The sequence below is a fragment of the Gallinula chloropus genome (assembly GCF_964237585.1).
Source record: "Gallinula chloropus genome assembly, chromosome: 9".
NCBI lineage: Eukaryota > Metazoa > Chordata > Aves > Gruiformes > Rallidae > Gallinula > Gallinula chloropus.
The window spans coordinates 11,713,760-11,784,134 of NC_140094.1; the positions used below are offsets into that span (position 1 = coordinate 11,713,760).

The window sequence follows — 70,375 nt, forward strand, 5'->3', positions numbered from 1 at the left end:
GCAGCAACCTGTGTTTCCTCTGGCTCTGGTTTCATGTGTGGGCTCTGTTAAACCCCTTTTTTAATGTGCCAGGGTAAGGCAGGTCCTGTCTGCACTCTCACACTCCTGGTCTCAACCAGGTCTCTTGAACGCTGGTCGTCCCAGGCAGGGTTGGGCAGCTGGTCCTGCTAGCCTCTGCCAGGTGCACCCCTCTTTGCAGCTTCCACAGGGGTGGGGTTCCTGCTGGGATGCCCCCACGGGGCTCTGGAGGATGCCTGCCAAGCCAGGGCTTGCAGTGACACATGGCTTTGCTTCCAGGTGAGTTCTGCGACGTGAACCACTGCCAGAATGGGGGCACCTGCCTGACTGGGATTAATGAGGCCCCCTTCTTCTGCATCTGCCCTGAGGGCTACGTTGGGATTGACTGCAATGAGACAGAGAAAGGTGAGTTGCTGACCCCATCATGGGAGCTCTGTGAAATCCAGGAGCCTCGCAGCATGGCACTGTGCCCTCATTGTGCCCTGGGATCTGGTCCTGGGGTCCAGCCCTGCTGACGAGTGTGTAGAGTGGAGATCTAAGTAGGGATGCAGTGACCTCCATCACTTGGGGGGAATGCAGTGTCTTTGGGGAGTGCAAACCCAGTGGATGCTCTTATTCTCCACCTGTGCCTATGTTAAAGCCATTTTCTTCCCTCTCCTCTTCCCCAGGTCCCTGTCACCCCAATCCTTGCCACAACAATGGCGAGTGCCAGCTGGTCCCAAACCGGGGGGACGTCTTCACCGACTATATCTGCAAGTGCCCTGTGGGGTATGATGGGGTGCACTGCCAGAACCGTGAGTACAGTGGGGGGCTGGGGGGACTGTTGTGCCATTAAGGGGTTGGGACAGCACTGAGGGGTCACATGGGGGCTGTGTGCAGCTGTGGCAATGTTGGATGATGGGCCAGTCAGCATCTGGGGACTGGTTTGGATCTTGCAGGGTAGAGGGAAGGACTGATCTGCGAGGTGATGTCTGTGTCTGAGCTTTGCTCTGTGTCTCTGGAGGGGACACAGCTGCTCCACACGAGCTCCTGGCGTTGCTGTGGTTGTGTGTCCTGATGCACCCACGTTGCTGCAGTCAGCAGGAATAGGACTTAGGTGGCCTCTTGGCTAGAGCTTAAACCCATGCCACCATATTCGCAGGGACCTTGCCATGGGCCTTGCTCAGAGTTATGCCTCTCCCCTCTTCCTGCTGTACCAAATGAGGGGTGTCCTCCCTGGGACTGTCTGTGGGATTACCTCCTGAGCCCCTCCACTATGTCTTCTAGACAAGAATGAGTGCTCCTCCCAGCCTTGCAAGAATGGAGGCACCTGCCTGGACCTGGACGACGACTATACCTGCAAGTGTCCTTCTCCATTCTTGGGGAAGACCTGCCATGTCCGTAAGTCCCTGGCACCAACTCCCCTTTTCCTCCCTCACTGCCCTATCCTTCATTGCCAGCATGCCCAGAAGAGATCTCATCAGCTGGTTTAGGGGATCTGGAGGGCAAACACGGGTTGCTCTTGGTGCAGCAGTGCTGGCCCTGATGGAGGGAGCAACCCCAGCATCCCTCTGGGTGTCCTCAGAGCCGCCTTCCCCCTGCCCACAGAGCTCTGTGCTGTGAGAGTGGCTCAGGGATGGTATGGTTTTGGCAGAAGGCTGAGAAGGGGAGAAAATTTGAGGGACAGGAAGGTCTTAGTGCTGGCCTCCGTCTCCCGCCCCATCCCCAGACAAGAGGCAAATGGTTTTGCTCCCTGGCCATCATCTCTCTTTGGTGCTGATGTCTTCACGCTGCCTTCCCTCACTTGTGCCCCCAGGCTGTGCTGTTCTCCTGGGCATGGAAGGAGGAGCCATCTCTGATGCCCAGCTCTCTGCATCCTCTGTCCACTACGGCTTCCTTGGCCTCCAGCGCTGGGGACCGGAGCTTGCGCGCCTCAACAACCATGGCATCGTCAATGCCTGGACCTCCAGCAACTACGACAAGAGCCCCTGGATCCAGGTACCTGCAGCAGGACTGGGAGCACTGGTAACGGGCAGCCCCAGTAGCCACGGCTGGTGTTGCTGGGCTGCTTTTGTGGGATTTCACTGTGGTGGCAATGGCAGGGCTAAATTGTTGCTAAAGGATGCCACCCAGGGGCATTTTGTGATACACCTGGAGAAGACAAGGTCGCTGTGGGGGAGCTGGGGAGCTGGGGTGGCAATCCCCCTTCTCTGCCCACCCTCAGACACGAGGCTGGAGGGATGGAGGACTTTCATCCTGAGGAAGTCACAGTGCCCTGGGCAGCCCCTTTCCTGGTCCTGATGCTGCGTGGGAGCCCACCCTCCCAGCCAGGCTCATGGGTTCTGGTGGGTGCAGGGGCTTTGCACCCCACTCACACTCACACTCTCCTCTCCCCCCGGCCAGGCCAACCTGCTGCGTAAGATGCGGCTGAGCGGGATCATCACGCAGGGTGCACGGCGCGTGGGCCAGCAGGAGTTTGTCCGCGCCTACAAGGTGGCCTACAGCCTGGATGGGCGGGAGTTCACCTTCTACAAGGACGAGAAGCAGGATGCAGACAAGGTGGGCTGCGATGCTCTAAGCGGGGGCCGCGACAGCCCCCCCCCAGCCCAGCGGTGCTGTGGCTGCCGGTGGGGCTGTGAGCTGCGTCACAAACTGTCCCTGTGTTTGGGAAGGTGCTTTTGACCTGGGTCAAAGCCACGTTGGGAACTGTCGGAGCAGTGAGATGGCACAGATGGTTCCAGTGCTGGGCAGCACTCTCTGGCTCTGGTTAATTGCCTGTAATAAGCATAACCAAAGAAGCAGCGCTGACTTATTTAGGTCGTTCAGATAACATCTTTATCGCTGACACACTGTGGGAATGGGCATAGGTTGGAAGAGCTGGGGAATGGCTCACGCAGCTCAGTGCTGTGTTTGCACCGAGCATGAGGTGATAGTGTATTCCCCTGCTGAAGCAGGAAGAGTCAGGGAATGCACCACTCTCCACTCTCAGCTTTTCACAGCAAGCGTCTCGCGCTTGGTTTTTGAGCATCCAAGGAATGGCTCAGAGTGTCTACCTTGCTTTAAAAAATGGAAAAGTTTCTTTCTCCAGTGGTGGGAAAAATTGCATGGAACATGACTTGAGTGTTATTTATTGTGTTAGGAAGAAAGAAGCAAGCCGCCTCTTTGCTTGTTGCAATGTGGGAAGTGTTGCCATAGCTGGAGGGATTTTATGCCCAGGCTGTGGGAGGGCTGGGGGCACTCAGCCCTGCTCGCCGTTGCAGGTTTTCCAGGGGAACATGGACTATGGCACCATGCAGACCAACATGTTCAACCCTCCCATCACCGCCCAGTTCATCCGCATCTACCCGGTGATGTGCCGCCGTGCCTGCACGCTGCGCTTTGAGCTCATCGGCTGCGAGATGAACGGTAAATGTCGGTGACTGTCCCCTCCCCAGGGACCGCAGGGCAGGAGGTGACACGGGGCAGGGCATCACCCTGTGTACAGTTCTGATCCCCTGGGTCAGGGAATTTGGGAGCGCTTGTTTTTCTCACGCTGGCTACATGATGCCTGCAAATACCCGTGGGTGCTTTTGGGGAGCTCAAGCCGTTAATCCCACCAGCTCGGCTGTGTTCTCATGCTGCTAACACCTTCCTGAGCCAGGGGGTTTTATTGTCCCCCCCTCCCTATCTGAGCTGTGAACCGGCTGCTTTTCCTGCCAGAGAGCTTGAGAAGCTCAGGAGGATCAAAGTCTTCTGGGAAACGTGAGGAATGATTAGCCTGAGCCCTTGCCCTGTGCCTCCCACATTCCTGCCTTGCGGCATGTCCCCAGCAGCCGAGCGAGACCTGCATGCTGGGATGGGTACAGGGTGCTGTGGGGGCTTGGGTCACATCCTGCTGCTGTGTGGGTGCGATGCCGGGCGTGCTTTTGGGCGTGGGGATGGCTCTGCTTTGCTCTCTTCACCCCGTGAAAGTATCCTGTTCTGCCTTCTGCTGAAGCAGCCTGACCTTCTGGGCTGGGACATCCGTGTGTCCCTGCAGCAGGAGGCACTGTGACCCAGGGAATCGCTGAGAGCTGAAAATCCTGGGAAGAGGCAAGCTGGCTTGGACGCTGCCTTTGCCCAGCCTGCAGCTCTGGGTAGTGGGTACATGGGATCATGGAGATGTGTTCCCATGTACCCACCACCCAGAAGACGCTGGGACCGCGGGGTCTTGCTTGCAGTGGTGCTGTGGTCTCTTTCCTTTTCACTGCCTGTATAAACCGTTGTGTTACAGTGTATTTCAACACGGCAGGTTGCTCGGAGCCTCTGGGCATGAAATCCCGCATGATCTCCGACCAGCAGATCACAGCCTCCAGTGTCTTCAAGACCTGGGGCATCGATGCCTTTACCTGGCACCCCCATTACGCTCGCCTCGACAAGACAGGCAAAACCAATGCCTGGACAGCACTGCATGATGGCCAGTCCGAGTGGCTGCAGGTGGGTCTTGGTGCCCTCTCTCTGTAACCTCATTTCTACTCCCCAAGCTCTTCCAGCAATGCCAGGGGTCGTCTTCTGTGTCAAGGTGGCTGGAAGCAGGATGGGCACAGCGGGAGAGGCTCGGCAGAGCTGCTGGGATGCTGCAGCTGGAGCCTTGCTGTGGGACATGCAGCTCGGTGGTATTCTCCCCAAGCTGGGATCGCAGGGGCAGGTCAGGATGGGGCTGCAGCCACCGCTTTTTAACAGTGATACTGGAGCTCAGGGTCAGAACATCAGTGCCCATAACAACAGGGTTGTGCCATCTCTTCAGACCTCCTTGTGAGGTGTGCTGAGCCTGCAGCACCCCAGTTCTGCGTCCCAGTGCCATCCCAGCCTGAGGTGACTGTCCTACAACCCTCTGGCTGCCCAGAACACCATGGTTCTGTTTTGCAGGAAAAAAACCCAACAAAATCAGGTTTGCTTTTCCCTTCCCAGTCTGGAATGGGAACAAATAGTTTTGAAATTTCCTTCTCAGTTTCCTTTCCACCCCTGTTTTTATACTTTTCACATGATTTCATGACATAATGGGACAAAGCAGTTCAGATATTTGTCCCGCTTTTTTATTTGGGAAATGATTAAAAGCAGCTGCTCCGTGGACCTAAATATAACAGCTTATCAAGGCGCCTGCGCTGGGGTCAGGATGACACACTGAGCTGGTCTGCCACACTGCACGCTGCCTGTTTGTGTACTTGCATCTAGATTTACATGTATAGTCATATATATACACACATATACATGTATACGTACAGCTGGTACTGCCAGTGAAGCCAGGAACTGAGTTAAAGAGGCTTTCCTCTCATTACTACGTAGTGTGCCAGCACCACTAGTGCAGTGTGGCAGAATAAGGAGAATAGAAACCGTCTCACTTACAACCCAAATGTCAGACCGCACTGGATTGTGTATTTTCTCAGCCAGAATCACTTTCCCAGTGGAGATGCCATTCCTCTGGGAGTCCTTTATTTTTTTATGTTGAGATTCTTGGCCATTGTTCCTGCATTGACCTTTTCAGTGAAAAAAAAATGACAAGAGAGCAGTGATGGGGAAGGGCCCTGTGGTGGCAGGGTTTGTGTCCCGCTTTGGGTTGTTTTGAGGGATGCTGCAAGTGTTTAAAGGGTTGAGATTTCATGGCAAGAGCTTCACTAGTCACTCCAGCATTGGGGTGAGATTTGAGTGGTGTTTTCTCCACTCTCGACCCCCAGGGGTCAGTGCATCCCAGCTGCCTCCAGGACACACGGGATGCTCTGGGTTGGGTTCCTGTGAGGATCCCTGACGAGCTTTGTCTCCGTGCCAGATTGACCTCCGGACCCAGAAGAAGGTGACAGGCATCATCACGCAAGGAGCCCGCGACTTTGGCCACATCCAGTACGTGGCAGCCTACAAGGTGGCCTACAGTAACAACGGCAAATCCTGGACCCTCTACCAGGACAGCCAGACAAACAGCACCAAGGTGTGTGTGTGGGGCAGGGCAAGGTGGGCAGCGACCTCCTGGGGCTCGGGGATACCAGCGTGGGGAGGGGTGGGATGGTGGTGGGGAGGCCCTGGCAGTGCTGACACCCACCTTTCCTCTCCTCCCCCCCAGATCTTCCATGGTAACAGTGACAACTACTCGCACAAGAAGAACGTGTTTGATGTGCCCTTCTACGCCCGCTTCGTCCGCATCCTGCCCGTGGCCTGGCACAACCGCATCACCCTGCGCGTGGAGCTGCTGGGCTGCGATGAGTAGGCGCCCGGGGAGGAAGGACAGGGCGGCTTTTCCCTGCCACCCAGCCCGCTCCCTGCCCGCCCCTGCCTGCTCCTGCTCTGACCTCACACCCCACTCTCCATGTCCCCAAACTCGGGAGGTGGCTGGGAGGGCTCCCCTGCCCTGTGTTGGCGCTGGGGCTGCAGCACTGCACTTTATGGGGCCCTTGCAGGTGGGATGTGGGGAGGGCTCCTGTTCTGTCACCCCCCCCAGCCAGGGGTGACACCCTCTTCTGCAACCAGGGCTTGGCTGGGGGAACCACTCCTGCAACCCAGGCTTCCTTGGGGGACCCTGTCCTGCCAATGAGGCTTGGCTGCACTCTCCTAGCTAAGCCTGGAGACCAGTTTTCTTCCCCTTTTTGCTTCTCCTTCCAGCAGAGAGGCTGCAGCCAGTGGCAGTTCCCTGCCCACACTTCATCGGAGCTTGGTGGTTTTGGGGGGCTTAGGGCAAGTGCCCCAGGCTCACAGAATCCACCATTCCCCCTGCTCCCTGCATGGCTGCAAGCAGGGGCTCTGACAAACCTGCTCAGCTGTTGTCCCCTGCCTGTTTTCCCTTGCCTGTGGTCTCCGCTGTGGTGTCAGCGCCACATAGTGTGAGGGGAGTGATGAGATGGCTCCTATCAAAGACACCAGGTCCCTGTTGCCAATGGCTCTACCTGCTGGGCACTCCAGCAAGTACCAGGGCTGGCTTTTTTGGCAGATGTGCCCATTCCCCTTCCTGGGGTGCTGGCACCACATCCTCCAAGTCTCAGCATCACCGTCATCCCCACTATAATGCAGTTTGGAGTGCCTGGAGATCCCTTGTCTCTGGAGCCAAGCAGTGACCAGGGAGGCTGCCACCTGGTATTGGGGAGAGATGGTTTGTATCCTTGGTGTGGAGAAAAGCTGGGAAAAGGGGTGGTTAAACCATCCAAACGCAGTAGGCAGAGAGCTGGCCCACTGACCCTTTTTGTAATCCGATTTTTTTTTCCTTTCTGTGGGGTAGAGGGGAGCCTCTTGCAATGCTCCAGCCCTCAGGATTAGCAGTAGGAGGTGAGTGAGATGCAGCACTGGCAAGTGAGAGCGTGGGCAGCGTGTCCAGCAGCGGCACTGGTGGTGATGCTACCCTGTGTGCTGGGATGCGGGGCGGCCATGGGGCCAGGCTGGCGGCAGGTTCGCTTTGGCAAGTGCCGAGAGAGCCCGGGCGGCACGGTGGGGGCAACGGCGGCCCCGCTCTGGGGTGTCTCTGTCAGTATTAAAACCAGCTGAAACTTTGGGGCTGTCGACCTGGCTGTTCTGTGCCTCCCAAGAGCTACTTCCCAAACCCCAGCAGGTCCGGTGAACCCTCAGGATACCCTCTGAGCTCCCTGGCTCCCGTGCTCATCCTGCACCTCCTGCCCTTATAGACCATCCTATCTCCCTTCCCTGCCTGAAAACACAAGGTGCCAGGGCTTTGTGCATCTTCCCTGCTGCCTCCACCCTGCCGCAGCTGCCGGAGCCTGTGCTCGCAGCTGGCCAAGTGCAGCGGGATGGGATTCAGGGAGGGGAAGCCGCTATCAGCTCCCCACGCCCTACGTCTCCTCCTTTGGCTTTGATCCTGGAGCAAATTCTCCCAGCTTGGAGCAAAACTGTCTCTTGCACTCCAGCACGCTCCCAGGGCTGGAGGGAGCTGGGGGCTTTGCCAGGGCTGCCTGTGGGAATGGTCCTGGTAGAACCCCACGGAGGGATAGCTGCTGCTGGAGCAGGGTCTCCCTGAATCGAAGTTGGGGTTCCTCATAGGGAAGGAGTGCTGGGGTGAATGGTTCAGAGGAGCTTTGCTCTTCTTCAGTCTTCTGCTGTGCTGGGCAGGGACCCCTGAGGTTGGCATGAATGGCCCAGAGCCACCTGCATCCCAGCACAGGTCTCTGTCCTTGCAGCTCCAGACAATCTCTGTGCACTTTCCCACTGCTGGCAGTGCCTTGCCTGGCCCTGCATCCCTTCCCCAGGCTCTGCTCATGGGAGGTGGGCTCCTGCCTGGCCCTGTGGGTGCCATCCCTGAGTACCAGAGGGGCCTGGGGGCTGCTTGCAGAGGCCAGGCTGAATTCATTGTGGTTGTGGCTGCTTGGTGACAAATAGCAGCCACAGCTAGAGCTGGGGACGGAGGGGACAGACAGCCCTGTTCCCCTCTAGACATGCCACCCTTATCACCAGGAACCTGGGGCAGAGATAAGAGCAGCTTTCTCCCATGTCCAGCCAAGACAGACAGGAGCACTGCAGAGGCTCCATGGGGAGCGTGATGGGAGCAGATGCTGCACCCAGTCACCATTTCCCCCTGCCCCTTGCCACCTCCCAGGCGAACCCATCTGACGGATGCTGAGCCCCATCCCAGCTCTGCGGCGTTTCCTTCTTCCTGCCAAGCCCCAGGACGTGGGGGCTGGTGAGGGCCGGGGTGCCTTCCACCCCATGCACAGCCCCTCACGACTTGTCCCTGTCCCTTGGATGCGCTTCCTGGACACGGCTGGCTTGCTGGGCAGCAGGAAGGCTGGGAGGGCCGGCACGCTGTGGCCACGGCACCCCGCTGCCTGCTGACTTGGCTGCCGGTGCTGCTGGCTGCCCGCAAGCAGGTTCCTCAGGAAGCAGCTGTCGGGGAGAGCATCCTCTTGCCTCTACCAGGAAAGCCCAGCACAGGTCACAGCCTCCACCATTCCACTGGGAACACAGGTTTCCCTCCCCAGTTTGAGCCTCGGGCAGCAGGTTCCTGCTGGAATCGCGCCGTGCAAGCGGCTTTCCAGTGAGAACTCTCTCCAGTGGGGCCACGGCAGAGCTGTCAGCTGCCAGGTTTGAGACAGGGATGACATTTTAATGGCTCCTGATTAAGCAAAAGCTCAGCCAGTCCTAAACACATGCCCTAAACATGTGCTTTAGGGTCAGAGCTACCCCAATGCTGAGCAGCCTCGCTCACCCTGAAACTTGTAGTGCCATCCAGGGTCCCCTTCAGGGAGCAGAAAACAAATCTCGGATCATCCCTAAAGCTCCAAAAATAGGGTGAGAGGCAGGGGAGACCAAAAGGGTGTCATCCCTCATGGGGACTGCTGGTGGCCATATCTGTCCCCATGCTGTGGGCTCCCAGGAGGAGGTAGAGGACCTTGGCTGCCACATCCGGACAACAGCCGTGGCCGAGAGCGAGCTGTGAGTTGCTGCTGAACAGAGGTGCACAGCAGCACCCCTCTCCCCTTCCCTGCCACCACCTCAGGCAGGGCAGAGAGTGTCTCCTGGCAGTTCAGGCAGCGAGGGCACCATGTGACTCCTTCCTTGCCTCTGAAACAATGGGGCAGCCACGCCAAGGAGCAGCATGCCCCAACGGGGCTGGCTGGCTGTCTGCACAGTGAGGGGAGGGGTGGGGGGGTGGAGGGGACTGTCCTGATTGCCGGCACTGGGACATGGACAACTTGGGCAAGCAACTGCAGGGGGGCACTGGTGGCCAGGATGCAGCTGGGATGCAGCTGGCATTCCATTCCACCACCTCACTGGCCATGGGGCAGGGCTGGGGGCACTGGGGACCCTTGGCTGGGGATGCAGGCAGCACAGCAGCCCTACATCACTGTGCCAGGAGATTTAATCGCCCCTCCATTGTGGGTTGTGGAGCAGCCTGGTCTGGGCAGGCAATCGGGCACTGTGCCTGGCTGTCACGCTCCTGTGTCCCCGGGCAGCCTGGCCCTGCTCTGTCCCTCCTTGGGCAGGGCTGGTGGGCCAGGGTGAAGGGAGAAGGACAGCAAGGAAGAGCAGTGCCTCCAGACCCCAGGTTCCACGGCTGTTCCCAGTCAGGTCTTCCCATGGGGGACAGGAGCTGCTGCAGATAACAGTGTTTCCGTGCTGGCTGCTCCCTATCAGCGTGGCGGCGACGGGCAGACAAGATGGCACCCCAAGCGCACGATGCTGGGGGGGGGGGGGAGGTGGGTGGGGAAGGGGGTCCCAGCCCCCTTCATCCCGCAGCCAGCCCCCAGGGCGGTTTATTTTTACACGAGTTGTTTTCTTTCCGCCCTGATGCCGTCCTGCGTGGCGGCAGCAGCGGGACCGGGGCCTCCGCGCCTCATTTCCTCGCCATAAAACAACAAAGCCAGGGCCGAAGTGGCGCGCCAGGCTGGGCCGCCGGGTCGCCGGGTCAGGGCACACGCCGCTCCGCAGTTCCTCCTCCATGTGCTTGGCCCCACTGGCCACTCCCAGAGCGGCATCCCTTGGCTGTGCCACCGCAGTGCTGCCCGGCCTGGGGCTCTGTAAGTCAGGGCTGTGTGTCCGTGTGCTGGTGGAAGCTGGTACAGAGGGCATCACCCAAATGTAGGGGTGATGCCCCCTCAGATGGGTGCAACCAAGTATTCCAAAGCTCTCGCCCGGCTTTTTGTGCCTCTGCTTTGCTCCAGTGGCCTCAGGTGGACCGTGAGAAGGCTGAACCCCGTGGTTCAGCTGTCTCTCTGGGATCCTGAGGCAGGCAGGCACTGCCTGCACATCCCACGCACATCCTAGACCACCCTCTTGCCACAGACCACTCGTCCCAAGCCACTTGTGCCCACAGAGCTCCTGCCACATGTGTGTTCACACCACCACTGCCTGGGGACTGCAGCCAGTTCTCCCCGGCGGGAGATGGGATGGCTTTTCTCTCCCAGCACTGTGCCTTCACTGGGGCTTTCCATGGGTCCCACCAGCCCCAACAGGACACCCCACTCCCCGATGCTCTCCCCTCCAAGCCAGAGGCAGTGCTGGCAGCTGGCACATCACAGATGAGGCATGTGGGCAGCGTGCAGGCAGTGTGCAGGCACATGGCGAAGCTGTTGCCTGGGCACAGTGGGCGGGGGGGGGCCGGGGGCACCCACCTCAGCTCTGGGCTGCGAGCAGGGGGTTGGTAAGGGCGTGTGTTTCCCTTTAAGAGGCAGGCCCTGGAGCTGCTTCCTCTCAGCCCTGCAAGAGCCCTAAACACAGTGCATCTGCCTGCAGCCTGCCTGCACGCCTGCCGAAACCAGCGTGAGTAGGGTTTGACCCTGGAACGGGGGCTGGGGAGGGCTGGCACCCCGGGGTTGTGGTCACCTTGCGTGCCGTGGAGGGTAGGGAGGGGTGGCATCGCCGTGGAAGGTGCCAGGCATCACTGTGGTGGGTGCTGCGGCACGATGCTCACCACCATTGTGGTTGAGGATGCCAGGCCCCCCGGTATGTCCATGCGAAGCTGGGTTCTGGGGGGTGGCTAAGCATCAGGGACACAGGGGGGCCAGGGCTGGTACCCCTCCCAAACTAGGGTGTGAAGATGCTGGTGCCTCGAGCCCACCGTGCCGTGCGTGGGCAGCACGTGGCGGGGTGCCTGCCGTGCGCCGGTGCCTGCACTGCTGCCACCGCTGCTGCCATCACTGCCACCACTGCCACCGCTGCCACCACTGCCACTGGGCTTGGGGGCCCTGCTGCCCATCGAGCGGGTGCTGCCCGCAGACCTCGACTGGACGGGGAGTGTGGGCAGCGCTGCGCGGGGAGGTGAGGAGTGGCACTGATGGCACGGGGGAATGGGTGGACAGAGGGGTGCCCAGGAGTGAGCAGCCAGTTGGGCACCCCAGAGACCACCACCCTGTGCCGCGCCCTGCCCGGGGGGAGAAGCCGCTCTCCTGTAGCCCCTGTCCCGGGGCACCTTTTCAGGCACTCTAACCTTTGCCTGAGCAGGGGGCACAGATGTCAGATCCGCCCCCCCGGGCTCGGAGGGGGCTGCCGGAGCCTTGCCGGGTGCCGGGCCCCCTCTGCCGGCCCTGGGGAAGCTCGCAGGCTGGTAACGCTGCCCTGGGTGAGTGAGCCCCGCGCCGGGCAACCTTGGGCGCCCGGGGCACCCAGAGCTGGGGCCAGCGCAGGTGGCTGGTGCTGTGGAGAGCAAGGCAGGTACCCTGCTGCCCGGGGGCCGGGCTCTGGGGGGGCCGGGGGCAGCGCCAGCCCTGGCTATGGTGCGAAGCCGCAGCCCGGGAGGCAGAGCCGGGGCTCCGTGGCCAGGCTGACTGGGTGCCGCCGGGCTTTGTCCGGTGCTGGAGCAGCGGAGGCAGCCCTGAGCAATCCGGGATCTCTCCTTCCCTCCTTGGCTGGCTTGCACGCTTGGCTGCCTCTGTAAACTGAGCTTGTTGCTTGCTGCGGGGCTCAGCCACTTACCTCCCCCTGCACCCCTTGTGTGATGCTTTCCCACTGATCCTGTTCAAAGGACGTCCTCTGATCCCGTTTTCCCAGCTGCCCCATCCCCGGCTCGGTCTCAGCTCCCCATTCTGCGATGGGTGCTCTGCGACACCCAAGGGGTGGCAGCAGTGAATGTGGTGGTGTGTGGTGCGACCCAGGCGGGAGGGAGAGGATGGAGGGGACTTGGACCCCCACTACGGTTGTGGAGCAAGTCTCAGGTTGCCTGCACCCTCCCCTGCGGGCAGGGGAGCCGCTCTGCCCACTCTTTCCACCCCTCTCCTTGTATCCCTGCGAGGGAGCTTGCCTGCTGCCCTGCGCTGGGCAGCACAGGGGCACATCTGGTTATTTTGGGGTGTTACTACAGCCCTTTCCCCCTCCACAGCCCAGGCTCAGGGCTCAGCCTCACTCCCTGGCCATGCTGCTGCTCCTGCTGCTCCTGGAGGCCACCTTGCTGCGGCTGGCCAGCGGCTTCTACCACCCCTTCCGCAACGGCTTCTACTACAACCACGTCATGAACGACGAGGGCGCCGAGCAGGAGAAAGGTATGTTGGGGGCTGTCGGGGGGACAGGAAGCGCGTCTGGCAGGCCAGTTTAAGGGGTTGAAATCCCACCAGCCTCTGGGATAGGTCTGGGACCCATCCCTTGGGGGAAACGTGGGGCTCAGAGGGGCAGGCAGGATTGCTTCAGGGATGCTCACGGGATGCTCAGACAGAGGAGGAGGTGGCTGGAGGGAGGGACCAGAGCGGCTGCAGGGAGATCTGGGGATTCTGCCCAGCCCTTGGACCCTGACCCACACTTAATGTCTTCCCTCCCTGTCCCCAGTGGTTTACTTCAATGAAGCCAAGCTGGTGGTGGAGACGCCCAAAGACCCCATCTACAGCTCCAGTGGTGCCAATGTCACCCTGTCCTGTCGCTATCATTACGAGCCTGACCTGGAGGCCAAGCGCAAGATCCGCATCAAGTGGTCCAAGCTGCGGGATGACTACACCAAGGAGCAGGACGTGTTGGTGGCCATTGGCAAGATCTACATGGCCTTTGGGGACTTCCAGGGCCGTGCTCACCTCCGCCAAACCGAGCGGCGCGAGGCCTCGCTGGTCATCAGTGACGTGCGCTTGCAAGATGATGGCAAATACCGATGTGAGGTCATTGATGGGCTGGAGGACGAGAGTGATGTGGTGGACCTCCGGCTGCAAGGTGGGGACCCCAGTGGTGGGAACTGCATACCCCCCTGTGCAAAGCCAGTGGGCCTAGCCTTCCCAGGGCTCCCCCTCCTTGGGGCAGGTAGCAAGGCAGGGTGGTTGGGGACCCCAGTGGTGGGCAAAAAGGGGCTGGGATGCTTGGTGATGGGTGGTGGCTTGGGGCTGTCTAACTGTGGGATCTTAGCGCTGAATGAGGCCAGAGCAGTCTGCCCAGCCGGCTTGCTGGGGATGCTACTGTGGCATCAGTTGGGAGAAACCCCGTCGTCACAGTGCTTTCTGACTCTACTCACCCAGCATCCTGCTATGCTGCATCATGTGCAGCTGACCCCTCACCTCCCAACTCTGGATTTCCTCATACATCTTGTGAGGAACCTTGGTGACTGGTCCAACCCTGCTTGCTCACTTGCCATGAGGGACCTGACTCAGCTCTGTTTCCACAGCCAAGCTTGGAGTTGGAGAAATGTACCCCTGGCTGTGCCTCTACCCATTCCCTTGACCCCTGGGCCTCCCTCATGCACATGCCCATGCGGATGATCTGTCCATCCCCACAGGGCTTGTCCATGCCTCCCTGGGACCACTGCCTGTGTGTCCCCAGGACCGTGGTCCATATGTCTGTGTGGTGGTGCTTCCGGCATCCCCGTTGTTGTAGCCTGTTCATCGCTGTACATGTGGGTTCCATCACCTTGAAGGTGATCTGGTGTCCCCAGGACCCAGCTCCTGTGTCCCTGTGCCACCTGATGTCGGTGGCTGCATGCCCAGCACAACCCCATCCCTGCCTGTCAGGGTCTTGGGCAAGGACACCCTGGGGTGGTTCCGGTCCCAGAGCTTGAATTTGGGATGGGTCAGGGATCCCTGTGGCTGAGGCAGGAGGGTTGCTCCCGGAGACGACTGAACACTCCATCTGCCCCCAGGCGTCGTGTTCCCCTACCAGCCTCCCCGTGGGCAGTACAGGCTCAACTTCCACGAAGCCGAGCGAGTGTGCCAGGAGCAAGGCGCCGTCCTCGCCAACTTCAACCAGCTCTTCCAGGCCTGGAGCGAGGGGCTGGACTGGTGCAACGCGGGCTGGCTGGCTGATGGCACCGTGCAGTACCCCATCCGCCAGCCCCGCAAGCCCTGCGGTGGGCTGCACCTTGCCCCGGGCATCCGCAGCTACGGCCCGCGCCACCGGCACCTGCACCGCTTCGATGCTTTCTGCTTCTCCTCCGCACTCAAAGGTGGGTGCCGGGCCGGGGGGTGGGGGGCGGGATCCTGGGGAAGATGCTGTGCCTGATCAGTGGCATCCCATGTCCTCCCTCCCCATTAAGGCGCAGGGCTCAGCTGAGGCAGGGATGCTCCAGGCTGGGATGCTTCAGATGGTGTTTGGCACTGATGCTCCCCTGTCCCTCCTAGGAGAGGTTTTCTACCTGGACCGCCCGGCCGGGATGACGCTGGAGGAGGCCAAGCAGAGCTGCCTGGATGCAGGGGCTGAGATCGCACACGTGGGGCAGCTCTACTCTGCCTGGAAGTTCCTGGGGCTGGACCGCTGCAATGCCGGCTGGCTGGCGGATGGCAGCATCCGCTACCCCATTGCCAAGCCCCGGGCCAACTGCGGCCCCGCAGAGCCCGGTGTGCGCAGCTTCGGCTTCCCCAGCAAGGGCAGGTTTGGGGTCTTCTGCTACAAGGAGAGATAAGGAGCCAGGAGGGCTCCTTGGCCGGAGGATGTTTCCAGCCTGACGGTGCCTGGTGTTGGGGGTTTCCCAGGGCTGTTTTTGGGGTGACTGAGGGAGGTGGGGTTGGGGGAGGGGAGGGGAAAGGCTTCTTTTTATTTTATTTTGTTTCCTTACTTTATATTTCCCACATCTTGCTCAGCAGCCGGCACACGTGGCTGTTTGGGCTGGCTGGGGCAGTGCAGGGCCGTCCCTGGCATGGGGTGTGCACAAGGATGATCCCCATGAGCTGCTGCTACCCCGCTTGGCCCCTGCCACCCCGTGGGTGCTGGCCCCTTCCCGTGGTGGCAGCATGTCACTGACACTTGCCTGCTTTTCCAGGCTGGTCCTGCCCCTGAGCTCGCAGCGTGGGTGTGAGGCAAGGCTGGATGTGGCCAGAGACAGAGAGCGGGTGCCTCTCTTGCATACCGGCTCCTCTTCCAGCCCTGTCCCCATCCCACTGCGGGATGCCATTGTGCCTGTCCCTGTGGGGGTGTCAGTGCCTTATCTCCATGCACCCCTTGCCTGGATGCCACTTGAACACTGGTGCCTTCTTCTTCGAGTGTTTGGTAATGAAAAGATGTATTTTCCTGGACCTCTTCTAATAAATCCGTGGAGAAAGCCCTGGAGCAATGTGGCTCTGTCCCAGCATGAGAGAGGGGTCTGCTGAAGAGAGAGGATTTGGGGATCCCTGGCTGGACACCCAGGAGTGTCTCATCCTTGGCTGAGTATTGTCTCATCACTACCCAGTCAGCCCTGTGCCCACTCCAGCTCCTGCAAGGGTCCCCATGCTTCCTCATTAATGAATGTTAATTAACTCCCCTGTGTGTGAGGACTGGAAGGTGGAGGGTGAAGCATTTTGTGCTGGTGACTGGTTTTAGGTGTGTGTATTAACCTTTTCCCAGGGCAAGAGCTGATCGGGGTGGTAATGTCCTACCCCAGGGTCCTTCTTTGGTTGGGGCTTGAGAACCATTCTGCCCAAACCCCCTCCCCACTATAACCAGGGCTGCACCCTTGGGTCCTGGCTGGGGCTGAGCCACTCCCATCTAGCCTGGAGGGACCCTGTTTGGGCTCCCCTTCCTTCCCACGGGAGATTCCCCCCCACCCAGCCCACGGGGACACCTGCCTTCCCCCCCCCCAAAAAAAAAAACACAACGCTGACAAAGTGCCCATTCCGATTTCGCTCTCTTTATTATTTATCAGTCTTTCAAAATAGGATATGTTCAAAAATATAAATAGGTGCAGGGAACACTGGTGCCCCGCACGGTCCCCTGGAAAGAGCACGTCGTCCCAGGACGGGCGCTGTGCCGCAGGGGGGGCAGCGGGGAAGCAGAGAGGGGGCTGCAACCCCCCCCAGGTCCCGGGTCTCAGCATCCCTTCACCTCCTTCCTTCCGCAGCTCCTTCCACTGCAGCCCCCTGCCCCCCAAGCCCTCCCCACCCGCCCCAGCGTGCTGCAGCAGTAGGAGGATTCTGGAAAAAAACAAAACCAAAAAAATAAAACAAAAAAAAAATCAAACCCCAAAAGGTGCTGTTCACCCTGGAGATTAAATAACAGAAATAATTACATTGTTCATGGATAAAATCAGGAAAAAATAATCATCTTTATTATTTAACTTAACCCCCTGCCCTCTGCAATCCCACCCCCCTCCCTGTCCCCGAAGGCACGAAGATAATTGGAACCGGACGGTTAGTAAAACTGCTGAGATCTAATTGGCTTTGCTTTGGTGCTTGGCAGAAGAAAAAAACACCATTAATTGTGTTTTTCTTTTATATATATACACAAAGGTGGGTTTGTCTTTAATATAGTTATTTTTTTTTTCCTTATATGACAAAAAAAAAAAAAGCAACAAGAAGAAGAAGAAATCGACTCTGTTAATATAACTGTTCCCTTAAAAATCTCTTTCTCTCTCTGGCTTTCCCCCTCTCTAATGGGTGGGTCTGTGCACGGCTCTGCCGCTGGGTCTCGACCGGCTCCTGGGGCTCCTCTTGTATAGCCTGCGCTGGTAGTTGGAGGCTGGGGAGGAGAGAGGAGAAGAAAAGGCACCTTGTTAGGAGGAACTGGGATAGAGATGCTGCTTGTCCCATGCTGTCCCATCTTCCCTGCTGTCCTGCCAGTCCCTCCCCAGTCCCCTGGGATAAGGGAGGGAACTATCCATCAGTGGTGGGGTGTGCTCAGGGCACAGGAGGAAAACCAGCCCCATCTGGCTGGCAGGGACAAGGTTTCTGCCTGATCTTTGCTGCTCAAAGCTGTCACCACCCCTGTGCCATGTTTCTAGGAGGGTTTTAGTGGAATAGGTTGGGAACAGACGATGTCTCTTCATAGCTGGTGGTCCTTGCTGGGTGCAGCCTGCAACTCTCCTGATCCACAGCAGAGCCAAGGGAATCAGCGGCTCAGTCCACACCATGAGGACAACTCCATCCCTCCTCCTTCCAACTCCTCCCTGCAGCAGAGGTTTGTCCCTTAAGCTTATATCGACTTTCCCTGGCTGTGGGATTGTTGCTGTAGCTGGAATTGCCCAGCTGGATCAGAACCTGGCAAGGAGGACACCAGACAGATGTGATTTGGCTGAAGCCAATGAAATTATTGGGAAGCTGCAGGAAAGCGGGGATGAGACAGGGATGTAGGCAGGGCTGGGAGAGGGCTGGGACACCAGTGGGAGAGGGCTGGCTGCTGTCAGCTGGAGGCCTGACAGGAGAAGGGTCAGGAGCTCAGCCCTGGCCCTTGGATTAACTCCTGTCTGGTCCCAGGCAGGGGGATGCCAGGGAGGGCTCAGGGGGACCATAACTCCACACTCCTGTTTTCTCTGCTGATGCAGATAGTGCCAAAACTCATCCTTTCGGAAGATATTTCATTTTCCTTCATTTCTCTAAGTAGCCTGGGCCCTTGGTAAGCTCCCTGTTGCTCTTCCCTGGCTCCAGAGCTGCCCCTACCCTGCCTAGGTGGAGGCATCTCCAGGGTAGGGATCGCCCAGCCTGCGCCTCCAGCCAGCCCCCGCGGTCCACGCCTGCCCAGAAGATGCCAGCTCGCATCGTGGCGGGGGGCTTTCAGCAAGTCAAGGGCACCATGCTGTCCCCTTCTGCCTGGCTCATCCCCAGCTCCTCCTCCCTGCTGTAGGGGTGTTATCAGCCCTAACCCCAAGGCAGAGGGCTGAAGACGTACGGTTTATGCAGGATATCCGCGGCTCCTCCCACTGCCCGTTGGGCTGGCACCGAATCGTGGGCACGTGGCGCTGGATGAAGCCCTGGTCGCACTGGTACCGCACCAGGGAGTTTATTTCGTAGCGCTCCTTCTTCCGACCGAAGGGCCTGGCGTTCTCCACCACAGGGGGGTCCCCACAGGCCACTGCAGGAGATGGGCAAAGACATGAAGAACTCCAGGAGTCCTGCCTGGCTCAAGGAGGCAGCTCACACCTGGGCAGCTCCTGCCTGCCTGGTGCAGGCTGGGCACAAACAAACTCATTGCATGTACAACCTCATTGCCCCACCACATCCTGTGGGGGTCTCTTAAGTACTGGAGAGAGGGAACCATCAGTGGATGCTTAAAGGGCAGCAGTCACTTCTGAAATGGAAAGAGGCAATGGTGTCCACAGACATCCTTGCCCAGCACTGAGATGAAGTGGGAGCGGTGTCCACCTCTGTTACTCCTCCCTTGGAATAACATCTCTGATGTAGAAGGAGTCTGGGCAGGTGCCATCACCTGAGCCTGACTTTTTTTGCTACATCCACATGATGGGTCATCCCTTTGGGTGGAAAAATGATGGAGGCAACACAAAGAAGGGACTGTTGATTAAAAAAGTTCATAAAACCTCAAATTGCTGTGAGATTGCATCAGTCCACAAAATTTAGGGGAAGGGATGTATATGGAAGAGCTTTAAAATGAAACGGCAGCCTGCCTCAGGGCTCTGTTCCTGCCTCCCAGAAGGACAGCACAAGCTGGGCATCACAACAGCCACTTGTGTCCTTGGAAGGGCACAGAGCTGGTGTGCAGGCGTGATGGCTCTGCCTGGGGACGGGAATCCCTGGCAATGGCTCCAGTCCCACAGCGGCTGCTGGGCCACCCCCATCCTTGGCACGTGGTGCAGCGTACTGACCTGTTCCTTTCTTGCAGGTGAAAGGCAGGTGGTAGTTGCAGGGGACGTCGTTCCATTCGCCTTGCTCGTGCCAGATCATCACCACGCAGTCCTCACCCGCCGCAAAGAAGTTATCGGGCTGGTTGGGCCGCCAGTTCTCAAATTGCTGCCAAGAGAGAGGAAAGCCCTTTGCCTGAGGCTGAGCCCACCCCTCTCCCACTGCCTCCTGCATCCCTGCCACTGTGTCCCCCGTGGATCTCACCAGCAGAGACCATGGGTGGCCAGCACTGCTACTGCAGTGCTTTCTCCTGTGATGATGGTGCTCAGATTAGCTGACCTGATTTACTAAAGGCTTGGAAAAACCAGGGGCCCTACAAAGTTTAGGACTGTCTCCACCCAATGGCCCACCCAAACACTCAGCATGTAAGTCAGGGGGTTCTCCCCCCACGCCTCCCAAAAGGAAACCTCCCCATGAAAGCCAGTGCCTGCCCACGCTGTGGGCTGCAGGCTCACCAGGGAGTGCCCGTCGGACCAGCGGAAGTCATTCTCCACAGCTCTGTCACTGAGGCCGATCCATTGGTAGTCCTGTGCATGGCCTGAAAGAGTGGGAAGGGGAGAGAAGAGTGTGTCATGATTCCCCTATACCTTGTGGGAAGCCTTTCTTTGCTATCTCAGCTCTCTCTGGCCCTGGAACCTCTGCATCACGTGGCTTCTTCCCAGACACTAGCCCCACACCATGTTTGTCCATCTCCCTCCCCACTCAGTGTGCCACGAGCTTGGATTCACCCATGCTGGCTTGGGTCACTGCACTTGTTTCATCAAACAAACACTTTGTGAACAAGCTGCATCAGCAACCTGGTAAGAGCAAAGATCTGTCTTAGCTGAGGATGCACCCTCTTCCCTCCCACAGCAGGGCTGTTCTTCCTCTCCCTTGGAAGGGGGAGGCTTCTTTAGGAAACATCTGAGCCCTGTGGGGTTGGGGGTTGTGTGTTTTGGATAAATATGCCCACAGACTCAGAGTTCAATGAATGAATCCCTGCCCAGTCTCAGGCTCCCCCCAACACTCACTGTTCACAAATTCTTGCTCTTCTGGGGTGATGATACTGCTCAGGTGGGCTTGATGTTGTCGGCATCTGGTCTCTGCATCCATCCAAGTCTCCCTGTCTTCAAAGTGCCTGTAGCAGTGTCCCTGGAACTTGGTCCAGCCTTCCTCACAGTTTTCTAGGTCTGTAACACACAAAGAGGGGATGAAAAAGAATTGATGCATGGGTCTGGAAGTCTTCCAACTCACCTTCTAGCAGGTCATGCTCTCATGGCATGGGACAACACATTGTCACTTCCACTAAAAATCAAACCCAGAGATGGCTGCCTGTGGGAAATCCCAGGGAAAACAATCAGACACACAGAGAGAGGAGCCTGTGTTGAAGACCCCATGTTTGCAGTAACGTGACCAGTGCTATGAGAAAATTTGAGTGATACAAACTTATTCCTAAGCAATTCAATCCCCGTGTTGTGTTCCTTGACTGTGCTTTCAAGGAACTGGCCAAGCAAGAACACCTCTCTACCCACTTGTGCTGCCTTGCAGAGCTTTCTTGCTTCAAAAGAAAACTCCAAAATCTGAATCCAGATGCCCAGAATGAACCTGTTGGATGATGAGAATGAATGAAGATGTTTAAAAAGAAAGGGGAGAGCTCAGGCTTGGTTGGTCGCATCACTCGGTGTGGTTCTGGGGCTCTGGAGAAGCAAGCCTACCAGGGTGGGAGGAAAGAGAATGAGGCAGAACTTACCATGTTGGAGAGAGAAAATGAAATCTCAAGAGAAAAGCTTGGAAGCTGCTAGATAAGTACAGAAATTTCTCAACTCTTCAGAACATCTTTTACCACCTGAGAAATGTGGAAGAGTTGAACCCATTAATTTAAAAATATCAAACCACAGATGGTGGAGAGCAGAGGCAAATGGAGAAACCACCAGAAAAGACCTTCAGCAGCTCTCATGCAATGCAACTCCACACATCTGCTCCATATGACTGAAGGAGACAGAAAATGAAACGTGTGTAATCTCAGCCTTTCAGATGCCCAATCTACAATCCTTCCTCAGACACTTGCTGCTCTTGGAGTGGTGGGCTTTCAAGAATCCTCATGCTTCTCTGCCCTTCCAGTAAGGTTTTCTCTGCTCAGTTTCTCCCTTCTGTTGTTAAACTTGGTAGGTCAAAACTTAGCACTTTCTATCATGTATATTCCTTCTAATCCACCCTTCTGGTGTTCTTCCAGACGGAGATTGCAGATGCTTTATAGATATTGGAAGCATTGGCAGTTAGCTGAGGCAATAAAAACATTTTCTACCTTCTTCAACAGAGCAAATGGAATTATCTGGAAGTAGCTGAAGCTCTAAGGATTCTTGCAGATTGCTTGCACAAGGTAAACAGAGAACATGTTCTGTCTTCTGAGATTTAAGACTTTTTTCCAGCACCTTGAATTTCACCTCTTGTCATCACAGCCTGGGGATGGGACAGCACATGGCACAGAACCTCAGCAGGACATGTCCTAGGAGAAAGGCCACTCTTTCCTCCACAGCTGTTACTTGCAGGGAAATGTGATAGCAGTTGTCTTGGAAATGAATGATGAAAAGCTTGTTGCCTGGTAGGGACATTGTCATGGTGAGAAGAAGGGCTGGCTGTGTGCACAGATGGCAGAGCTCATCTGTGATGTCCTGCTATTCTTGGAGACCTACAGAAAGGATGGTCTGCCTCACAGGAACAATGAAGATTTACATTCCTCACTGAATTTGGGGCACTGACTTCCTCTTCCCAAGCTGTGGCCCCCAGGCATCATGAGCCCAAAAATCAGAGAAGAGAGGAAATTAAGCCTGGCTTGCACCAAACAAGATTGTAAGCAGCTGCAGCATAGAAAGTCCCTTGTTGGACTACAGGGATCTTCAACAACAGGTAGAAGGGACAGGTAAATCAGGTGCTGATTAGGTTGCATTAGGAATGTGATGTTAAAACAGCACAATTCCTGCCCAGATGGTCGAATGATCCTGAGCCTTCTTCACATGGTCTTCTCCATGTGTTTATATTGGAAGCAGAAAGAGATGCAGAGAAAGAGGAGGAGAAAACGCAATATATATTATCATTTCTTGTGCCAAGGTGAAGAAGACATTGCAACCTAATTCCTCTTCTGTTTGAGCAAGGCAGGAGAGCTTCTCCTGGGCTAAGCTGATCAAAGTTTGGACTTTTGTCAGCTTGAAGAAAAAAAACATAATCTTTTTTTCTTTCATTCTGGAAACAAAAATAAGTACTGGTGACAGTCAGAGTACCTAATTTTGATGGAAAAATAGGACACTTCACTTTTTTCTCAAAGATATACATTCCCTGCTGATTTTGTCACAGGAAGCCATGTCAAAGAGATGACAAAAATGTCATGCTGTGTCAAATTGGTGGAGATTCCTGGAGCGAATAAGGCTTCTCTCAGCTCATCTTCACAGAGAGAAACACAGTAATTTTTCATGGCTCAGTTGAAGCAACCTTCCATGGAAATCCAGTCTACCAGAGAAACTTTGCCTGGGGTGAAGATGTACTTGGATGTTTCCCTACTGCTACAGATGAACAGAAAGACCCTTGACCCAGAAGTCTCTGTGACTTCTGTGATCAGCAGTGTGGAGCTTCAACAGAGAAACTCGACAAAAAGAGAAAGCTGAAGAAGGCACCAGGAGCTTCTGCTTAGGGATCTTAGAGGACATGGTGCTGCGATGAACAAAGTAATTAAAATACATAAGCCAAAGTCTCAAAGCTTTTCCCTAGTGTATTTTAAGCTGCTGTTAGGGGTTAGCTTACTGAGACCAGGACAGGACTGATGGGAGCACTTGGGATCAGCTTGTTTTTTGGGGTGGAGCGTGAAGGAGGTAGCTCATCAGTTAGTAAGATTAGCTGAAGCCAGGCAGGCCGTACCGATCTCACACAGGTCCCCTCCGTAGCTGGGAAGGCATAAGCATTTGAAAGAGTCGATGCCATCAACGCAGGTAGCTCCATTCAGACAGGGGCTTGCGTGGCACTCATCAGTGTCTGCAAGAAATCAAGGGCTTCCATTAGGGCTCTGGGCAGACAACTCCACCAACAGGAGAACTTGCTTCCTTGCTTGTGTAGGAAAGAATATGAGAGTTTTGGGGGGAACTTGGGAGTTGCCAGGGTCTTATTTTAAAACATACTGCCACTGCTGCTGGTGGAAGAATGAAGACAAGAGACCCAACCCACCCTACAAGGAAGACATTGGGTTTCTGTCACTTGATGATTGAGCACCACTCTGAAGACATCAGTACAAGCTCAGCAAGATGTATTCAACACAGCACTCAGTGTCTTTGGCAGCTGTGGTCAGTCCTCCATTGTCTTTGCCTGATGCATCCAACATGCAAACTTATGCCTGTGTCTCCACCAGCTATGGGTTTACAAGAAAGAATGTGGAATTCTTCTAAGTGATGGAAACATCCTGAAGAAGATCTCTAGCTTCTAACTGGCTTTCTTGGTAGCCAGTGCTTGCTAGTAGTTTCTTCCTAACCATAATTTAGATGAAGTTCTGGGGCAAGAAGTCTCTTAGTGAAGATGAAGAAAGTGCAGAGAAGAAGTAAGTTCAAAGCTGGTTCAGAGACCCTTGACTTTTTCCCTTTGAGAATCTTAGTCCTATCTGTGGGTGTCTCCTCCCTGGTGAAGAATATGGGAGTGCAGTGCTGTTTTCCCCAAACTGTCCCCATTATGCTTTCTCTTGCTTGTGATGGGGCTGGAAGAAACTGTACATCATTTTTCAGCTGTGGATTCCCTCTTGGTGGAGGAAACTACTCATGAGTTTCCTACCTACAGCAGCCCTTAAGATTTTTTGCTGCTTTTCCAGAGATGAAAAGAGAAGTTGGCATGGGAGGAGTTCAGCCCCCAGCTCTCCACTGATTCTCAACTTTCTAATTATCACAAGTCTGAGTAGCACTTCATCTGTCTTCTTGGGGCGAAGAAAGGAATCATGAATGCTCTGAAGAAGGCCACAGGTAACCAGTTTGTACTGTAAAATCTAGCTTGTGCTGGAAGTAAAAGCTCTTCTTTTAGTACTTCTCCAGACTGAGCCTTAATCCTACTTAGTGAGCTTTGGAATCAGAAGAAAAATCATTCAGAATGGAAAGATTTCAGAGATGTTCAACTCAAGAAACAAGGAAGAAGACTAAGGAAGAAAGCTTGAGCACATCCATGCAGGTTAGGTTAAATTGTGACTGGTTAGATCCTCATGTGAGACGATGTTTCTCTCATGCTCAGAAGAAATGTAAGGCTTTCAAAGTGCTAACACTCCATGCTCTCCTTGTGGATGAGAGGTGTTAGTGAGGAAACATTCAAAGATTATAAACATGCTGGTTATGGAAATATAAGAGCAGAGCAGTGACTCCCCAAGGTTCATCTTCTGATTGGGGTCTATTTTTTTTTATATTGTCTCCTTGCAGAACCATGTCCCATCTGCTCAGTGTCCTCAGACATGTGAGAGCAGATGTATCATACCCCATGTGGCTGTCTAGTTGTTCACTGTCCAATGTCTGAGATGTCAACTAAAAGTAGACAGGTTCTGCAACGTGCCTAAGTGATGGAGAAAATTCTTCCTGACCCTGGATGGTAAGTCAGTCCGTGCTTTGCAGCATGAAGGGTGTCATCTTTATTCCAGGCTGTGTCACTGCACACAATGCAATTACTCCTCAGAGGGCTGATGAACCTCTGACACCACTTTTGGAGTTAGTTCTTCACTGAGAGAAGGAATTCTTTTCCTCTAGATTGCCCTTCTGAACACTCGTGAATGCTTCTGGATTTCTTTGTTCACGGCGACATGAAGACAACTGGAGATCTTTTTTCCACGACACTAATAAATACTTTCCAGAACAAAATGAGGATCATGGTCCTAGTAGCAGAGAGAGGCTGAACTTGGCTGGCTATTGCCTATTAGTCATGCTTGGAGTTCCTAGAAGATACAGAGTTTGAGGGGAAAAGAGGTATCCTAAGGGATAATAAGTACAGCTCTGGGTTCCCCCTGGGCTTCCCAGCAGCAGTGGCAGCAGCAGTTCATGTTGATTGCAGTGAGCTCCCACTGAACATGTAAGGAAAAGCTCTCCTTTGTCCGTTAGGCTCCATGAAGTGGAAAGCATGCTGCAGAAGTCAAAGCAAAGCACATAGGAGAGCTAAAGCAGAATGTTTAATGGTGAATAATGAGTCTTCAGCTGTTTTCGGCACCGTGGACGAACACTTGGTGCATCTAAGATCACTTTGAGATGCAGGAGACCTTCTGTTAGTTGCCATCCCAGTTTTTGGAGGGGGAGGGAGCAGGTATACATGAAGTCATTGCCACAAATTTCCAGCTGGGGAATAACACTGGAACAGAATTTCCTTTTGCAGATATTGTATATAATAAGACTGCACATATTATATATGCTGTAAAAACGAATCTCTGTGTATAATATATATGTTATATATCTCTCCATACATACACGTATATATTTTTACATATCTCACAGAGAGAAAGGGTATGCTGGAAAAGCAGACAACAAATACAAGTGAGACACTGACAGTTTAGTTCCCCAGAAGTTTGCTGCAAATGGCTGGAGAGAAGACGTTTTAAACACATGATGCTCATGAACACAAACTCCACCTCCATCCTGTTGGGCTCTTGGGGCAGGGACCCACCTTTATCTGGATGCAGAATCACCTCACCAAGCTGATATCAGGAAACTCAAATGTATCAGCTGGGTTGGAGGAAGTGTTGCTGATTCTGGTTGTCCCAGAAAAATCTGGGTCTTGGAGGTCCTTTAGAAAGGTAAGTTCTAATTGGTAAAACTGTAAGACAATGTACAGCTCTCCAGCCAGCTGAAATGCCTGCAGTGTGCTAGGTGTGCCAGCGCTGCTCAGCACAGAGCCAGCCCCCGCTTCCACATCACCGACGGCCGGGTACCTTGACACCCAAGGATCTTAGGCAGGGGTGAGCTGTTTGTTGGCGTGGGTGAGCAGCCATTCAAAGAGCCAGCTTTGCTTTGAGATGCAGCTCAAGTGCTTATCAACCAGCAAGAAGACAGAACTATTGCTATTTTTACCCGGTGCTAACAAAGGATAGTGATGTGGCATGGGATGCAGAACAGAGGCAGCCCTGGCTTTCAAGAGCTCCAGCTCTAAAACAAAGACCGGGAAGAAAATGCCACGAGGTGCCAAGAATAGGAAGCCAACTCAGAACATATTATTAACTTGCTTCTTGAGGATAAAGCAAAATTATCAGCTCTTCAGAAGATGATTCGTGATGCAGTTAACATCGCTTAGAAGTTGCAAAAGATTATTCAAAACTATTGTCACAACAGTTTCCATTTTTTCCTACTGACAGGACCTAAGGTCTAACTTCTAGATGATTATTTTTGTTAATTTAAGTAAAACAATTAAAATGAAATATCCAATGTAAACAGGGTCTTGCATCTGGAAGATGTAAACCCTTGGCTGGAGAAAGCAAGGGGAGTTACATAGCTGCAATGCAAACTTTGAATTTGTTTCACCATTTTCTTCCTAAGCTTTCTCCTACATTGCCAGATACATACTATATTTAGCCAGAACTATTTTCTTTTGGTGCAACTAAACACAGCATAATTATTCTCCTAATGCTTTCGAAAATAACTCGATGTACTAGGTCATGGAAATTGGGAAGAGAAATCCTTCAGAAATGAAAGAGAAATAGATTGGTCCTGGTTTTGCTCAGAAGGCAAACGGCATGCAGAAGTGAACACACAGTGTCAGTGGTGAGAAGGAAATGCTTTTAAAAATCCTTCATCCCAAGCTGAGGATACAATACTGGAAATGGTGCTAACACTCTCTAAAACAAGGCAGCCTGGGTGTTTATCTCAGTAGCAGCCTGTATGGAAGGAAGATGAGCAGGAATACCCTTTAAACATGGGCAGATCAGTGCTTAAAATGTTTACTAAGGAGAATCAGCTTGAGAACAGAGAAGAAATATCCTGTAGGATTTAAACTCTTGGTTTTCTTCAGCAGATAGGAAAGGTGTTTCCAGGATGTCCTACAGTCCCTGTTGTCCCCGTGTTAGTGGAATTATCCAAAGAGGGACTCAGAGACCAGCTAGATAATTATCTTCTAGAGACTGAGGGGAAAAAACCCCATCCAGATACAAATTAAATTTGCTTTTCTGGGACTCCTGGGAAGTTTGAGCTGCTGATCTGATAGCTCAAACAGTGAAGAAAAACATTGGATCAGTTGTAGGGTGACTCTTACAAGAAAAGAACAGGAAGAGTTGGGAAAAACAGTTCTCCCACATTTTAAATGCTAGCATCTAACATCACATAGACACCTAGTGACTTATGATGAGCAATTAAGTCCTTATAATAATTAACTACAATAGTTAAGCCAAAGCCTCCACGCAGTAGAAGGGGCAGATATTGCTACAACCTTGAAAAGTTATATTCACCTAGAAAACAGCAACTTTCCAGGAGAATCTGTTGATCTGCTGGGACTTTTGATTTTGTCCCAGACTCCCATGGAAGAACTCAGGCAATTCAGACATCTCTGCCTCCAAAATATTATATGTAGATGTAAACTGATGTGTATAAAGCAGTAGTCCAGGACTGTAGGTTGCCTCTTCAGATAAAGATTCTAATAAAGCTAATAAACTTCTGGTGCAAAATGAACAGTATACCCAGGAGACATGACATCATCTGGCCAGCCATGAATGGCTCTGCTTTAGCCTGTCCCTCAACCAGGACTGTTATCTCCATCTCCTTGAGAGCGTACTGTCCAGTCCATGTTAGATGAAACATTATGAATCAGGTGAATCTTTTCTAGTCTTCTTTTCAGTTGATCTCTTCTGGATCAACAAAACTGTAACCTTTGGACTTCCAGGGTGTGAAGGCAGAGGAAACCCCCATGAAGACCTTTCCTCATTTGAATTCTAACCTTCATTTGTGCCAGGGCTGTAGGCAGCAGAGTCCATGAATTCTTTTCACCAGAATCATGCCAAACTTAGCATAAATAGCTGCCATTTCAGCACATTTCTCTTTTTTTTCCCTTGACCTGAGTGAAGTTTTTAAGTTGTCGACTGGTCAGAGTGCTCCAAACCACAGCCTTTCCCTGAAGTGCCAGCACACTATTTTTCAGCTAATAATTATTTGTCTTCAAATGTTACCAGCAGCAAAAAGACCCACCAAGTTGGCAAAACTCTGGGTGAAGAAGCCAAGCCTATGGACAATTCTTCAAGTTCCTGTCCTCGTGGAGGAATCAAACTGCTGATTAAAGACATGTGCACGTGTAGCCTTCAATTTGGTTTAATGCTAAAAAACGCTGGCACTCTAAGTGTTAATTTTTGGTCTACTTGTGCTTCTGGCTCTGGCTTTTAGAGAGAAGTAGAGGCTCCAGCAGAGCAGAAAAATATCATTCTTTGTAAATCATCCCACTAAAAAGACTGCTGAAGCTCACTGGAACCCTTCAATGACAGGAGAAGAGGGTAACAGCCACACATCTCCCTGGTCCTCACTCTAAGCTCCTTTTGCTGGACTGAACTAGCTTCATCCATGCTTTAATAGTCAAAATTAATCGTACTCAATGGGAACCCACTACATCCTACAAACTCCAAGCACAGCACAAGTCACAGATATTTAGAACCAATCTCTTTGTGAGAACTAAATTTCAAGACTGGGAAGGTTCAGATAAAAAGGCAGCTGCAGCATGGGAAATATAATATGGGGTTCCAGCTTTTGGCTCTTCCTTGTAGGCTTTCCATGTTCACAATCCCCAAAGCATGGTAAAGAATAACAACCCAAAAAAGGAAATCTGTGACTCTGATTATTCCCTCCCTCCCCCTTTTTCCCCCCCTCTCCCTTTTTTTGCCATCATTTTGCTCTAATTCTTGAGATGAGGTTCTCCTTGTTGCAGGGGTGTTGCAAATTCATGGTCAATTCACTTTCTTGCTGACTGGATGAGCTTCCTTCAGACCCTGACCAGGGCTGCATTTAACCCTATAGGGACTCTGTAGTAAAGAAGCTTACCAATAAAAGAGAGGCTTTACCCTGGACAGAGCCCTGGGACAGGCTGCCCAAGGAGGTGGTGGAGTCTCCATCTCTGGAGATATTCAAGACCCGTCTGGATGCCTATCTGTGCAATATGAGCCAGGGAGCTGCTTTGGCAGGGGGGTTGGACCCGATGATCTCTCGAGGCCCCTTCCAACCCCTATGATTCCTATGATTCTATGATCTTCCCTGGGGAGTACCAGCCACACACGAAGCTCATGTCTAGTCTATAAAGAGCTTCACGCAGTCACCATTTACCTCCCCCTGTCACCTGCTAAGAAGCCCCAGCTGCTGCACTGTCATCTCTGTGACTCGCAAACACACAACATGCTCCAATTTCAGAACATTTTTCAAGCTTCTTCACACATCAGCTGCCGAACACATGGTTTTCTTTCAAAATACTCCACGGGAATGTTGGCTAACAAATGCTCTGAAGAATCTGGCAATCGCCTTGCGGGTAATTTATAAAAAGAAAAATCAGTAAAATAAAACCAGACTTAGGTGCCAATTTTTTTTTCTTATTTTTCTTTTTTTCTCTTATTTTTCTTTTTTTCTTTTTTTTTTTTTTTTCCCTGAGCCTCACTGGCTTCTTTCCTTCCCCTCAATCCTGCCTTTGCTGGCTTGTTTTTGTCTCCAGGCTTGAACGTGGCAGGAGGCACGGCCCAAAAGCAGAGCCCATTAGATGTGGAAGGAGGACTTTTGGGTGCATAACTGCTGCAGCACCCTGCCAAGCCCTGGATGATGACAAGTCAGGCTGGACCAGTGCTGCGGGAACAACGACCCCGCTGACTCGCCCTCACTCCCTCCTGCAGCATCTGCTGTGCAGCTGCTCAGCAGAGAGAGATAGGACCTCAAATGTGTAAGGAGGAGGACTGAACAAAGGTTTGTGATTACCTGTTTGCTCAGTGGGAGAGAAGTGACGCACAGGGAAATGCGGTGACTCATTCCAAACACTTTGGGGATGGAAATGAAGTTAGAAACCAGGCTGGGCTTCACAAAGCTCTGCACTTACAGACCCTTACTGAGTCCAGGGCTACCTATGCTGAATGGTATAATTTAACCCAAAAGTGGCAGCTCAGGAGGTAGTGTGGGAAGGGGGTGGAATTAGTACTACTTTTGCTAGAAGGAACTGAGCAGATCTCTCTGCACGTACACGTTGTACCATACTTAAGCCACACGTGCTACATGAATGTGCAGCCCCTTCAGAACCAAACATATGTGGGACCCTCACACAACAGCACAGGCATAGGTGGTTTTGAAATGGGGCCTGTCCCCAGGAGCCTGCTCCTGAGTGAAATCAGGCTGTGGCTGGGGATGTTGTAGGACAACCTGTATTACTGGGACTGGGCTTCTCCCTTGGCCAAGGAGGAGCCACCAGCAAGCACAACAACGCCCCATCTAATTTCCTTCTCACTGCAGTATCCTAATACCTCCACAGCCCATGGACGCTGCTTGGGGGATGCCTGTCAGAAAGCTAGCAGAGGGCTTTCACCATAAATGGTTACTTCAATTTAAATACTGTGTCTGTTTAGACTTGGCAGCAAGGGGTCCTACTGAAGACAGAGCACTAGAACACCAAAAAGGGGCAGGGTGGAAGGAAGGGCATTCATCAGGAGAGCTGACAAGAGGTAGTGATGCTCCAAACATCATCTCACACATTTAGACTGTTCTAGCTGCACAGAGCAGCATAAAATCCAGAGCACAGGCCAGCCACACTCTCTGCCAACGGGACTGGAGAGGTTTGCCTGATGCAAACACTGTGCTCAGCACAGATGATTTTTGTCCTTGGCTGGCTTGCTCTGCCTCTTGCCCCTCATTGCTCCAAAGCTGCTGATGGCCAGCCTCTTGCCCCAGAGCAGGCCCTGTGAAACACCCAGAGATACAGGCAGCAAGTCAACACATCACAGAAAGAGAAATAAAACAGGACAGAGGCTTGCAGCCTGTCGTCTGCAACTTCTTAGCAGCATTCATTGTCCAGGGTGGAAGGCTCTGGTTGTTGGACCTGTCTTTGCTCATGTTTCCATGTGAGAAGACAAAACCTGTTGTTTACTGTAGATTATAGCAAGGGCTAAGGGCTAAGAGCAATTTCAGAGAGTGTGTGAATGCCCTAGCACCTTCCTCAGCTATGTCATACCCAGGAGCCTGGTCACAGCAGCTCTCAATGACCACTCACAGAGTACTCTTTTTTGAGCTCCCACCTCCAGCAGCATGGAGGGGAAAGCTCACCTATATCCCAGTGATTAGTCAGGTGCCCTGGGGGCACAAGCCTCCATCATGTTCCTGGCAGGTGCCAGCTCCACCAAGCTGCTCATCATAGTTCAGGTCCAGTCACCACCAACAGGAACAGCAATTCAGAGGAGCAACTGGTGCCTGCTGCTATGCTGCAGTGGGGGAAGGCCAGACAAGCATCTCTGGGTACTTCTCTTCAACTGGTTCTCTGCTGCTCACCCCACAGGCATCTATTTGTTTTGGGCAGACAGGAAGGAAGCCCTGGAGGCTTCCTGGGGTATGGTTACCCTGGCTAGATAATTGCATTACCTGCCCAAACACAGACTGTCATTTAAGACAGAACATATTTAACACAACCTGTGGAAAACCCCATGTGTTTCTGGCTTCCCACCACAGTAAGATGAGCTTCTGTGTTAATGCTCCTTGCTGTAGAAGCAGCAAGATGTAACAGCTATTCCTCCTCCCTTCCCTTCCATGCAAGAAGACACGTTACCTTCTGCAGTGGGTCCCAATGCATCTATTGCTTCTTGTGAGACTCGAGGTGAGGCAACAGTAGCGGTGGCCAGCAGATGGGGGTTGTCTAGAACAGCTGTCTCTGTCTGTTGTCCCGACACCGCTGGAGGAGAGGGCTCTATTTCGAGCTGAGCTTCTGCAGGGCTCCAGGGTCCCTGCATTGGTTCAACATCTGGAGCACTGGTACTAATTACAGTGTCTGGGGCAGAGGTTTCCTCTGAAATGCCTGCGACTGAGTGTGTCACAGCTCCAGATGTTGTGTCAGCAATTTCCTTCTCCTCGGGAGCACCAGAGGGCTCACCACTGGCCAAAGATGTGGCAGCTGTTTCGATGTTAGCAGCAGGAAACTCGAGTGCTCCTCCACTGGCTTCATGGACTGTGGATGTTTCTATGCTAGTCTCAGGAAATGCAGACGTTTCACCCCAGGCTTCTGGACTTGTGGAGGTTTCTATTCTGATTTCAGGAAATGCAGAGCTTTCCCCACTTACTTCTTGAACTGTGGATGTTTCTATGATAATTTCAGGATAGGCAGACGTTTCACCTCTGGCTTCCTGACTTGTTGGTGTCTCTATGTTAATCTCAGGGAATGCAGATGTTTCTCCACTGATTTCGTGGACTGTGGATGTTTCTATGCTAATCTCAGGAAACGCAGACGTTTCACCTCGGGCTTCTTGACTTGTGGAGGTTTCTATTCTAATTTCAGGGAATGCAGAGCTTTCCCCACTAATTTCGTGGACCGTCGAAGTTTCTATGCTAATTTCAGGAAAGGCAGATGTTTCTCCACTGGTTTCATGGACCGTGGATGTTTCTATGCTTATTTCAGGATAGGCAGATGTTTCACCTCGGGCTTCTTGATTTGTGGATGTTTCTATTCTAATTTCAGGAAATGCAGAACTTTCTCCACTGATTTCACGGACTGTGGAAGTTTCTATTCCAATTTCAGGAAATGCAGATGTTTCTCCACTGGTTTCATGGACCGTTGAAGTTTCTATGCTAATTTCAGGAAAGGCAGATGTTTCTCCACTGGTTTCATGGACCGTGGATGTTTCTATGGTAATTTCAGGGTATCCAGATGTTTCTCCCCGGGCTTCTTGACTTGTGAATGTTTCTATTCTGATTTCAGGAAATGCAGATGTTTCCCCACTGATGTCTTGACTTGTGGATGTTTCTATTCTGATTTCAGGAAATGCAGATGTTTCCCCACTTATTTCTTGTATTGTGGATGTTTCTGTGCTACTTTCAGGAAATGCAGAGGTTTCCCCACTTAGTTCTTGAACTGTGGATGTTTCTATGATAATTTCAGGGTAGCCAGATGTCTCTCCCCTGGCTTCTTGACTTGTGGATATTTCTATTCTAATGTCAGGAAATGCAGATGCTTCCCCGCTGATTTCTTGAATCGTTGATGTTTCTATGCTAAATTCAGGAAATGCAGATGTCTCCCCACTGATTTCACGAATCGTGGATGTTTCTACACTAGTTTCAGGAAATGCAGATGCTTCCCCGCTGATTTCTTGAATTGTTGATGTTTCCACAGCAGCTTCAGGAAATGCAGATGTCTCACCGCTGGTTTCGTAAGCTGTTGATGTTTCTACACCACTTCCTGGCAAGGCAGAAGTTTCCCCACTTAGTTCACCAGAGGCAGAGGCCTCACCACTTGGCTCAAAGCTGTAGGGAAATGTGACAGGTGTTTCCCCACCCAGCTCCTGTGACACCGTCGGCCTTGTCACAGCTTCTACTAAATCAGAAGTGACTAAAGTGACTTCTGGGAGACCTGAGACCTCCCCACTAGTGTCAGTCACTGCTGAAGATTGTCCACTTAGATCTGTGGCTCCAGAAATGTCTCCACTGATGTATGGGATCCCAGATGGCTCTCCACTGAAGTCTCCTGTCCCTGAAGGAAAGCCACTACTCTCCACAGCTCCAGACCCTTCTCCAGATACACCTCTGTCTCCAGAAGGAAATCCACTGATTTCTATCATTCCGGATGGTCCTTCTCCCACCTCCTGTGCAACTGACGCCTGTGTTACAACTTCCACCAAAGTGGTATCCACTAGAGAGACCGTGGGAAAGCCAGAGGTGAGTCCACTTTCCTCTCCAGAGAGTAGGCCACTGGTGATATCAACTCCAGAAACTCCTCCACTGCTGTCAATCACTCCGCTTGCATGTCCGCTCATCTCGAGCTCTCCAGAAGCACTCCCACCAAAGTCGACATGCCCAGAAGGCTCACCGCTGATGTCTAAACTCCCAGATACCATGCCTGATCCATCTTCACCTCCTGAAGGCAATCCACTGATTTCCAAAATCTCTTTTGCTTCTGCTCCTGTAATTGAGGGGGTTGTTGTGACTTCCTCCAAACTGGTGTCTACAAAGGTAATGCCTGAGGCCTCACTGCTTCCGTCGATACCAGAAGTAAGGCCACTTAGGTCCACCAGGCCACTGACCTCATGTGTTCCAGATGGTTCTCCACTGACATCCAGTCCTGAGGGCAATCCACTGAGCTCAGGTACCCCAGAAGGCTCTCCGCTGAGCTCAGGTACCCCAGAAGGCTCTCCACTGAGCTCAGGCTCCCCGGAGGGCTCCCCACTGAACTTGGGCACCCCAGAGGGCTCCCCACTGAGCTCAGGCTCCCCAGAGGGCTCCCCGCTGAGTTCAGCTCCTGAGGGTAACCCTTGGGCTCCTCCACTGGCCTCCCACTCAGCAGAGGGAAACCCTGACAGATCTCCTTCACCGCTGACTCCAATGGATCCTTTTCCCTCCTCTCGACGTTCTGGTGCTGTTGTTACAACTTCCACCAATGTGGTATCCACGAGAGAAACTGTAGGAAAACCAGAGGTGAGTCCGCTTTCCTCTCCAGATGACACACCACTGACTAGTTCAGTGCCAGAGATTTCTCCACTAAATCCAGAAGGCAACTCACTGCCTTCCCCTCCGGATGGCATCCCACTAATTTCTGGTATCCTTGAAGTAGACACCGATACATCTTCCTCTGCAGAAGGTAAGCCACTGATGTCAACGATGCCAGAAGGCACCCCACTCAGGTCCCCTGAGGGTAGCCCACTTTCTCCAGGCAAAAAGCCACTGGTATGCAGGTCTACTGATGGTAATCCACTTTCCCCGATCCCTGAGTGTTCTCCACTAAGTTCAAAAACTCCAGAAGCTGGTTCTCCACTTGTATCTGGGACTCCAGATGCTGAAGATTCACCACTGACTTGATGTTCTCCAGATTCAGTCACCTCCTGTGATACTTCGCTGATGGAAACATTGGTACTTGTTTCCTCTGGTATTACAGTAGCTGGAGGAAAAGCAGATGGAGTCACTGGAAAAGAAAGAGCAAATAAAGAGAGAGAGATAGGAAAATTATTTACTAAATTGTTTTAAAGAAACTATTAACAAGTTCCTCGCTGAATTTACCTCCAAACTGATGCCTTTGAGATAAAGGCACAAAGTTCCACACACTTACAGAAACAATTTGGTCCTTTCAAATTTATTAATGAACATTGTATTTCAAATAACTATAAATGAAATGCATCTGGGAAACTGGTAATACATAACCTCCTGAAGGGACCATGGCAACAGAGACACCAATTCCCAGGTGCCAAGACTACTGCTTTGTTGTAGTTTGCGTGGCTGGGTTCTGGTGGAGAAGGGGAGGGGGGCAGCAGGGGTGAGTTCTGCAAGAAGTAAGAAGCAGCCAGAAGCTCTCTGCAGGCCTCACAGAACAATCACCAATTGATTCAAGGCCAGACTTGCTGCTGACAAAGACGAGCCCATCAGCGATGGTCACAGTGCCTCTGGGATTCATATTTAGGAGGAAAAAATCTGGAAGCAGCTGCTTTCTCCCACCAGAGAAGGGAGTGAGAAGATGTAAGAAACTGTGCAGACACCAAGGCCAGGGAAGAAGAAGGAGGGATGAGGTACTCCAGGTGTTGGAGAGAGAGATTCCCCTGCAGCCAGTGGAGAAACCCATGGTGAAGCAGACTGTCCCCCTGCAGCCCATGGATGATGACAGGGGCAGAGATCCCATCTACAGCCTGTGGAGGACCCCACTGATTCAATGACATGTAATAATGCTGAGTAGATTGATATAGATGTAGCTTAAGAGACAATTAATATAGCTTTAATATAAGAAGAATTTTCGTGTTTTGAGAATAGAAAGCAGTTGTGTGTTTTGGATTTTAGTAGACTATGGCTGTAGCCATTCAAGCTGCTCCATGAGACCAGCTACAAAATTTAACCATAACAGTCAAACAGCTTTGAAGATAAAAAAGTGAAGACAAGGGAGTAATAAATAATGAGACCAACGACCAATTAAGAGACAGAGTATATCCTGCTTTCAGCTAAAAAGGGTTACTAACTAGTTTGTGCAGGAATGTGTTTGAGAAACTATGGAGAAAGCTGTAAAGAGCATGCACTGAGAGAGGGGAAGACGTCCAGCCTTCATCCCTAAAGACCACCAGAAGACCCCCTGAGTGTCACTGAGCATGCTCTGTCTGGGAGGAGTTAATATAAATGACTTCCTGGAAATAATTTGCATAACCCTGCCTTTTCTTAGGAATAGAATGAATATGTATAGTCAATCTGTATAAATATGAGACATTTTGCTTTAAGCAGTGCACACATTAGGAGGAGCGATCCCTTGTGTGCCCAGTGCTGCAATAAAGGATACTTGCTTAACAGTCACCAAGGCTATTGAGTTTTGATTTTGGGTTTTCAAGGCTTGCGTTTGGCACCCCAGATGGGACCCTCTCTGCTCAGCTGCAGGGTCTGGTTAAGGAACAGGACTCCCTAGGCACGCCCCAGGATTTCCCAGAGGGACTCCTCGCCCTGCTCGGCTCACTGCAGGAGCAGAGAAGGATCATCTTCCAATTATGAAGGTATTCTTTTAAACTTATTTGAGCTCTTGGTTCTGGTGTATACCCACTTGTATCTGGTGTACTTGGGTATCTTGGTATTTGGTTTTTGAAGACTGATTATTTGGGGATTCTGTAAGTTGCTGGGAAATGACCCACTTGAGTGTCATATACCAGGTTACTAGTGCCTGATCGTATACACATGGTTAGTAGCATGTAAATGCATATAAATGCTAATAATGATTGGAAATCTCAATAATTATATTGAGTAATTGTTCTGGTTTGGATTTGTCTTGTAAAGATCTAGTGCAGGTGTGACTGAGACGTTTAAGTAATCATGAAGTGAGTGTGGAGTCCTGCTGTGTACTCTTCTAACAGTGTCCTGCTCTGTGGGTCAGTGGGAGACCTCTTGCCCATCACACAGAGACCAGGGCTCCATTCCCCAATGGGAGTCACTGCTCTGCTGGCACTGATTTATCAGCATTGATGTTGGATAATGTTACAGGGAACTGAGTTTTGAAAACTGATTTATCTTTGACAGACAGTTTGTGTGAGTGAAATGAGTTACCTCTGCTGTGAGTGGTGAGCGACTGAGTCGCAGCATATCTGGGAGAGAGACAGAAAACTACCCACTAGAAATGTATGGTTTGGGTTTTTATATTTGGTGTAACCAGCGTGGAACTGGGAATGTGTTTGAGAAGCTGTATCGTTCTTGTTAGTATTGCTGGAGAGAGAGATGGGAGATGAGTTATAAACAAGAACAGGAATCAAGAGGCAAATCTGACTAACGATGGGAGGGAAACAAAGTAATGAGACCCCTAAGAAAAGCCCTCTGGGGTGTGTGATTTTGCATTGGGGAGATATCAGAGGAGAACCTGGTAGAAGTGTGAGTAAAAAGAATTTGATGAAGCATTGTAATGAATGCTTTTTAAAGAGAAAAGGGAAATGGGGTGAAACTGGCTATGCTGATCTGTTTTTCACCCTCTGAGATCATGCAGAATGGCAGAGTGTGGGCTTACAATACTACAGGATCCCGTAGTATTTGCTTTAGAAAAAAGATTAAAGCAGAGAGAAAGAGAAACGACTGCAGAGATGCTGCTCTGCTTGTAAAATAGGGGAGTGTGGTACATGAAAAGGGGCTTCTAGAAGAAAAGGGGGGATGAAATACCAGAACCGGATGAATTAGGATCCCCTCCCTTTTTCTGGTGAGAGGGAAAATGAATCAGATGAAGAAACATCTGACCACTCCAGTTCTGGAAGTTGAACCAGAAGTAAAACTAATAAAGGCCCCCAGTGATTAGCCCCTTTATGAGAAACTGTGGGAGCGGCAGGGGAAACACTTAAAGACCCCCTTTATGATCAGGGATTTGGGCAACTGGAAGGAAATAAAATAGCTGAAGGATATAGGGATGACTCCTCTAAGATGACAAAAAGATTTGAATTGATTGTTAAGAATTTGGATCCGGACTGGAAGGATATTGATCTAATGTGAAGTGAAATGACAGAGACTGAAAAGCAATTAATATTGCAAGCTGCCCAGACTAATGCACAGGCACAGGTAAATGGAAACTTTATATAATATGGATTGTTAGTGGAGTGGGAATCAGAATAGAATACTCCTATTTTACCAATTAAAAGCCCTGTGGAATGTATTGAGTAGTGCAGAACCTGAGAGCAATAAATAATATTGTTAAAAATCTCCACCCAGTGCTAGCTAATCCCTACACACTGCTGACACAGTTTAAGAACACACAGATTTGGTTTACAGTCCCAGACTTAAAAGATGCTTTCTTCTGCCTGCCATTAGCCAAAGAAAATCAACAGTAATTTGCATGTGAATGGGAAGGTCCTACCACTGGTAGGGGAACCCAGCTTACCTGGACAGCACTACCCCAAGGGTTTTTAAAACAGCAATAATCCAACAATCTTTGGGAATCAGTTTGCAAGAGAACTTGAAACATGGGACCCTCCCTCTGGAGATGGAATCTTTCTGCAGTAGTGGGTGGAGATACCTGAAGGATGCTGTGGCCCTGTGTGAAGCCCACGTTGGAGCAAGCTCCTGGCAGCGAAACCTGCAGCCAGGGGAGAGACTGACCTGACCCACGCAGGAACAGGTTTGCTGGGGGGCTTGTGACTCTGTGGGGACCTGAAGGTAAGCACCCCATGGAAGGCAGCTGTGCTGAGGTAGCTTGTGAGGAGCTCAAGCCACAACAGAAAGGACTCATGGAGACGTTTGTGAAGGACTGGGTGGGACCCCACGCTGGAGCAGGGGAAGGGTGTGCAGAATGTGCCCCCTCCAGCTAAGAAGGAAAACAACTCATGAGGAACTGACCGAAACCCCCATTCCCCGCTCCTCCCCGTGCTGTGATGGGGGGGTGAAGAAGGGAATAAAATCATGAATAAAGTGAAGCCTGCTAAGAAGGGAGGGGTTGGGGGAGGTGCTTTAAGATCTGGTTGCACTTCTCATTACCGGACTCTGGTGTCACTGTGTCTGTGGTGTGGTGCACTAAGTTAGTTTTCTTTCCTTTATTCTGTGTTGAGTCTGTGTTGCCCATGATTTTTATTGTGGAATGATCTCTCCCTGTCCTTATTTCAACCCATAAGTGTCTCAAATATCTATTTTCTCCCCTGTCCAGCTGAAAAGGGGAGTGATAGAGCGGCTTTGGTGGGCATCTGGCCTCCAGCCAGCGTCAAACCACCACATGCTTCCTCAGAGATAACACGTGGAAGAGAAAAGGTTTGTTTCTGCTTTGACCACACTGTAGCTCTGCCCTCCTGGGAAGAGATGACCCAAGATCTGTTTCTAGCCTGCCTTTTCCATCCTGGATACACAACATTTTGTAAGGTGCTCTGCCAGAGCTGCCTGTGCTGGTATGCAGCATGGCAGGATGGCTGGTTATTAGTTCAATCCTAGACAAAAATTCAATAACATACACATGTAGCTCCTCTTGTAGGACCTCAGACTTTGCTAATATGGTGAATAGTAGCTGCATTCAGAGGGACTCCTTCAGTAAAGGCACAGTCCGTTTATTTTGGGAGTATAACAACCCTACAACACCAGCCGAGTGTGACCCAGAAGACGGGGAAGCTCTGACCCACCTGAGAACAGTGACACGTCAGTTGGAAAGACCTCTGTCCCCCAGGCTGTCTGGTTCTCAGGTTGAGTGGCAAGCTCTGTTTCCATGGTCGTCTCTTCCCCAGAAGGTATCCCCTCCACTCCAGGGATCACTTGGGTTGCCAGAGCATCTTCAAAGAATGGGGTGACCCCTTCCTCCTCTGCAGGTGGCAGAGCTGGAACAGAAAGGCATTGGAGGGAGTTCCCAAAAATTCACACTCCAGGATGCCGGTGAAGTGCTTTGCCCAAACCAGCACCCTGGTGTGCCCAACCTCCCTTGTGAAACCCCCTTCCCCGAGGAGACCGGTCTACACGTCCCACGAGGGGTGGGAGGGTACCTCTGAAGCAGAAGGCGTGGTGCCGGGACAGCGGACTGGGAAAGCCCGTTTGGTTGTAGTGCTGGTAGACGGTTCTCACGCCAGGTGCCTCCCCGCCGCAGGCGGGACGGGGGCTCACGATGGGATAGCGGAGGCTGCCATCGGCTAACCAGCCAGCGTAGCATCTGTCCAGGCCCTGCTTCCAGGCAGCGTGGAGCTGACCAACAGTGGCCAGCGTGGCGTTCTGGCTCGCGCAGTGCTGCTGAGCTTCTGGGAAGGTGAACTGCTCCGGCTGGGTTGCGAAGAACACCTCGCCTGAGGGACAGGAGACAACACAGGCATGAGACCCTGCACCCTGCCCTCACACACACAGATGTGGAGATGTGAAGCATATTTTTGTACTCCACAGCCACCCTCAGAGGAAGGGAGAGCATGTAAGAACGTACCCTTCAGCCTGTCGATGTAGCAGTACACATCATAGGTCTCCGAGGCCGGGCGCATGCCGTACGACCGCACGCCTGGAGAGCTCTCTTTGTCTCCTACGCAGTTACTTCGAGGATTCACAATGGGATACCTGCCGAAAGAGGAGAGGAGGTAACCCATGGTCAGCCTTAGGTACCCTGGAATGAAGAACCTCTGTGTACTTGGGGGCAGGACACGAACGCTTCACTGTTAGAGGTGCTCAGACTCCCAGCGTGACATGGAAACAAGTCAGCTTACAGCTTGGGGCCATGGATACAAGGTTTCCCCCACTTTTCCTGCATGTCAGGGGAGCTCACTGCTGCTGGATGTATACACATTTCAGGAAACAGATAGAACAGGTTGAGAAGAACAGGTCTATTGGGCACTAGGTATCATGGCCTGGAGACAGCCTTAGGTCAGGAAAGCTTCAAATGCTGATGAGAAGAGCAGCAGGACAGACAGGCCAGAGTAAAGCTTCAATTTCATGTCTGAATGGTCATTTTGAGAGGAGTCTTCTTCAAGTCAATATAGTTTTACCTGACTGTCTGGTCCCGCAGCCAGCCGGCATCACACTGGTCAAAGCCAGCTTCATAGGCAGCCTGGAGCTGTTCAGGGGTGGCAATGACTGCATTGTTTTCCAGACAGGCCTGCTGGGCTTGGACGAAGGAGAAGGCATATCTGCTGGTGGCAGCACGGTAGTGAAACACCACACCTGGGGGAAGAGAAGCTATGGTGAGACAGCGGGAGGTCACTCCTCCAGTAAGACAACCTGACAAGAAAGGGTTTTCCCAACAACAATGCAAGGACATGTCAAACCCACTTCAATGGGGATGCCTCATTCACTGAGCTCCACTGACATCAGGGGCAATGTTCTGGGGGGTCTCTTTAGCCCACCTCTAGGATCTTCCTACCTTGACTTTCCCCTTCCCCAGAGTCACATGCACATGGGAGCACAGAGGGTGACCACTGCAGCCCCAAGCATCAGGCAGCTGAGCCCTTTTCAGCACGTGATGGGGTGGCCCACAGCCTCCTCCTCACCCTTCCTGTTCTACCATTCTGGAGGCACACAGCCTGTCCCTGACCCCAAAGAGGCCTGCGCACCTACAGGGACATGGATACCCTCTGTGACAGCAACAGCTCAGACTGTTTTCAGCTGATTGTTTAGCTCTAGGAGAAGCCTGTCTTCATGCTTCTCAGAGTCCTGGTGACTTACCTGTGGGGGAAATGGGCTTCTTGGGGAGGAGACCGACACCAGGGGCTGCAGTCACTCGCACAAGTTGATCTTCCACTGTGAACGCTGAGGCAGACTCTAGTCCTGGTGTGGCTGTCACCTCTGTAACTTCTTCCACAGAGCTCACCTCTGCGGTCCCAGTGGTGATGGCAGTGTCTAAAGCTATTGTGGTGACTTCTTCAGGTACAGCCCACACCCTTGTGACATCCTCCCTGGTCACGTTCTCCTCATCTGGGGCAGCTGTCTGTACTGTGACACTGGTGGTGAAGAGATCGGGCAGGACAGTGAAGCCCTCGTACATCTCGGTGGCCGTGGGTGTGATCTCAATGGGCTCCAGGGTGGCGATGCTGCCACGGGCCTCCTCCTCTGTGGCATTGCGTGGCAGAGGTAACTCCATTTCGGTCTGGGTGACGGTCTGGACGGTGAAGCCGCTGCCGAGCTCGCTTCCTGTCTCATCAATGAACTGCCCCGGGATCAGAGTCTCAGCATCATCCCCTACATCAGGAGACAAAGCAACGGTCAGAGGGAGAGTGGCCAGCCTAGCAAGGTGTACTGCACTGGTGCCGCCTCTGAGAAGCAGCTGGGTGCTTGTTGGCTCTGCGATGAGCAGGGAAGTCACGGTGTCCTTGTAAAACATGTTGCTTTCCTTCCTTCGCTGTGACTCTCTGCAACACCCCAGCATGGAGAGCGGACTCATGAGTTGGAGGTAATGAGCCACCGCACGCTCCACAGCTGGTAGATGGGAGAGAGCTTTCCCTGCTCTCCTCCCAGCGAACACCTTGGATATCCAAGTCTGCACTGACCTCTAGTGCCTGCTGCAAGGAAGTTAAGGTGGCCGGAGGGAAGCAGGAGAGCTTGGGTACCTGTGCCGTGGGAGAGAGAGCACTGGCTCCTCACACTCACTGCGTGAAGTCTTACCAGGATCGCTATCTCCGGCTCTGCCCAGCGTGAGAACTTAAGAGCTCATCACATGAGCGTGCTGACCCCATCACCGAGGCAGCCAACTTGCTGTACCAAATACCTTCAAACAACTCACACTTTTCGCCTCCCAGATCACTATTCTTTTTGCTCCACTCGTCTCCTTGGCTGTAGGAGAACATGCTTAAGGTGCCATGGAGCTGGTCAGCCTACAGCAAGGATGGTGGTTTAAAGAGCAGCATAAAAGAGAGTTGGGCAGGTTAGGGAGGGATGGCAAATCTTGGCTCTGCAGTGAGGTGGGTCTCAGCTGGGGAGGGAGCGATAAGGAGACGCTGTCAGGCTTGTCCCCTAATACTGCTTCCCCTGCCCTATTTATTTCCAATTCCATTTTCCTGCTAATTCATTTCAGCTGGTACCTCTCAGAGCTCAGGGGACTCAAAGAATTAGACAGAGGTGCTCCAGCAAGGACTGGCTGTACTCAGCAGTTTCAGACGCATGTCCTGAGATAACCAGAAGGCTGTGGTTTGCTGGACCAGTCTTAACTTGGCTATGTAGCTGAATTACTCCATGGGGTCTGGGAGGCTTTACAGGACCTCCTGACACACCGATCATCTATGCATCTGGGCACAATTAGGCTCTATCAAAGGGGTTTCAAAACAGATTTTAAAATCCTGGCGTTGTACTTCTAAGAATGGCAGCCCTGATTGAATGTTGGCCTCTGGTTGTCCTGAACAGACCATATACCCCTGTGCTTTGCCCTCTTCTTGCTGCAGGGGGGACAATGCAGTTAGAAGAAGGGGGGGGCGAGTAGCTGAGGTGCTCTCGGTTTGCAGATGACAGGTTGTTCAGTCCCGCAGCCCTGAGGCACTCACCACTATAGCAGATGGCATCGTAGCGAGAGTCGGGGTGAGGGTACCCCGTCTGGTTGACGTACAGGTACACCGTTCGCACGCCCACCAGGTTTCCCCCGCAGTTGGGCCGTGCTCTGGAAATGGGGTAGCGGACGCTGCGGTCAGCCAGCCAGCCTGCGCTGCACATGTCCATGCCATCCTTCCAGGCCAAGTACAGCTCTCCTGTGGTGGCCAAACGGGCTCCCAGGCTGCGGCATTTGTCGAAAGCTTCTTGGAAGGTGAACTTCTCAGGGTCGGTGGCGTAGAAGACTTTACCTGCAACCACACCATCCATTAGCACAGGAATTACCTGTAGAATTTAATCACAATTCCCTTTCTTTCCTCTTCTCATTCCTGAGAGTCTGGACAATGAAAATGCCTATGTACTACAGCTGAACTGCAACCCTGTGCTGGTGACAGTCTATAAAGACCAGAAGAAAGGAGCCTTACAGACCAAATACAGAATGGAGCAAAACATACTAAACCAGCTGGAGCCACAGGGCAAGAGAAAAAGAAAAGCTAAATTCAGTTCTGATGTGCTGAATATTTCAGTGGATCCCCATTATAAACATGGGTGATGGACACCTCTGAATGTCACAGCCTCAGAGGGGTGACAAGAGACATGCAGGGTGGCATGGCCTCCGGTGAAGGTTAGATAGACTCCACCCTCTGTATTGCATTAATCATCGACATTAGAATTGTCCAAGGTCTAACAAAGAGACTGTAGAGAACATCTGGCCTTTCTGGGGTATGTGCTTTTCCATCTTTATCCCATCTTGCCTCTAGGACCTTTGCCTCTGTATTTACAGCTGTCTGGTCTAGGCATGATCAGAGCTTTGGCTGCTTCTGCATGTAGTCACAATAAAAAACCCCATATTACCTTGCATTTGCTCTGCATAGCAGTAAACATCATAGGTTTCATCTGGCTCACGGACACCGTAGGTCCTCACTCCTGGAAATTCATCCTTGTCGCCATAGCAGCGCTCCCGAGGCCAGTGGATGGGGTACCTGGGGGAGGGAGGGTGCGTGAGGATGTGAGGGGCAGGACCCTGGCAGCCAAGTGAGGCTGGGAGGGAGCTGCTGAACACTGCACAGTGTGAGGCTTTATCACTTTTCCTGGGTTATGGGGAAGGGGAAGGATAATCTGCTGCACCATCTCCCTCTGATGGTCCGGAGCACAGCTGGTCCCTGGGAGCACCAGCCAACACCAACGGGCTGAGGTGCCTCCCCAGCAAGGGATGCACAGCTCAGTGCCATTAAGCCACACTTGTGCAACTGGGTGTAGCGTGTTTTGCTCAGGGAGGATGAAGGATCAGGATTAAGACATTGTCCACTCAGCTGTCACCACCAGCAGAGAAGGACAGCAGTCAGTCTGCTTTCCCAATCCTCCCACCCCAGCACAGAATAGCTTCCAACCCACTGCTCCCTCTGCACACCAGCAATTACAACAGCTGCTATTTAGCAACTGTTTCTCAACCATTTTCAGTCAGTGTCTTGCTAACAGAAGTCCTTCCCTAACGACCCTGCTGTGGTTTTCCTTTCCCTGACACCGTTCATTACCTGACAGTCTGATCAGCCAGCCAGCCAGCGTCACACTGCTCGTACCCATCCTCATAGGCAGCTTGCAGCTGCTCAGGAGTAGCAATGACAGCACTGTTCTGGATACAGGCCTGCTTTGCCTTCTCAAAGTTCAAGGTGTACCTTGTGGAGATCGCTCTGTAGTGGAACACGACGCCTGGAAAACACAAGGGCCATCACATGTCTGCTAGAGAGGAACCAGCCCCTTTCCTTCCAGAGAAGTTAGGGATGCAAAGAACAGATACTACATGTCAAGTAGAAACAATCAACTCTTTATGCTGGTTGTATTTGAGCATCTCAAGCCAAGGGTGACTTGGTGGACTCCTTTCACAGGGCCTTGTGGAGCACATCGGTGACGTAGGACAGTGACAGGTCTCCCCTGGTCCTGTGACAAAGTCACTGTGCCTGAAAAGCCAGTACCTGAATAGAGGTGTGAGCAGCAGGAGGAAACCCATCACCCATCGCTGTACAGGCAGAGCTGCATCACTGTCAGAAGGACACAATATTTCCTCATACAGATCTGCACAGTGATTTAAAGGCACAGTTCAGAAATCAGCCAGTGGTGCAGAGCAGGGGCCGTGCTGCTGTGTGGGTTTGAAAGCTGCAACACCTCAAGGTCCTGCTCAGGGCCAAGGGCGTAGAGTGTCAACCACTGTGTGAACACCCAGGAAACAAGAGGCAAATCCACTTGAAATCTCCAGATACACTGCAAACATATCTAAGTTGGATATTTTGATGAACAGGGGTCTCCATACACAGATCTGTACACTCTGGGCTAGCATGAGCTGACCCTTAAGTGGAAAATTTGCCAGGAGGCAATGAGGGGTCTCCCAGTCCCCACTGTCAGGTGTGCACTCCAGTGTATGTGACTGGCAAAGAGCTGCTGGTTAACTGTTGTGGAGAGACAGTGGAAGCTGTCTCCCTGACCTACAGTGAAGGCAAAAGACACCATAAAGATAAGGATTGTAGGAAATGTAACTTCTGGTGCTTAATCCACCCATTACTTGGATGGGCTTTGCAAGACTGTGGGGAAAGTTTTTCCAGAACAGACCAGTGCTCCAGCTGAGGGCATCCCATATCCTAAAATGTTTGGAAAAACAAAAGTTCTTACAATGGCCCTGTTCCAGTTTCACCCCTCTGAGCAATAGCCCAGTGTATCCAGTAGCACCCCTTGCCAAGGATGTCATCTTGCTCACTCTGTAACTCACCTTCTGCCAGAAGAGTCATTTTATTGCCATCTATTCTGCCATGAGTCATTTTACTGGTTTGCTTAGTCTGGTCCTAGCCTGCTAAGGTAAATGCCTGGCCCGTGGCTTCTGCTCACCAAGTACTGCCTTGGCTGTGACCTGACTGAAAGGGTTTATGCCTATGGGGGTGCATAAACCTCTGCCTGTGTATTTCTTCCTTCTGCCCCAGGCCAGGCAGCAAGATCTTGAGAAGAAAGACCAAGGGCAGGATCTCACCTTTCACTAGGACCTCTATTGTGTCTTGTCTGTCCTCAATCCCATACATCACTTCACAGCGATAAATCCCAGTGTGGTTGGACCTCAGTGCCTTGATTTCCAAGGTGGCATCAGTGGGGATGGCAGGGTAATTGGGCAAAGAGATTGCCTCCCTGTACTCGGTGTTGAGCCGGATCTTCCCGCCGGTGGCCACCAGCAAGACGACTTCGGTCCCGTTGGAGAGTTTGCTCCATTTGATCCGTGGGGTCAGCAGAGCACTGGTGTCCTGTTCCTCTGGGATGTTGAAGTAACAGGGGATGTTCAGGGAGGTTCCCAGGACAACACGCAGGGGAGACTGCTCAGGTATCTTCACTTCTAGGCCATCACTACTGTCTGCCAGATCCCAAACAAAGCAATGGTTACATCAAGAATGCGTTTAATCCATAATATCCCCTGCTTCCATATGCTCCAGTGCCTCTATCTGCTTTGCAAATCCCTACGTGCATATTCAGACATACACTTTTTGGTCTAGTCTGCTGAAAATAACTTACATAAAGGGAAGCTGTAGCCATGATCCATGCACTGGTGGTGCTCTTGGGGTTTGGACCAGTGCTGGATGTGGGAATGATGGGACTGAAGGACTCTGCTGCAGTGCAGCTACCACCCACACTACAAGATCACACCTGATAGGGTTTAGTTTCCCCTTAGTTTCCCCATAAATCTGCTTTTGCCTGGAGCTATCTCTCTGGCTCCCTAAACACAAACCCAAGGACAGGCTGTGGCCCAGCAGCCACCCAAACAAAGCAGCCCTGTGTGTACACTAAGTGAATCTTGGGTACTCTTATTTCTGGCAGTTGCCCACACTCAGGGATGGGACCAGAGTGCAGCACATTGCTCAGCGCTGCACCACGGGACACGTACCTGAGAGGTCCACAGAGACGGCTGCGGTGATGACTCGCAAGCACGCAAACACTAATAGTAAAGTGGTCATAGTTTACCTGCAAGAAACAACACAGGGAGAGAGATTTATAACAGGTGTATGTTCCTCAGGAGCAGAAGGCTGTGGATGCTGCTGTGGGGCAGTGCAATGCTTTTGGCCACCCCTTAAGCTTTCTACGTGTGGCTGGCAGGGAAAGCTGGTCCTTGGGGGAGGACACTGTCTCACAATGCCTCTTGCTTCAGGAAATGAGTCTGTGAGACAAATAAATAAGATGCTCTGCTATGTACAACTGACTGAGGTGTTATTAATAGATCACTTATTAAAGTGCTCTCATATTCTCTCTCTTGTGATTCAGTCTTCCCTGTGGAGCAGGAAGACAATTTTTCAGAAGGTCTTAACACTTACTATGTACTTACTCAAGAGGGACCATCACATCCACTAAGCCTTTGCTGCAGGACAGAAGCTGTCCCTCACCAGCATCCTCCATTCAAGCCAGCACTGGCTCTCAGGCCAGATGATTGGATGCATTTTATATACCTTAAAGTGCACTGAAGGGAAATCTGCCCTCTGTATAGTGGGAAAAGCAAAGGTCATACTGCTTTTGTTCAGCACTCTTGTACTGGCAGCATACACAGCCTTAACCACAAATGGCTCCTGAACTGATACAAGAAATCCACAGGATATAGTTGTGGGCACCTTAACTCCACCCTAAAATACCCTCTTGGGATCCCTCAGATAGACACAGCAACCTGCTAGTTCCGAAAGCTTTAGGAAAGGAAAGGAGCATCCTCCTGACATTGAGTCAGAAGCAATATAGGGAGGCCAACAAAATTAATCCTACCCACATTATCATCCAGTATAATATCATGGGATTTTAAATAGCCATAAATGCTCGTTTGTTTTAATAAGCTAACTCTGGGTTTTTAAAAAAACTTTTTATTTTTTCCTTTTTACAGGAGGAAGGGCCACACCTACTGAATCAGTGGTGTTTCCTTTAAGGTCACCTGTCCAAATATTGGCTGCTTAACTCATGTGCTCTAGAAAGATCCCGTCTGACTTCAGCTGACGGGGAACATTCTGTGTATACGCCTATTGACCTCGCAAAAAAAGTCCATTAAATATCCTCACTGGCACAAGAAAAAGGCCAAAAGTAAACCTTATTTGGTCAGTCCAGCGTTAGCCTTTCACTTATGAAAGAAATGACCTACGTTCACTTCAATGTGACACTTCACCAAATCTTGTCTTTGTGAAATCTGCAGTCAATGGACACCTGTGCTGGCAAAGGAGGGCTGGAGTACATCAGCATGGAGGCTTGAATTTGCAGCTACTGGGCTGAACGAGATCAAATCGATGTATCTCAATTTCTGCTGGGCCCAGGCATAAAATTTCCAGTAAGTGCCAACCCCAGGGGAAGCCATGGAGGGGTGTGTGTTTGGTGGCTCTCCCATTAGGAAGGATAGCTGCATAAGCAATGTATTATGGGCCTCTTCTGCAGCATGAACGTTGACTTCATCATTTCCCTCTTCTGATGGCCAGTACCAAGTCAGCTTCCATGCTGCAGAAGAGGTCAAAGCATTTGGCAGTCGGCACCTGGACGATGGCAGGGGGATGAGCCCATAGGATGGGCTGTGGGGGGCAATGAGGTGCCTCCTGCTCATCAGTAAGCAAGGAGAATTGGAAACACCATCTGCCACAGATAAACAGCCTGAAATCAGCTTGGCTAAACAGCCATACCCAAGAGTCCTTAAAGAGCTGGCTGAGTAAATTGCTGGCCCACTGATGTTCGTTTATAATCTATGCTGGAGCACTGGAGCAGGTCCTGAATACAGAAGCTTGGTGCCAATAGTCAGTCAAGTTATACAATGATGAGCCTCATAAATACTCGCTGGTTTGATTGACACAAATTCTAGGCAAAATAATGGAAAATCTGATACAGACTACAACTCATTAAGCACTGAAGAATAGGTGCAATATTAATCTTAGTTGAGACACTTGTATATAAAGCAGCTGCTTCCAAACTCGATTCCCTTAGTTGGCATGATTGTAAGTTTGTCTGATAAAGCTGCCTGCATGGTTGTAACATAATGTAATTAGATTTTGATATGGTTTGGCTTTCACGGGGTTCCACGATATCAAAATATGTCATGACAGTAGTATGTACATTAAAATGGCTTAGCAGAAGCCTTGCTGGCAGGTCTCTAGAAGGAGCCATCTGACAGACACGGATGGTGAGGGAAGTATTTCTCATGGGCGTCTACAGGGGTCAGCATTACATCCAGTGTGTTTCCAGAGGATATTTCGATAGAATCAACTACAAAGTTTTACAAGGGATGTGCCTGACAATGGGATGTTGTGTCCTACAAGGAGAGCGCTACTGTGATCACCTGAGATACAGCAAACAGGAATACCCTTCTGTGTGTCAGTGGTAACCCACGGGAATACTGTGTGCACCTCTGAGTTGGCACAAGGCTATCAGAAGTGGGTGATGCAGAATATATCCACTAGCAAGGATCTTGGGGGTGGAGGAAATACTTTATGGGGGGAGACTAAGAAATCTGAGTCTAATTATTGTAACAAAAACCCCCAAACCCAAGCAAAACCAAAACCAAGACTGAGCAGCTGACAGCAGAGCACAAATATTGTTTCAGGCAGAAGCTGCTGGTGCTGAAGGGCTCTTCAATCTAACAGAAAGTCATTACCAGAACTAATAGCTAAAGCCACACACCAAGCAAACTCAACTGGGAAGCAAATCCCACATTTTACACAGGGGGTGATGGATCATTTGAACCGATGACAAGGGAAGCAATGGAGTTTCTATCCCTCAGTAGCTTCAAATCCAGACTCAAAGGCTTCTTTGGCTTAGGCAAATGCAAATTAGTGGGCTCAATACAGAGGAAACTGGGTGAAGTTTTGAGGGACATGCACTCACAGATCAACCCAGCCCAGGATGGTCCCTTCTGGCATTAAAATTCATGAATACAAATGTACCAGTGTTTCAATCTCTGCTCTTTTATTATTCATCTTGCCTGGCTCTGGGCAGTACAAAGAATCATGTTTATGAGCATCACGCACATTTTTTCACCTTATAGGATCTAAGGCAAAAAGCCATCCTGTAAAATTCCCCCTCCTCCCCTTCCCTGCTCAATCTCAGACAGCCCTGCCTGAAGTCCATGCAGGTGAGGCATCTCCCAGCTCCATGCCAGGCAGGGAAGCAGGGACTAGGGGTAAACTGCCAGTGGAGAAGAAGGAAAAGGGCTTAACCTGTATTTTGGGGAGTATCTCCATGTTACAGACCAGTCACTACTAACACATGAGAATTGGCAGAAAACCTGGAGCAGACACAGCTTCTGTGTTTTGGCATATCTTTAAGCTTTTTGAGGACCCTGAAGTCCACCCTCTGGAGCATCTTCCTGTTTAGTTAGAGGAAAGCTTGCTACAAAAACAACTGTGGGACTGTACATCCAGAGCCCTCCTGGAGTAGGTCACTCTTTTCACTACGGTCCAGCTCAACATTGCCTGAGGACTGTGTCCCTGGAATGAAGTTGTGGGGTGGGCTCAGATTATTTCTACTTGCACCAAAGCTGCCATTCCAGTGGATATCCTCCATTCCCAAATATGAAAGCAAAGATCACCTGAGTCCTGGGAGCAGGGGTGGACCCTCCAGGGAAGAAGGCATCTGGGGGAACTCAGGTAGAGGACACTCTCCTAGACATAAGTTACTAAGCCTTTACTAATAATATCTGCTTGAGCATCAAATAAAAGCTCTTACTTCTCCAGGCTTCTTAAGCCAGGTACTTTTCATCTGGCTGTGTTTTGCCAGAATCAAAGCAAGCTGAACAACCCTGAGTGTCACAAGATAAGCTCAGCCAGGAGAGGCAGGCAGCTTTAGACCAGGATTGCCTCCTAAAGAATAGAAACATCCTAGAACATGGAAACAGAAGCATTTAAATAAAACAGGAGTTGGCTGGCTGAAAAGACTTTCAGGGCCTGTGTCTGCAGCAAACTGGTATTGTTCTGAGTCCCACACAGCTGTTATTTCTGTGTACATTGTCAAGGGGTAGGAGGAGAGTGGGTTCATCTGTGCATCAGTTAGACATCACAGAAAAAAAAAGCCCTAAAAAGAGGAAATTCAGTTTGTCCCAAAAGTTAAGACAAGCCCAGTTACTCCTAGCCTTATGTTGATCTTTCACAAGGAAAAATACCCCCATATGAGGACAGCTGGGACCAGCAGTATCTTTGCAGCTTGGTTTAGCGACAGAGAAACCCCCCCAGCCTCCTCTTGTCCCACTGAAGCCCACAGACAATGGCTTTTCCTCTGAGCAGTGGTTAAACAAGTCACAATAACAATGTTTTGGGTGTATTCTGCGAAAGTGTTGACTCCTGGCCAGTAAGAAACCCAACCTATTCCTCAGGGTGCTGTTTGCAATGTTGATCTCCATTTTTCATTCCCCATAAGTGCTGTAAAGAGATCCAACCCTGAGTCTGCACACAGCTCTTGTTGGGATTCACTACGCTGGGAATGCCTTTGATTCACATCCCATTGTTACAGCAGTGGTTCCATGCTGCAATAGTTCCACTCCACACTGTCTCTAGTGGGATGTCCCAGCACGTGATAACGAGCAAGCAGCTGCTTGAAGGAGTAGTTCTGGAAGTAAGTAAGGAAAGGCAGAGGTCTGTCTGAGCAGATGTGCATAGCACAGATGATGGACACCTGGTCTGTCTAGCCAAGGGAACTGGGGAGGTTATTCCTCTTATTGTAAAGCAACATCTAAACCAGATTATGTAGCACATACCACAAAACTGATGAACCCTCTCCTCTGACTGTCAGAGCAGAGGAGGGTGATTAGTTCAAGTGTGGACGTTGTCTCCACAGAGGAGTGAATCCAGGCTAATTGAGCTGTGCCCATGAAGGTGAAATTCAGCTCATGGGAGAACCAACCCAGAGCAGTGTGTGCTCACCGAGACAGGACCTGGTGCAGAGGAAAGGGTTTTAGGATAAGGAGTAAAGCCTGGAGCAGGCTGAGCAGTGATGGGAATGCTCCCTGAGCAGCATCTTATTGATGATTCCCAAGGGTGGCTGAATGGCTAAGGAGAGAGGTGGACCCGAGCGATGTGTTGGGGGTACGATGTCCCTACCACATATGTCATGAGTAACATGGCCACCAGACAAAGGTGAGCAGCTGAGCCCACAGCTGCTGAACCCATCACTGCTGACCAACACCAATTCAGTTGTGGTGTCCTTATATTCTAGTAGAAAAAGTCACCTTAAAAAGACAAGGCTCTGCAGACACTGGAGTGGAGCTCCTCCTAGGGTGACTGTGAAGAGAGGATCAGCCAAGCTCGAGCAAGGAGCACTGGGAAGGAGTAATTCCTGCAGTGCAGAACTCAGCACACAAGGAACAGTGATCACACTATGCTCTCTGCAAGGTCCATGCTATAAAAACACCTTCCAGCCCTGCAGATTGCTTTCCTGCAAAACTCCATTTGCACTTGCTGGGAGAGCAGCTGGAGCAGGCAGCTTTTGAGGCAAGGAGGGAGGAGGAGGTAGGATAAGTTACACGAGGTCATGGTTATACCTCTGCATCTGAGTAACTGTCCCTGTGCAGGGTACCAAGCCACCTGGAAGAACAAGAAGCCAGCCAAGCTGCCACAAAAACCCCAGCCATGCTACCTTCTCTGACCAGCGACTAAGACAGAAGCAATGCCCTCTCCAACTCATCCCAGGCCAAGGAAGGGTTCAGGAAAAGCTCTTGCCTATCCAAAAAAAAGACAGCTGAAAAATGCTGGTAGGCTTGGGAGCTCTCCACCCCAGAGAACAACTGTCCCTTTCACTGAAGTTTGTTGCCACTTTATTTTATGCCCAGGGCCACGCTTCTGTATCAGGTTGTGCTCAGACTGTCCTAAACTGGGTGCACATAAATATGTTTATTTGAGAAGGGAAGTGTGTGTGTGGAGGGAAGTGTGTATGTATGTGCAGACAGGTCTAATCCCTTGCTCTTCCAACCCTGTCCCCAGCTTTTCAAAGGACAGAAGAAGCAAGGAGGGAGCAAGAAAAGGGAGAGTCCTCTAGTGAAAGTCCAAGAAAGTGCCTACACAATAAGCCTGAGCAGTGGAAGGTGGCCAGATGGCCCATTCTCAGCACAGTCTAACTTGTTTGCTTGCTGGAAAGCATTTTCTGTTCTAGTCTATTTTAATTGAGTCCCATCTGCAGTTTCTCCTGTGGCCTTTTCTTGTTCCAGACCATGGTAATCACCCTTGTTGCAATTAAATTTATTTTCATCACCCTTAATCCTGCTGTTGTCTTTTTTTTTTCATTTTGGATGGGGGTGGATGGGGCAGTTGAAGCTTCCTTCTTTCCCAATTTTGGAAGACCTTTAATACACTTCAGTATTGTTTCTGGCAGCTAATAAAATGCCAGGCATTACCTAGAAGATATGCCCGGGCATAAAGGTATTTCCAAAGACAATATTTCCTTTAAAATTGTGGCTATACAGAAGCTCCTGAACAAGAGTCAAAACCAGCACTACTCATTTAGCCTCACTGGATTCCCTCTCTTCAGCTGGTTTTCCATCCCCAAGGGAACAGACCTTATTTTCTCCAGGACACATGGTCACCTCCATCCAGCCTTCTTTCAGCACTATTATTTTCAGGCACCAGCACTTGGGACCAAGGCTTTGGTGAGGTCTGTGGAGACAGCATCAGCTAGCAGAGACACTGTGAGGGTTCTCACATGTTTAGAGAGCATGTCTCACATCCTTGTAGGCTTCAGCATCCAACGGTGGTTTCTCTGCCACATAAACCTACAGACCATTGCTCTATGATCTCCATGAACAAACACTTTATTGTCCTGCTGCATGTTCCCAGCCTCTGTGCAGGACTGAGAGCTTTTCTGTTAAAAATCTCAGCCTGGTCCAGGAAATGGGAGGGAAGGGGGAGGGAGGGCAGGGGGAATAAGGGAGGGGGGGGGGGGAAACTAGTTTTATTTCTTCTCCTTTTTTTAAATAAGGCAAACTTTGGAACTGAAATAGGGTAATAAATGCAGTCCTGTGATTTTTCATGTTTTTTCAGCTGTAAAGAAAATAGGAGAAATATTCCATTCTGTCTGGCTTCCAAACCATTCTGAGAGTAAGGTCTTTATGCAGAGAGCAGCTTGGACGCTGCTCCAGCCTGCTCTGTTTCTGAAACCATCCCTGGGACAATAAAGTCCTTTTTTTTCCCCCAATCAGAAAGACACACAGCAGTAACCACTCTGATATTTTGTCATCATGGGGATGGAGCCCTCCACACACTGACAGTCCTGCAGCATTGGCTACCCGGGTTGCTACAGGAGATGGCAAACTGAGGGCACCAAGGCATTCCTAACACACAAGGCACAAAACAGAGAACATTTATTGAAGGCTAGGAACAAAGTCAGGTTTCACCTCAAGCCTCAGCTGGCTCCTGTCCTCAAGCACCCCTTGCTGTAGGCATGAACACGCTCAGACACAGCTCTGCTAATACAACTGCTGTTGGTATCAGAGCGCGCTGCAGCTGTAAGATGTGGCCCAGAGCTCCTCTTTGTCCTTCTCCATAAGGAACCAAAGTTGACTGGCCCCATAATTTTGGTTCTGTGCTATAACATTTTCATTGGCTTTATGATTTTTTTCTTCCAATAAAACAGTTGCAGTCTGTTATAGTTTGGCTGTTCATCTAATTATATTGCACACACATTACAGGAAGAGCCAGAATACTCAAGGATGAAGGGACATGCTTTCAATAAGCAGGATGCCACAGGAAATCTTAGCAAAACCTAAATGGTTGTATGTTAGGTTCAGTTAGTGACCCCAGCTCAGATATATGGTCTGGAACAAACGTCCTACTGAACACAAAAAAAACTTTATAAGCATTTATCTCTTTTCTGGTATCTACCACAAAATGGATCTCATTCTCCTCTGATTTGCATTGGGTTTTCATTACACCTCCATTAACTTCATCAGCTTTTTTCCTTCTTTTTTTTTCTTTTCTTTTTTTTTTCTCCCTGAAGATCAGAAGCATGCTAAACACACAGTCTACAGAACAGCAGAAACCCATACCACCCACCACCCTAAAACTACCTCTCTGGTAGGAAAACCAGAACTGTCTGCCACTGGCAACACACATGCCAGCAATTTTCCTACCCTTCAAGGACAGAGAAATTGCAAAATGTCCATTATGGTGAGCAGATGACAGATAGAGCCTTTCATGCAAGGTGTGGGATCAGCACCAAGTCCCAAGCTGCCATGGCTCTGAGTGTCTGCTCAATATGGAAAGCAAGAGCCACATTCAAACCGCCCCTAAAGCCTCTAAATTCAAGGGAACAATGAGCCTTTGAGACTAGCTGAAGCTTACACTTGAAATCCTCTCTACTCCAAGGGGAGAAAAAGAAACTTCTAAAGAGCAATTCATCTCTGTATGAAACAGATGCCTTGGTTGAGAACCCTTAAAGAGTGGTTCAGCAATTTCTCTGTCTGGGGGTAAGGGAGTCTGGAGCACTGTTAGATATCTAACATTTAGAGATGGGAAGGTGGTTATTCACTCCATAAAGACTCTTTATACACTGTTTTTTAAGCACAGCAGATGGGTGTAGTTGGGATCTACCCCTTTGCTTGGGATAGGAAGGAAGGATTTAATCTACAGAGGAGCAATGGAACTTGGAAATGTCTTTCCTCCAGAATATGCTGCCGCTGGGAATGACAATGACCTGTCACCCTTCTTTGGTAGCAAGAGGCAGGCAAACAATTATATCCCAGGGAGAGAAAGTAACAGTCTACACTTGTTTTCTGGAGCTGCAGTCAGCCTTGAGCAAAGCTCTCCTAGACATAAAAAAGAAATCAGATCCTCCCTGGATGTCAGGTGTGAAGATGGCAGCTTGAACAATGATCTGAGGAAGCCAAGAACAAGCCCTTCAAGTGACAACTTATTGCATTCAATTGCACTGGCGCTATAAAACCCACTGAGAATTACAAAAGCTGCTGTTTCTGTCCACCTAGGATTTGAGCTACCCGAGCCCACTACAGAGCAGGAGAAAGAAGACTGAGGTACATGGAAAACCCTCCTTCCATTAACTTGGTAAGGCCTCACTAAATCACCACATAACTATCTGCTCCAAGCAGGCCTGAGCTAAACAGGCAGTTAGGTCCTCTGCAGATGCTGAGAAAGCTAGTGTGGGATGTGTAAAGCTCAGCTGACTGACAGCTTGCCCCACTTGGCCCATTACTCTGCCATGGGTGATGCACAGGCTGTGCTGGGGTTTTTCACTTCTGCAGAATTTGACATTTCAATTGTTTCATAAGCAGGCTGAAACCTCCTTTGTGCAAAGAAGCAGCCTTAAAAATATGAAAACATCCCTCTCTGGCTACAAAACAATATGTGAACGTGACTGTAGAGAAGCAAACCTCTACAGGGCTTCTACACTGGCAGAAGATTCATGGGCATCCTCTGCCTCGCTACTCTTCTGCTCTGACCCAGCTCAGTCCTTTAGAAGACTGGTTTTCTGGAAATCACTAACACCTTTGAAGCCATGATTTAGCACAGAACCCACAGGCATAGAGACCTAAGTCTTCACTGACTTTGCTAGTTACTGTCCAAATCTGATATCTGTTAATACCCTGCATCCCAAAATCGCCCTGGATATATGAGGTCCTAAGAACTGTGATGTGAAAGTTTATTTAACAAGGTGCAGGAGTGGAAGGGACATCATGCCACTGGTCCCTGTCAGCTTCCCAACGGTGAAGATTTTCCCCTTGCTGTGCAAGACAGAAAACATCGTGCTGGCTTGGAATGTCAAGAGACGTGGCAGATTCAAGGCGAGACCCACAAGACCGTGTGCATGGCTGTAGGGTCTCTGTAAGAACTGCATGTTTGGCTCATGCTAACGACAAGTAGTGTGACGACATGTCTGGTTGGTATCAGCCATGTGTGAAACGATGCCTGGCTTCAGCTCGCATTAACACCCCTTCATGTGAACAGACATCTCTGGTAAGATACCAAGGCTGCAGCACCCTCCTGCTAAGGACACCTTCTGCTGATGATGTGCTGCATGCATCTCACTGCACCATGATCTTTGGTGAGACTGACCGTGCTGGGAATATGCACAGTGGGTGATACTAAACACACTCACGTTGTCACAGCTCTGACACAAGAGAGAGAGGTGAGCAATCGCATCCTATCACATCCTTGCATTACCAAGTATGGCGTGCTGCTGGTGCTTAACAGCAATAGAAGCAACTTTCCTTCCAACCTGGAGGAAGAGCTTCCAGCTTCATCACAGCCTCAGTATCTGACTCTTTTTGCTCCCCATTTTCTCCTTCCAAAGTTGGCACCTGAAAGTTTTCTCTGCATTAATTCCAGACACTGTGTAAACACTGTGCTTAGATTTACTTAAATGAAGCTGTTTCAGCCCTAGCTTTCCTCCCAAGTAGATTTCCTGTCTCATAAATTCAAGACATGCACAGTTTAGTTTTGCTAGGAAGGTGGAATCTTGACTCGATCCTCCCTTTGGGATGACCTGGAAGACAAAAGGGCAAATGCCATGGGAGGGGGCCTGGGGTGTTCTGGCTACTGGCTGGAAAGAGGGGGGGAAATCCTGCCATGTGCTTCTCAAGGGGCAGTGCCAGTGGTCCAAGCGAGTATTACTGTTCACCAGAAACAATCTGCAAGATTTGAAACCTACTTATCCTCTTGGCATATTTTTCTTCATAACCCCCAAAGTTGAAAAATCATCTTTTCCTACTCAGCAGATCACAGGCATTTCCAAATTGCTATTTACTCTTGTTTCCAGATGCTCAAGCTATTTGTGAATCCTTAGAAAGGCACATGTATATCAAATGTTCACACATACTCCCTGTGCAGGCAAGGAGAAAGAGTCTCCTAGGAGCAAAACAGCTTTTCTCTCAAGCCTATCTCTAGGACTTCAGGTACTTTTTTCTGGCAGCAATATGAATCACCAACCATAATGTGAGTTTTTGCTACTGCTGCTGAAGGACCTCCTGCACTCTGGTGTCTGAGGATGGGTCTTTATGGATGTTTTGAGGTAGGTTGTCCTCAAAGTTTTCTGCTGTCAGGGACTGATATGGTGAACCTTCGTTCTGGAGGCACTGGTCTGGCTTTGCTTCCAGTTTATGGAGAGGGTGTGAGGTCTAAACATACACCACAGACTTGATGTCCACACTATAAGGAGGGTTTCGCTGCCTTGGCTGTGTTGGGGAAGACTCTCCTACTTCTCAGTTACCTCTGACAGCAAACCTCTGACAGCTAGACTGAGCCCAGAAACAGATGTGCCAGTTTGTACTAATCTAGGAGATTGAGTGGTACAGGAAGGGTTAAGAAAGAGAAGCAGCTTTTCACTCTGGGCACTGCTTCTAGGAAAGCTTAATCAATGGCTGGGCATTGCACCCCCTGAAACCACCTCATACATGACAGCAGGAGAATGGTTTGCTGTCTCCTCTCATTTCCTCCTAGCCCAGCTCTCCCAGCCCACTTTGTCACCCTCTTGACAGCTTTAGCAGTGGTGGAAGTTTATGTGGAGCACAGACAATGTTCTCCTGCTTGCCTCCCTTCCAGGGACTGAGACACACAGCAGGCTGGCACTGAGCAGGGGCAGTGTCCATAGGTAGTGTTTGGCTGTACAAACCAGGGTCTTTCCTGTAAGTGTGTGGAGGGTTTAAGACCTTGCTAAATCTCACCAGGCTATACCTTCTTTTACATTTTCTCTTTTCATCCATCCTCAGTCACTTCCTCAGCCAGGGCCATCTCATGGCACCCAGTAGCTCTGCATCCCTGTACAATTCCTTCCTTCTTTTGTGTGTTCAAACCATTCAGGTACCCAGGGACCATTCTGGCATGCAGTGCCCTCTTCCCCCTTAGCCAAGATGCATGGTGTGTATTTAACTCAATTTAACTGGCTCAGTTAGTAAGTTCCCTGTTTAATTTAGTATTGCTCCATCCCTTTTGGGGGACAGAGGTACCTCAGAGCACAGCCGTCTGCCCTGTCCTGCACCAGATGCTCCAAGGGGATGTCACCATGTTGGGAACACTGAGGGATGCTCAGCTAGGGGCAGTCCTATTGGGAACAAACGCTCATCTGCTGCTCCTATTCTCTTGTCAAGTCACTTTATCTGAACAGTAATTCCTGCCTGTGGTTCAGCCTGTTCTTTTCTTCTTAGGAAGAAACCAACAGGGACTCCAGGCAGGAAATAAATCTCCCTCTTGTTTTGGTTTTTCTTTTTTACTATAGTGATGCTTTTGAACCAAGCCAAATAGTACAGCAGAAAACACAAAATGACAAGAAAGAAGATAACGACAGAATAGTTCACAGCTAAACAAGCTTGTTTTGGGTTTGCCACAAAGACTATCCATCAGAGACCTCAAAAGCTTTAAGTCCTACTTTATGAGAGTGCCAGAGGGGAAGGAGCGAGGTAATAGAGAAGATGCCTCAGAAATTGTCCTCTTCTAGCCACTGGCCCCTCCATGAAGGTATATGTTGGTCTCTGGGTGATGCATTAATCCACCCAGAAGAAAAGATAACAGGACTCCTCAGTATGGGAAAGGAAAAAGTTGGTAGACTTTCAGTTCCCAAGTTGAGATTTCCATTTTGGGTCAGTCCAAAACTTCCCCAAGAAACCCCTTCAAACCAACACTATGAATCTAGCAACAAATATAAAAGGACAATTTTTAAACTCCACGAGACCCATTGTTCAGTCCAAAACTGAATCACAGCCTTCTGCTTTTTCTTAAAGGAGATGTTAGTACCTTCACAAGACTGTCCACACTGAAAGTTCTGTTCCCTTCAATCACATGGTGAAACTGGGCTCAACAACAGACACCCTGCACTTTAAAACAAATCAAACTCCGACCTGAATGTATGTTATCTATATAGAGAGCTTGGGTACAGTATTACTTAGGAAGCAGCTATGATGATGTGACATTGAAGGGGAGAGCAAGACAGATGCAATTAGCCTCTCCCACATTAGTTTTGGTCTAGGGTCAATAATCTTTTCATTACAGCTCAGATCTGAGGGCTCCACTGAATCACCCCAGCACAACAGACAACCGTCTGTGCCTTAAAGTTCTTGCAGCCTAGAAAGTATGCTGCTGACCAAGCCTAGAGGGCAGAAATGGGAATTTGGGGAGACCACGGGAATCCTGACTAAAAGCAAGGCTCTTACATGAAATGTGAACTCATTCTGTGAGGTGTAGGCTGCGAAGGGAAAAGAAATTTAACCTTAACATAAGCCACGGATGTTTGGAGAGCCGCTGCCGTTAAGCCCACGTCTACGGTTTGCTAAGCAGAGCCCACGTGTCATACCTTCAAAAAGAGAAAGTGAGGTATGGAGGAAACTGAAACAGCTATTAGATGGGAATACAAAGTTTTCTGGGAGGCAAAGAGATTCCTATGCAGGAGATGTGGTTGAGGGAGAGAGCCAAAGCGTTGCCCAGCATTTGGTGAAGTCTTCTGTAAGGGCAACAGAAAAGTTGTGTTTTTCCAGTGGCACATGGAACAGCTTAACACCAACAGCGCCCACACTTTGGGGAACAGCAAGGCCCCAACATACATCCCCTTGTAGGCTAAATAACTGCTTAGCAAAGTATTTCAGACCAGCAAATATGGTCCAGCATTAATAGAGGAGCTGTGGGCTTTAAAATGGGTCCTGGAGCACGCTACACTGCTATTTTAACTCAGACACAAGAGAAACTCACAAAGAGAAACTGTATAAAAATAAAATTTGTTTTATACTATTGGTATAAAAGACCAATTCAAAAGCAAGTAATAATTATGATCTATTTTAACCAAACTATCTTGTAATTCTTCCAGTAATATGGGCAGGTAAATTATCTGGTGGCCAGATCCAGTTACCGCTGGAATCAGTAGAAAAGATGCCATTTACCTCTGAGGTTAAGAACATTAAGCCTGAGCTCTGGTATTAAAACCTAGGCTAGACAAGGAACTGCTTGCAAGTCCTAAAGAGACAGCAGGGAGAGCTCTCCAAAGTAAGTCTGAACCCCACGATTTTCTACAGAGCACCCCGCTTTTCATACAGAAGAATTAATTCCAGGAGATAATATAAAGAGGAAAATCCTGGTTTGCTTTTACACACAGGGTGAGAACTGGATCTGATCACAGATAATGTTTGGCCACTGTCATGGAGCAATGTGCAGATCCACAGCTGTGCCTGGAAAGCCACTGCAGCACTAATTGCACATGGATCCACACCATTTAAATGAGCCACACAACGGGAGCAACATCTGGGGAGAAAAACAACAGCTGACAGCTAAATGTGCAAAACAAAATGCTCTCCTAACATTTATGATGAGCATGCCCACAAACATGGCTGAATCAGTCATAGGTTAAGTTAATAATTTTTAATAGAATTACACTGGCAAGCTGAGGCACTACAGCTGGTATTCATTCTGTGCCCCAAGGACTGGTCCATACAGATCCCAGGCTTGTCCAACCAATGTCTGGGGCCTCTCAAGCTCCCTGTGCAGCACTGAGGATGTTCAAAAGCCATGTTGGACATCCTCTGCTCTTCGGCTGTGTTCACTCCCTGAAAGACTCAGTGCAATATCCTTCCTACCATAAGGATGTGACAAAAGCAAATGAAAAGTGTAAGCAAGTATTTTGGAGAGCAAGAGAAACCAGCCCCACTGGTCGCTGACAAAATTAGCAGATGGCTTCTAAACTGAGCCTTAAAAGATCTGTCAAGGTTTGGTACAACAGTGCAAGGCAAAGCATGCTCTTGTGAGGTTTCTGGGAATGTCAAAATTGTTTGGTAAAACTCTGATAGCCTGCCAAATCATCCAAGGTATTTCAGAATCTAAAGGATGAACAAGGCACCTAATGGAATTTGAGGAAGTGCTTCTCTCCGTCTTCGGGCACTCTGCTGCATCTGCAAAATGTGGCCTCGAGTCCCTAAAGCTACTTCTGGAAAAGGACATAATTTTATAAGGGGGGTTAAATCCAATCAGCTACCTGTGTGTCTAATGACCCTGACACCCAATCAATTGCAAAATATTATTGTTTAATTACACCAACAGGACAGATGAGAGAGACATCTCTGATGGATGAGGTACCACAGATCTACAGAACAAGAGTCAGCTGCATTTGCAGTTGCAGAGAACAATCCAGTGGGAGAATAGAAGAAATTGGAAATTAACTGCACTGGGATTGAAGAGGAGCTGCCAATCAATGTATTTGAAAGTCTTCACTTTCACCAGTACACATAATGGAGGCATGAATAAATCTTCAGCTGTACTCTGAGACTGCAATATGAGAAAGATGTTTCCATTTGCATGAGCAAACCCAACCTTCTTGTATATGATGCTAGACTATGATTTTGAAGTGGACTAAACACCCTCTCTCCAACCACACGTGGACAGATGAGTGGCCACAGAGGATATGGGAGGAATGGAGGATCTTAGCACCTAGGAAAGTAAGGGCTGAGCATAATATTGATAAAGTGTGTGGGTTTATATCACTTTGATGTGCTATTCAATATAGGATGCCAGTGACAATTGTATGAAACTGGCCAAAACAAGAGAAGTGAAGTAGCCTGTGTGGAGTGAAAAGCTGGAAAAGAGGCTTTTGATAGCCAAAGCATCTCTGGTTTCTAGTGTTCTCAGCTGCTCTTGGAGATACCACTTCTGCCTACAACCCTTACCTTGACTAAAAGAAAACATCTGGTGGGGTTAGCAGAAGGAAGGACAGAGGATTATTAAGTCTTTGGAACAGCGTTTCCTAGGGGAAAATACATCATTTTCCTAATGGAGAACATAGATGAAGACTGAGGGGCAACTGACTTGATTTATTCCAGGGCAACGTCATCAGGTACTGCAGGCAAGACTGAGCTGTCTGTCCCCTGGCTAAACACCATGATGTGGCAGTGTGATGTCCAGGCTACCTAAGAATTAATCTCTCTTCTCAGGGGGGGTTTAGTAGCCCACACTGAACTCGGTGCTGTCTTGGTCAGAGTGGTGATGGTGCCAGTTCAGAATTACTCAGGATATGTAAGTTAGAGCTGGAAGTGCAGCTCTGAAGAGGAACTGAAATGAAGGTCTTGGTTGACACTGAGATCTTCATGCCCATAACCCACATACCTGCCTGGAAACAGCAGGAGAATGGCCCAAGTGAACATGCACATACTTCAGAAAGATATAAAGGGGAGTGCACAGGACTACTGGTGTCCTGATACGGGAATGATTTTGCAGACAGAACGGGCACCACACTGCACAGAGCTGTAGTCTCAGGGGCATACTGGGGTTGGTCTGGAGCACTTCAAAATGCTGGGCAGATTCAGACCTGAACAATAAGTGCAATGAAGACCCTCCTGTCCACTGCTAAAGATGATTCAATGTGATTAGTGATGCTGCCTTTCATGCTGTCCTAGAACAGGCAGGAAGCCCTAAGTTGAGACTTGAAGGTGGTGCTGTTAGCTAGCACCAAGGGCTTTTTTTAGGAGGCAGGCTGCAGAGAATCTGGGAACTGTGAAGGGACAAGGATTTTGCCTTGTCTCTGGCAAAGTGGCTTGGGATTTTGAAGAACAGCAAAGAGGGTCAGGTTCCCATGGGCTAGCTGGCTAAGCAAAGGGGTGACCCCCTTTCCCTGCTGACATGCAGTGATGGTTACAGGATAGCTCCAGCCCTGGTTGCTGAGCACCCTGTTTTTTGAGGGAAGACCTGAGCAACGATGACGATGGGCTGAGCTGTGAGCCCAGCATCCCTCACTGCACAGACTAAGTACCCTGCAGTCTGATGGTATCGCTTACATATCAATTACTACCAGGCAGCAGGGTATTATTTATACCACATGCTCTATACAAAACAGCAGGGTAATATTTAGAGGGCAAATACTACAGAGGGGAAGGCTGCAATTTGTTCTGCAGCAGCAGGATGTTCTGTGCACGCCAAAGTACCAAGCGGGATCAGGGTGACACTTACATGCCAACTACTGTATCAGGGCAGGGTATTATTTAAACCCCAGATACAATGGTAGGGAAGAAGTATTATTTACTAACCAGACTGAACGCAACAGCAGCAGTGGCAGTAACTGCAGAGTATAATTTACAACAGAGGAAAAGACATCATTTGCAGACCGGTTATTACAGAATGGGAGGGTGTTCGTTACGGTACAGCACTGAAGTATTACTTTGAAGCCAAGCACTGTAGTGGTACAGGGTATTATTTATACACCAAACACCATAGAAACTATTTTTCTGGGGTAAGTAATAGTGACAGTTAATCATTTACATGAAAGCCATCCTGTAATTTCCAATATGTGAACTACGTGGTTATTTCAACCCTGAAAATGTGGCACAGATGATGTAATGTTAATTACACTTAGATCTGTGGCTGCTGTACCACAGGACTGCTAAGCCTGAGTAATCTAAAGTCAATAGATTTGCACCAGCAAAACTACTCAATCTGCCCCTGCCCTGTGCAAAGCCTGCAGTGCCTGGGGATTTCCAGGGCTGAGGGGAGGTATTTATCCCTGGTCCTGTGCAGGATCCCAGCAGGAGCAGCAGATTTTGCTGTGGATTATGCGTTATTCACCAGCAGAAGTGTGAATGATGGATGGGAGATCTGGCTGGAAGGGATCAGCACCATCATTTTCACCTGTTTATCAGGTGCTGGCCTCTGCATTTTCCTTACACACCTTTTTTTCTTCCAGCCTTTGATCTAACCTCCATGAGATGTTCCTTGGTTATACCTTGGTAGTTTCCCCTCTGGATTTCTTTCCTGTCAGATTATTCCTATTTAAATTTCTCATCTGTTAGGTCAAATCGGTATCTCCTGCAGCCATCACGGATGATTCCTTCTGTCCTCCACTGGTTTTCTACACTCCTGCTAATAAAGTGTCCAAGTCCTCTGCCAAATGTTAACCGAGGGCATTGGAGAACCCAAAGGCACATGGAAATTGCCAGACCAGATGAAACCGATGGTGTGTCTAGGCCAGTATCCTGTCTTGGACAAAGACCTATATCACCAGCTTCAGAGCAAAGTTTTCATCATCAAAAAAATAGGGAATAAACTGCTGAGGAGGAAGTTTCTTTTTAACAGTAGGTATTTAGTGGTTACCTTATGCCTTGAAGCATGAGTATTTACATTCCATATTCTCCCACTAATGTAAGCTAGGTTTATTGGGCATGGCTTAATAGACAGTTTTACTTCTCTTGGGTCTAATGCATGAGCACTACCCTGCCGGAAGAAATTCCCTGTCCTGATCACTTTGTCCCTATGGTACATCGTAGATGCCTTTTTGTCTCATGTTGCCTGGTGAAGCGAGTGCCTTTCCTCTGAGACCTGCCCTACCCATGGTTGGGCATGGAGCAAGTCTGGGTTCAGCTTCCTCCACCCCTGTGCAGCACCATGGGGCTTCAGAAGGTCCCTGGTCCCCATCTAGTAACACGGTGACAACCAGGACTATCCATCCCCATGTTCAAGGTTCATGCGGTGCCTTGCTGTCACAGCCAGTACAGCTGCCAGGTCAAACAGCACCGACTTGCCTTTCCCAGGACATGTCATCACCCCACTTCTTCCCAGCAATCAATGCTCCTTTCCATCATAAGCCTGCACACCCTCAGGACATGGTGACAGCTGGGGCGGGGGAACTGAGCAGCAAGGTAGGACTCCTTGCTTCAGTTAATTTTGGGTCTCTCCCAAAGTTCCCCCTACTTCAACTGCTGCAGGTGCCCTCTGGCTCGCACCAGGCTTTGGAGAAAAGCCATGAATTGCCATGCCTTGGTGGACATAAAGAGCAACTGCAAAGGTGAGAACCCAGACCGTTACACTTGTCAGAAGTATCCTGTTCCCTGCTTGCATCTCTTACTCCCTTCTCTCAGCAGAGTCACTTCTGCAACCTCTGCTCTGTCTTCCCCTCCAGCTCCCAAGCACAACAGAGTTTCCTCCCCAGCAAGCCCCAGGGAAAGGCAGAAACCCCCGGCTCCCAGGCTCTTTCCATGCAGCTAATACAGCAGGAACAGAGACCTGATGGCTGCTGAAATTTGCTCCATGGCCAATGTGCTCGAGCCACATCACCTCGTGCTTGAGCCAAATCATCTCCCTCATCCTCGTTTGGTTGTGGGGGCAGTGACACAGCTCTGGCTGCCTCCATCAATGGGCTGAAGCCATCAGGAGCATGAGATCACTGAAGCAATCGCACAGCGGTTGGGCTTGTAAAGCAGGGGAAGGAAGCTGGTGTGAGGTAGTTCACAGGGCTGCTACTTAACACCTTGGGGCATTTCGACAGCTAAAGCTCATGGAGGCTCTCAGGGTACTCAAGTCAAATGTTTCTGGTATTTGTCATTCCCCCCCACACCCTTCTGCTCTCTGGTCCGTACGGAGCAATCACCGGGGATGTCATGCAAGGGAGAAATGGAAATTTGTATTAAAAAGGGAAAGCCCAGCACACAGAGAGGGGATAAAAAATGAAAATCTCAGTGTGAAGCATCTCAAAAAAGGCTGCGCGGGTAGCACGACAAAACCCCCCGCCTATTCATCAGGCCAACAAAAAGCTTCTTTAGATTTATACTGTGAGTCCATTGAGAGGGAGGGGAGGCTGGGCTCACACACCCGCCCTTGTGCACACAGGCAGAGCCCGCAGACCCGCTCCACGCACACAGGCCGAGCTGTTCTGCCCTCTCACAAGGAAGCACTGAGTTTTTAAAAGTAAACTGTAAGGTTTCCGTTGTTGCGCTGGGCTCAAGGGTTTTTTTGGGTTGGGGTTTTTTTTGGGTTTTTTTTTTTTTTTTTAATATATAACAGCTCCCTCTTTTTGCCATCTCCTCTCTCTCTCTCTCTCTCTCACTCTCTAAACAGCCCCGGCTGCTCTGGGCTGCTCGTCAGCCGTCGCGCGCTGGCTCCGTATGTGGTCCAGACCCGCTATGAACACGGCTTTTGTTGCTGCTGCTGGGAAGCTGCCTCAGAGCTGCACACACAGCCCGGCTTGTTTCGTACGTGGAGGCTGCAGCGGGTTTTGGGAGGGGGCTGGGGGGGATGAGGAGGAGGAGGAGGAGGAAGAGAGCAGCTCTGGGAAAGGTTGTCTTGTGGTCGAGCAGCCGTCCCACCGCTGGCCAGGGGAAGAGGGAAGCGGGGAGACGGAGAAGGGTGGCGGTGGAAAAGATGTCTCAGGCAGCTAAGAAAGGTCCCGTTGATTTTGAACATGGGACCAGTTGGCCCTCCACCAGCCCACAGTCACGCCAGCTGTAAGTCAGCATGGGAAGGCAATGAAATCACTGGGTCTGTGCCACTAATGCTTGCAAAGGATTTGCCACAGAGAGAGAAGAGGAGAGAAAAGACCAATACTGGAGTGGATTTCGGAGTCCCCAGGGCTTCTGACCATTGTAGGCATCCCTGTGTGATACCAGAGCACTGAACAACAATCTGGGTCTCTTTTAATTTACACGTTCATTCATTCATTTCTGCCTTTTAAGTGATACCATCCTCCTCTCCTCTAAACCCCTTAATGTTCCTCACTAATTAGGTAGTTTTTTATGGTGATGAGCTGCTATTTACTCCAGCAGTGTAAGTCTGCTGAACTTTATTTAATATCCTCTTTCCTTCAGTTTTTCCCTCTATCTCTTTCATTCCCTCAATTTCCTATCTCGTCAGCTCTCTCCATCCATCCATCCATCCATCCATCCATCCATCCATCCATCCATCCATCCATCCATCTCTCGTGCTGCTGTCAAACCCTGCTACTGTACATGGATTGTAGGAAACATTAAACAGCAGTTCAAGTGGAACAGATGGAGTTTTCCCTCAAAGACCATTCAGGCTGGGGAGAGAGCTCAGCCAGCACAGGTACATCTCCAGTTGTCACCCTCTGCCCCATCCAGCGATGGTGGGAGGCAATGCCTCCCCTTTCTGCCCTTTGACAGCAGCTTGAGACATCTCAGAAAGGGGCAGCATCTCCCCTTTGACCTATCAGGCAGATACAGTCTCTGAAGTCAGCAGGAAAATATAACATCAAACAACCAAAGCAAAGAAACAAATAGCTCAGCTTCCAAAAGCACATGGGATTGCCCTCCTTTGCAGAATCCCCAACCTCAGTCCCCAAGACATTGTCCCCTCTGCCCAGACAGCATCCTTCATTGGGAGCTAATAAATGAAAACCAAACTAGTGAGGAATGCTAAAAAATTCCTCTCTCCCAACTATTTCATTGTGGCATATTCCCCCCTTTCCACATCTGGCAAAGTTATTTTAGAAAGCTAGGAAATGGTTTCAAATTGAAGTTTTTTGGCTTAACAGCTTAAAAGGGAAAAGTTAGAATGCACACTTTCTGCTACAAGGGATAGACTGCTACTCAGCACAAGGTTCACATGAAAAATCTTTAAAAGCAGTACATGAACAAAAAGAACACTTTTAATAGAGATTCTAAAAGGAAACCACATTTTTGCTCTGTCTGCTTCTGCAGAAGAGCTCAGCTCCTCACAAACTATTGCTAAAAGTATGCTTCATCTGTGAATGGATTCGGAAAGAGGGCAGGTACCAGTAACGCCCGAAGCAGCTAACTGGAAATAACCCAGGAGACTCTGCCAACCACTGGTCCCGGCCATCCTCATGCAAGGGGAGCGCGCTGACACACCACCCGGCAGCCAGGCTCTTTTCATTCCCTTTCTGGAGCTGCCAGCCCCTGTTTGGAGCTTAGCACCCCTGTAGCTCAGAGATCACTCTTTGCCTTCCCTGTAGCAAAGCAATGACAGGGAGGAAAGCAATAATCAGGAGAAACCCCGCAGCGATTTAGGACACTTGCAACAGATCAGCAGGACGCAGCCTCCTTCCCCAGTGCTCAGAAGCAGGACCAGAAACATCACCCCGGCTTAAGCAGTAGCCAAAATCCATCACACAGAAACACTGATGCGTCGGGTGGTCTTTTGGGGAGGGAGAATGGGGATAACCCTGTCTCTGCTCTCCCACCTCATGGTTTTGGCTATAGCATCTCTTACTCTCCCTCCCTTCCTTCCCCAAGCCAATTAACGGTGCCGACACATAATCGTTGCCTCTGGCTATAGGTTTGCTCCCATCACAGTGGGATGATGGTGAGGACCATCAGGACCATCCTGCTGACAGGCGCTCCAGGCACAGGTTCCCCTCTCACAGCAGCGCTGCTTGCAGAAGGGAAACTGTGGAGAAGCTCATGCTCAGTAAGTTTACAACTTTTCTCACATTTCTGTGCTGGCTGCTCACCAGGGAAACAACCAACCCACTGACTGAGAGCCTGCATCCTGAGAGCGCTGAGGAAAGAAAGAGTAAAGTTGAGGAAAAGGTACCAAAGAGAGAGGAGGAGGGAGGAAAGTGCAGTATGTTACCTTTAACAGTTCAGTGCAGTGCTTCCAGAATCTAAGTCCCATACACCTGGCAGAGCAATGAGGTGTTTTTCGGCGTTCAAGGAGGAAAGAGCTTGCCACTTCTTGCTGTTACTGTATGTCTTCTTCACAATCTCCAGATGAGTTTTCCTGCCTTTTTTTTTTTTTACCTTTT

At 50.4% G+C, this 70,375-nt stretch overlaps 3 protein-coding genes across 4 annotated transcripts in view; 2 read left to right on the forward strand and 1 right to left on the reverse strand.

Annotated features, from left to right (window-relative positions):
- The window catches only part of MFGE8 (milk fat globule EGF and factor V/VIII domain containing), a 10,444-nt gene extending 2,959 nt beyond the window's left edge, over positions 1–7,485 (forward strand). Inside the window, exons 2-10 of one of the 2 annotated variants that reach the window (XM_084267825.1) lie at positions 298–423; positions 687–812; positions 1,285–1,398; positions 1,814–1,995; positions 2,401–2,556; positions 3,258–3,402; positions 4,250–4,452; positions 5,783–5,938; positions 6,071–7,485. In XM_084267825.1, the coding sequence (XP_084123951.1) occupies positions 298–423; positions 687–812; positions 1,285–1,398; positions 1,814–1,995; positions 2,401–2,556; positions 3,258–3,402; positions 4,250–4,452; positions 5,783–5,938; positions 6,071–6,214 (1,352 nt within the window). In that variant the 3' untranslated portion in view covers positions 6,215–7,485. The remainder of the gene's footprint in view (positions 1–297; positions 424–686; positions 813–1,284; positions 1,399–1,813; positions 1,996–2,400; positions 2,557–3,257; positions 3,403–4,249; positions 4,453–5,782; positions 5,939–6,070) is intronic. The other variant, XM_084267826.1, reaches the window with a different exon arrangement.
- Positions 7,486–12,793: 5,308 nt separating this feature from the next.
- On the forward strand, positions 12,794–15,333 carry HAPLN3 (hyaluronan and proteoglycan link protein 3; the record flags this gene model as incomplete). The annotated part of the gene is made up of 4 exons (XM_084268035.1): positions 12,794–12,920; positions 13,201–13,572; positions 14,489–14,791; positions 14,967–15,333. 4 exons carry the CDS (start codon positions 12,794–12,796, stop codon positions 15,245–15,247), a joined length of 1,083 nt encoding a protein of 360 aa, XP_084124161.1. The 3' UTR covers positions 15,248–15,333.
- A 1,855-nt stretch (positions 15,334–17,188) lies between these two features.
- Positions 17,189–47,931, reverse strand: ACAN (aggrecan; the record flags this gene model as incomplete). Its single annotated transcript, XM_084267942.1, has 17 exons — positions 17,189–17,277; positions 18,424–18,606; positions 19,355–19,499; positions 19,847–19,929; positions 20,402–20,560; positions 23,280–23,393; positions 32,118–35,453; positions 40,087–40,278; positions 40,441–40,734; positions 40,866–40,993; positions 41,419–41,593; positions 42,095–42,607; positions 43,903–44,196; positions 44,801–44,928; positions 45,481–45,655; positions 46,962–47,333; positions 47,862–47,931. The coding sequence occupies 17 exons, from the start codon at positions 47,929–47,931 to the stop codon at positions 17,189–17,191; spliced, it is 6,450 nt and encodes a 2,149-aa protein (XP_084124068.1).
- Positions 47,932–70,375: the final 22,444 nt, after the last annotated feature.